The following is a 61,136-nucleotide window of genomic DNA, read 5'->3' on the forward strand; positions in this document are numbered from 1 at the left end:
TGAACACTTCCAGGGACAGCTATTCCACTACTTCCCTGGGCAGGCTCTTCCGATGCCTGATGCCCTCTCAGTGAAGAACTTTTTCCTAATGTCCAGTCTAAACCCCCTCTGGCACAGCTTGAGACCATCACCTTTCATCACCTCTGTCACTTGTTACTTGGGATGAGAGACCGATCCCCACCTCACTACAACCTCCTTTCGGAAGAGTGGTGAAGTCTCCCCTGAGCCTTCTCTTCTCCAGACTAAAAACCCCAGTTCCCTCAGCCACTCCTCATTAGACATATTCTCCAGCTTTGTTGCCCTTTTCTGGACCCGCTCCAGCAACTCAATGTCTTTCTTGCAGTGAGGGGCCCAGAACGGAACATATTTTTCTAGGTGCAGCCTCACCAGTGCTGAGTACAGGGGGGAAACTGTAATATTGCAGTAAGCTGTTCAAATTTCCAATCTACATTGTGAGGCAGATTCCATTCAAAAATATTCTTTTTTAGATTTTCAAATCAGCATGAGGAGTCAAAGCATCAGTCTTTTTTCCTGAAAATAACTTCTTGAGAAAATTGAATTTTATGATGTTGAAATGTTTTATTCTGTCTTGGTCTGACAGTTTCTCCTGCTGAACACATCACAGTTTGAGTGCATGGAGTCATAGTCTTCCATATGGAACAGATATTCTGAATTTTTCTTCCATACTGTTTCAACAAGGAAAGTAATGCCACCAACATAGTTATGATCATACCACACCAAAATCATAAAAGCCAACAGAAGCACCAGAACCCAGGCCAGTTTTTCATGAGGCATTTTATCAGGTCACACAAAACGGATCATTGAAAACTGTCTACCAGTCCAAAATACTTTAGCTCAGTCTGTTCCAATCCAGCATTTAATATTTTCTGGAGAGACAATTTAAAAATGGGAGAAAAATTAAATGTGCTTTAAAGAAAGCCTCAACAGTGAAAAGTGCCTTCCCCACTGAAAAATACAATTAAAATGAAATTCCTAAAGATTGCCATTATAGATGATGATTGTCAGTAATATCCAGTTAACCGTACTTTGCAAAGTCTGTGATGTCCTGTGACCACCAACCTTTAGGTTTATTTTAATAAATGTGCATTAATAATTCCTATTCATACCATTGTTCTGACATAAAAGAAGAATTTGAGACATTATGGTATGCTGAGACAAAAGGTTCAATCCACTCTGGGTTATAAAATATCCTCAATTATATGCTTTTCAAGGAAAATTAGACTGGAAGGAGATTGTTCAAATGGCTTAGACTACAATTTTTATTTGCACCTAATTACTTTGGGTTTATGTGGTATTTTTAATGAAAAAATATTTGCTTTACTGATTCTGTTCAGTCAGAAATTAAACATCATGCTGTAGCTCAGTCTAGCTCAACTTCTTACAGTTGGTGCCCCCATTTTTGTCAGTAAATTGTGGCAAAGCAATTTATACTTAAAGGAATACTGATGGCTTTTTAGAACCATATCCACATTATGAATATTTCAACGTGCTATCAAGTAATCTATCTAATCAAGTTAGAAAGGGCTATGGCTTATATATCCTTCCATGTTATCCAAACAAATACATGAATTGCAATGGAAGTAAGACCACTCCACAAAGGAGAGCTGTACTGCTGCAAAAATATGAGCTGCTGTTTGGTTGCTGAGCTTCAGAAAAGTCAGAAGCCATAATGATTCATCTGCTTGAACAGGAGGGATTTACTTGTTTCTTACAGGTCTTTCTGTCATATATCGTGGGTATATGGGCTTTAAAAAGCCTTTACCAGCCCTGTTCTGAAGTGTGGTCAGCACAGCAGAGACCTCAGCATGTATTCCAGAATATTGGATGTCCAAGTATGCTCGTATGAGTCTAGTCCCTTAATATTTCAGCTATACCTTGAGCCACCTCTTCATCACCTGCACTCCAATACATGAAAAACATTTCCATTTATTCAGGAGTTTCTCTGGTCACAGCAGAAAACTGTGATTTGGCCTTCAGCTTGGGCTGACAGCGGAGGCCTGGTAGAAGGGTTCTGAAACAAAATGACATTTTTAGTTAGTTTCTCACTGCAAGTTGCTTAACATGTGGTGCCTGAAGCCATCCTACAGGAGAATATGGCGGTTGTATGCTTTATTTTCACTGAAATAACATGCCAATCCCTCACTCTGCCTCATTGCACATATCCCTTTAATGGCAAAACTCTTTCTTGTCCTTCTAGCATTTGGAATCGATTTTGTTAAATAATCCAGTGATAGGATTTCACTTTGAGAAGCTGTCAGGAAAAAAAGCTGTGATATGCAGCGTCACCATCTCAGCTTCCCTTGCTATTTGTACTAAATTGACATAAAGGCAGTGAAGTGACAGGTTTTTTTCTTAGGATCATGAACATTGCTCATAATGAATTCTGTAGATATTAGCACAGAAATTTCACTCTAGCAATCATTGTTGGGCATTTTACATCTAAACAGCTACCTTATTCACCCTGGGTTCAGTCATCTTGTAGTAATAGATTTGTCTGTTCTAATATCCTCTACCTACATAAATAGGTAACATGATCTTAAGAAGTTTGCCCATACACTAGAAGCAAAGCAGCAATAGACATGTTAAACTGCTTCTTTTATCACTTGTAATGATTTATGGATCCCAAAATCACTGCCAAGCAAGAAGAGAGCACATATTTGCTATGCTTGAATTGATATTTCTCATCTTAGCAGCATTTGAAGTTGCATTGTCAGTGGAAAATACGAAAGGCTTAACTCGAAAAGTACTGAGCCTTTTTAATGAGCTTTCAAGGATGTCAAACACTGTCCAGTCTCGAGTGCATGCTTTGACATATCTAAAAGCTGGTACTTATGTGAAAACAGACAACTAAAGTCCCCATGTGCCTTTCATGTCACCATGCCATTGCTTAGCTCCAAGTATGCAGGAGCTGCCATAACACATCAAACATAGGGTCCTTCTGGTCCAACACCCTGTCCCTGGCACTACCTGGCACTGGAGACCTCAGAGGAACTTCTGTGGTGGACAGTTATCAATAACTTTAGCAAGGGCTTCTTCTGACCATCAGGCATGTAGTGACTACTTGGGCATGACTATGTGTGTATGAGTCTGTATGTCCCACACACACAGAAGGAGTTTGAGGTTTGTTTGTTCTTTTTGTTTCCTTTAATGCAACCTGTGGATCTTTTCATTGCTTTTACAATACAAACCTTTTGGTCTGTTCTCTTGTTTTTAAATTACTTGTGTAAGTGACTGAACATTATTATATCTTTTGTCAAACAGTTCCACATGACAAGTGTGCGTGTGTGTAATCAGCTTGCTAATTTTAAACTATCATGTTTTATCTTAGGGGAAGGAAAATATCTGTATCCTTTGTATATCCTATATGCCATCCTTTATTACACAGTATGCCTTTGTTCAGCCTTCTCACATTTGCTGTACAGTGTTAAAGCATTCTGACCTACTCATTCTGTCCATGTAAAAATTAAGCCATTAAGTAATTAAGTGTCTTGATCAAGTTTGCTGCATTTCTCATATTGTTTTATTTTGAATATTTTATTTGCTATTTTTGTCTGTATTTGGCAATGTAACTAGAAGTCAGAAGAGTATTTGGTATGGTTTAAGCAGAAATTATGAAGCCCATGGATCTACACAAGGAGCTAACTTTCAGAGGGATACATTTCATAATTTAGCTGATCTGAAAGATGAAAAGGAATGGTCTCGTCTGTCTTCACTGATGCTCTTGTCCCATGAATTGGTGGTCATTCTGTCTTAGTCTCTAGTCCTTATTCTTTCTGCTTTTTAGGGGCTTTAGCCCCATTAATACCAAGGGAATTTGCAATTTAGCAAGCCAGGATTTGACACTTCAGTTGAAGATGCTGAAGAAACTGGAACATCAGCTGTGGTTCAAGAGATGATGTAAGTAGGTTTGTTGGCACCTAAGTGAAATATTACATATAAAAAAGGTTACATTCTGTGCTCAATAGCCTTTTGGAACACCAGGACACCTAGCTGCAAAGGCACCTAAACCATACCTGTGTCTGCAGTGCACTTTTATGTTTCTAGCTCTTAAGTTGCTTGAAGTAGTCATGGTAGTAATAATAATAGCAACAAGAACAACAATAGTAATAATACAAAGAATCAAAAATATTTATCCTTCTTTTTTTAAGTAAATCGGGCACAGAGAAGTGCTCCCTTAACACCTAGTTTTGTCACAGCTTTTGGCCATTCCTGGATGCTGTTAACATATCCCCTCTTATGAGATCTGATATTGGAGAAAAAGCACTTGGCTTTTGCTGTTAGGAGCAAAATAGTTACTCCTTTTTAGACAGGTCTTATGTTGATCTCCAGACTAATTACCATCAGCTGCAGTATAGTAGGAGGTAACTCACAGTGCAGAAGTAATCTATCTAGTTATGTCAACAGCAAGGGAGCAATGTTCAACCCCAAGAACCATAATGCTATAAATGTACTATACACCACAAAATAATTTTATATATAGTTTGGATCAAGCTCTGCTTTTATTTGCATCACTTTTGTAATGGTGACATCACTGCATCAGAACAAGTGAAAACAGATTCACTCATCTTCTGGTAAATGATTTGAAATAAATGAACTAATGAAGTCCGTGTATACATCATTGTGTTTTCATTCATTGAAGGCTTATGCCAAGATCTTTGCTTGAATGAAAAATTATCCCCACTGGAATCTAATAAGGCTATTTGACATAAGTACAGAAATCAATTTAGTATTTCTCCCTGCCAACAGATCCCCTGCCTGCTTCTGTTGAACTCATTGGATAGGTAGGATTCATTATCCTGTCCTTGTAGCAGATTATGGACTACTTCTATGGTCCTGCAAAAGGCTTCTCATCAGCTCTAAGACCGAAATGATCTGATAAGTGGCTTTCATTTCTGCACTGGCATAATATTACAAACAATTCTAATGCTATTTCCAATGCCAGAGCAAAATCCTGCCCTCAGACTTTTGGGCTATGGGATCATGCTGCAGCTGTGTGAAGAGAATTTATCCTCAATATGATTTTTTTTTCTCTTCCCACTGTGACAGTGAGAGGAATTTGCAATTAATCTACTTCAATTTCAAAAGAGAAAAAGTAATTATAAAAATTAAAGTAATTGGGGCATTAAGCTGCACTCGAAAGGATATTCTCTTCTATAGCATCCTTGCTGAAATGTAGTTTCAGATTTATTGATGAAATGCCCCTTTTCCACCACCATTAGTCTTCATAAAATATAAATCTTAAAAAAAAAAAAAAAGATTATGCCATGGGTATGAAGTCACTGAAATCAAAGAATAAAAGTCAATGACTCTGTTACGTTCAATGGTGTTTGAGAGCAAGAAAAAAAATACCACAAAAACAAAACAGCAGGGGTTACATAAAATTAAATCCATGTAGTAGATTTTTAAATGAAAGTATCTTTGAGCTTCCTGCAAACCCAAGGCCTAAACTGAAATTCCATTGAAATTACAGGAATTTTTTCCTTAAGTTAAATGACTTAATGTAACAAAATGTAATGTCCAAAGTGTCAGGAGAATAGTGCTTCTGTAAGTGATATTATTAAACTTAAGAAAATTAAATATTAAATTAAATATTAATATTAAATTTAATATAAATATCGATACTATTAAACCAGGTTTCTTACAGACATATGCTCTTTTGTTTTAAATAATCTCATCACAGTAGTACAATTGCAGCGCTTCCCCCATTTCTTTCCAATTCCCTGTGCCAATCTACTGGGCAGGGAATAAGTGTGCTGCAGTAGTGCACTGAGTCCTCCCAAAGAAAACGGGTAACAACACTGTTCTCTTGCATTTTCCTTAGTAGCAGAATTAAGGTCTCTTCTGTTTGAGCACTGGTTTTCACAAACCTACTAGGGGCATGATAAATTTGAGACTTAAACACTTCTCCATTTTGGTCTCAGTGGGTTCAGAAGTTACTTGATGATGATGATGATGATGATGATGATGATGATGTAATATAATTAAAAATGCAAGAGTCACACTTTGTCCTGAGGTCTTGCAAAATCAGTACAAAATCCTGTGGCTAGTTACTAGTACCAGAGTTTTTACCAGGCTACTGGGCTGCAGTTCAAATCACCAAACCCTTTTATTCTTTAGAAAACCAAGGTAACATGGGGAAAGGGAAGTAGTTAATTTCCTTTGTGAATTGCCTGTTTTCTTTACCATAGTCATAAATATCTTTCATTTGCATGTGATTTTCAGTGGAAAAAGAGGCTGGCACATGTAAGAAGCTAGCCTGGGTACAAAATGGAAAGCAGCATCTAACACAGGTCTCAGGGGCATGGTAACGAGATGTGGAGCAGCAAGAAAAGTCACTGCAGCCTTTCTCCTCACTGTTCCTTAAATTTAGGGTTTGCAGGTTCATAGTAAGGGAACCTTTGGTGTCACCTGCAGGTGCTGCTCTCTGGTTTCCCAGAGGCACCACTCAGCATCAAAGATTTCCCCTGGGAACTGCAGGTCTTACTGGACTGCCCTCACTCACACCACTCAGGCTGACCTTCTAGATCTGATTTCTTCACATATTCACATATAGCCCAGACCACATGCGTTACGTCCAAGTCTGACAAAAGGTCCACTGTACATAGGGATGCATGACGCCCAGGGAAGAGACAGCAGGGAAAGCTGAGAGGTGTCTCTGGCTTGCTTTAGGATTGTGTCAGGCTACAGCAGCCCAGAGAAGGCTGTGGGGGCTCAGGTGCACCTAGAGGTGTTTTGAAACACAGGGAAATACTCTAGTACATAACAGTGTGCGTTTTAGACGATTATGCTGTAAGCATGTCTTGGGTGCAGGGAGTTAGTGGAAACAGCAACCGACTTCCTCTTCCAGTGCACTGGTACCCATAAACTCACCTATCAGACTGAGGCAGTGGGACTGGCTCTTGTTCACACGGAGACATCTAAGGCATAACCAGCTGACAACTCAAGCTGCCATTACCTGAGCTGCTTTTAGCCTTTCTCCTGCTGACCCACTGCCCTCACTGGCTGGTTGCTGCTTCACATCAGGAAACAGGATCTTCCCTTTGGCACAGGTCACAGTACAGCACCTCTGGTACTGCCAGGTAGGCATTAAAAATGGAGGGATGACCAAGCATCAGCCTCCTGGGGATGGCAGAGGAAAAAAGGCCCCCAGAGGCTCAGCCCTTGGAGACACCTTTGAATGAGGGCATTGCAACTGCATATTATTAATTTCCTACTGATCCCATTTCCATAATTGGAAGACAGTTCTGTGGCCCTTAATATGGATTTTTATGCTAATCCTCATAAAGACTGTAACAGCTGTGTAAACACTTCAGGTAGATGAGGGCAAAGGAAGGATCTGGGAGAGATCCCTGGCAGAAACAAGCTTTATACTTCTTTGGCATTTATTTTATTTCCTACCTGGTATGTACTTAAGGACTAATAGGAAATAAACATAATTATGGGAAGGAACAGTTGACTGTGAAACCATTTAAAATTAAGACACTGCATTTCATGCCTTCTGTAAGATGTGAGCAACATTGTGGAGGCTTCCCATATCCTCAGAAGGTCCATTTAGTCTGAGAGCTGACTCCCTGTGGGCTCTAAAACCTCATCTCCAAAACTAGTGAATTACCAATTAAAAGCAGTAATGGCAATTGCAGGAAAGAAGCCATGACCGGTAGTAATAAGATCTTTCTTGTTTAAAGAAGAAAATTAAGAGTGTGTTTGCTTTCCAGAAATGGTGATCCTCATAACACGTTAAGAATAGCTTACCTCAAGGTCCATGTGGAGCAGATGGAAAGAAAAATAATGCTTAAGCTTTGGGAATGAGTCCCCTGTGGGACTGGTCTGCTGGCAAGATCTAGTTCCTTATCCATGGAAATGTAAATGTTATGTCATCATTACAGGGGAAAAATTGAGTGATCCTCTGTTTTAAAACACAAAGCCTTGCATTTTCTCTAATTTAGCTGCAGTAAAATTAGCTACTGTCTTTACTTCCTTTGATAAAGTTTGCTCCAAAATCTAAGCTTTTACCTAAACCAACAGATTATGATTCCGCACCTCTGCTGTGAAGAAAGTCTTCAAAATGTCACCTTAGTCCAAACCAATAAAATATCATTCTCATTAAGCAGCAACTCTGATTTGAAAAAATAAATCCGATTTTCAGTTTCATTAATGTTTTTTTTTTCACACTGCTGTGGTGTAAAGGTTCCTCAAAGAGCAAGGACGTGGTCTGTGCAGATTTCCTGTTTTGAGCTCAGCTAACTCTTTTCTGCTGGCTTTCCCTCAATCACTTGTGTCTGATGCAGAACTAAAGCAGGGTGCATGGCCAAGCCTGCTGACAGGGGATCAACAAGCCTTTTGTCTGCTAATAGGTACCACAAGACACATCATTGGTAAGCCTTCTTGTGAACAAAACATGAATTAAAATACGATTTGGGGTTTCTTGTCTCTTGATCCAGTTGTTTGCCTCTACACAGTTTAGCACAGTCTGTGCTTCATCAGCTTCAGAAAACAATAAATGATCATGTTGGTTCATCTGCTCTTGTAACTTACCCTAGCAGTGGCTGACATTTAACTGTAAGTTAATGACCAATTTTGAAATGCAATAATTACTTCTCCTGTGCTCTTATTTTTATTCAGAAAATCTGTGTTACTGAATTTGTACATAATTTTCACAGGCAATTTGATGTAAATTTATGACTTTGAAGTAAAAAGTAATAAATGAAATGTACTGCTGTATTAAAAGTCAGCTCAGAATTTCCTGATTTTGTAAGCATTAAAGTTCCTTCCTCATAAGTTTTGATTAATTACATGTGATGTTGTTTAGGCAATTAATTTTTATTTCTCCAAGAAGGCCATGCTCATAAAAGGATGTTTATTATGTCCCCAGCCTGGTGCCATGCAGAACTGGAGGAAGACAGTATGAATGATAATTGCAGCATTACACTTACAGGAAAACACTATAAATAGGGCAGCTAAACTCAGGGACACACCTGCCACTCTGCTTTCAGAGTTAAATCCTCATACAAGGTGCTGAGCACCATGAAGTAGGAAGCTCATAGAAGTCACTAGTCATTAAGATGATCCATGCCTATGTTGCAGAGTGAGGTAGAGGTGAGAGTAATGCCAGCGTTGCTGCAAAACCCCTGAAATGTGTTATTTTGAAGCATACTGAAACACTGTGTGCTTAACTTCATGACACAGCTCACAGTGCTTCCTCCTCCATGCTGAAAATAGAAGACCAGAAAATGGCTAGTGAACCATGCCACCATCTCAGTGCAATATAAGAGCAGAATTTCCCCACAGTGCTTCCGAAAGCACCAGCTCCTCACAAGAGTGAGGTCCCTTGGTAGACCGCCAGAGCAGAAATTCCCTCAAAACCAGTATTTAAACCCACTACGCAGATCTTAGAAAAACCTCTATGTACATTCAAAGTTCAAAATTTTCTTGCCTAACAGTTTTTCACCTCGTACAGTGCACTCATGCTCTTCATTAGGATTTGTGAGTCTGTCCTTTAGCTTAATGAAGCAACAATATCATACACATCCCAGGAATTGGGAGTTAAATACAAATGTTGGGTGGTGTGAGGAAAGGGAGGCTGAAATGTGAAAAACTAAAACTGATGAAAGTGAAACATACGTTGCCTGCACCTCAGCTTCAGCTCCTTTTGCGTGTGTGCATGTGCATGTGCATGACATGATGAAGTTAAGGACAAAGGACTTCAGAAATAAGACAAGAATGGAAAACTTCAGTGACTGAATCCAACACCCTGATCTCTCAGATATTTATACCACCTCAACCACAAACCTGTGAAACTCCCATCTAGGTTTCTTGTCACACGTAATATTTTTTCTGATTACTATAAGCAATCTACTTGGTTTCCAGCCAAAATGTACTGTGCCAGTTTATATACATTTGTTTTTATATAACCATTGTTCTTCAGTGTTTGAGCCTTTTCCATCTCATTTATCTGTTCACTGTACTTAAAAAGGAGCAATCATATCCCTTCATGACTTCTTATTACAAGCTGAAGATAATAAAAGCTTACCTTCATACTTTAACAGAAAGAACAGTATAATTAACAGGAAAAATGACATACTGGCAAAATCCTAGCTCTGCCAGGAATAATAGGAAAACTATTGTTTATTTCAGTAAGATCAGAGTATTATTCATCACAAACCAGACAGGTGGTCTATAAAACACTTATAGATCCAATAATCAAAGACGGACAAACTAGAGACTGTTTCATACATTAATCTTATTAGAAGGTTGTGTTTAGAATTTCTAGGTGTATGAAAGGTGAAGTGTAACCAGGACTTCTCCACTAAATCAGAGGCTAAATCTTTATGTACCATGGGAGACAAGGGAGCTGCAAATGCTTTCTGATGTGAATGCTTTCTGCTTCCCAGGATGGAAGTTCATTCTCAAAAGAAGATGAGGGATGGGTAAGGGTGGCACTGTAGGGAGACTATTGGCTGCCATGCATGTGTGGGGCACACAACTACCACATTCAGTCTTAGGTTCTGCACACACTTGAGCTATAGGCAACGTAAATGCATCAAGTTCATCACTGTGCAATTATTTCATTCATTTACAAATATTTGTTGTATTTTCTGTTAGTTGACTTGGGTTACTTTTAGAAAAAAAGAAAAAAATTCAATACCTTAAACTTTTTGTTTTGGAAAAAAAGAACAGTTGGAAAGCAAGTCTTGCTTCTCCCATAAAGAGAGGGTGATGTGCTCCAAATAGCTGATAAATTACACTATGTAAATATTCCATAAATAAAAATGGCAGGTCTCCAAATCTACTTTTATTTTCTTATAGTTACTCTGGCCTTTATTGCAGTAATGGAGATTGTCACTAGGAATGGTAAATTCACTCAGGAGCTAAAGAGTGTCTGAGAGTTTTACAGTATTGATTGGAAGGATGTTTTTTGTGGCAATCAGTAGTATATCAAGCCCAACAGCTGTTACACCTTCCATTGTTTGACAGGGTCCCATGAAACCTACCTGGAAGTTTACGGAGCTCTCATTTCCTTAGATGGAAGAAACTGCATTTAGAAGAAACTCACAAGGGACTTAGAAACTCAAGGAAATAGCACAGGCCAGGCAGTTAAAAAATAAAGCAAGAAAAGGTGGACATAAATAAAAAGCTGCTGGCAGAGCTGGGTGCTATAGTGCTTCATTATCGTTTCCCAGGGAGAAACAATTCTGTGTGGCAGGTCAGAGTTGAAGAAGGAAGAGAAGGCAGGTTGCTCTGACTGTCATCCCATGAGTATGCACGTGTCATCTTGATTTAAAATTAACATCAGTTGGGGAGATTAACTTATAAGTTACACAGTGCTTTATACTAATCAAAATATGTGAAGAAAATTAACACAAAGTCTTTAGTTCTCCTCAAGGGAGACACTTTTTAGTGTTGTTTCCAGTTGATTTAGCTTTTAAATGAGTAAGGTTATAATTGGTAATTAAGCTGGCTGCATTTTGGGCATACAAATGAAGATGAAAAGTAGAATTCCAGCTTCTGAGGGGAAAATGAGAGTAAGCATATGGGAAGCAAACGAGGCTAATATGACACAATTCACAGCTTCATTAACATCAGCATGCAAGTCAGGCAGGCTCCCCTTGATGTTAACTCTACACTTGCTGAGCTTGATCATGAAATGACAAGTTCTGTAACAAGCCTAAAGAAAACAGAGGTAAAGCATAGTTACTAGATAGAAAATGCCTAAAGGGAAAATACCCACCAGCCTCACTCATACTCTGAACTGCAAAGATGAGCCAGAGTCACACTACTGAGATATGGAAGATCTGGAACATTCCAAAGTTGACACGACACATGAATCCAGGTTGTGACTGCTACAGTTATAAAGCAGCCTTGGATATCACTATTTCTTCCATTTTGTACAATAAAACATTTTCATTTTCTGCCATTGGCCAAACTTTCTATATTAACACACTAATAGAGAACCCAGATGATTCGCAGCGAGAAAGAGGAAGTTTCCATACATCCAAGTTAGAGAGCATGTGAAAAACTGAGGATAACAGCTCAATAAACTGCTGCCCTTTGGGCAAAAACCCACTGAAATGAATAGGAATCTTTCCACTGAATTCGTGAGGGTTTATGTGAGTGGGCTGAATGGGTATCTGGCAGCACCAAATTTCAGATACTCACAACAGAAGTCTCTTCCCAACAGTGGACTGTGATTTTCACTTTCTTCTAGCTGTATCTTACTAGTCCTTCCAACTATGTTCTAATAATTTTGGTTCCTCCTACCTCTATTCAGTCAGGTGGTCCACTCTAGATTTAGGTATTAATGTCTTTTGGGTGTTTTTCCCAGTGTCAGCAGTCAGGAACAGCTGCATTCTGGATTCCACACAGGCAAAACTTACAGAAATTTAGAAGAAAAACATAGTACCTGAGCCTCTTCCACACCCAGTAATAATTTGATTTTTCTTATGAAATAGATTGCTAAATGCTTAAGATCCAGAAAATCTGCAGGTCAACAATCTTTTTCTGCTGGGTTTTTTATAGCTTGTACAAAAATATGCCCTAGATAAATGTATCAGGAAGGACAATGAGTGAGTGAACTAGATTTTTTAAAAAGCTCTAACCAGAAATATTAAAACCTGCCAGAGCACCTGGCCAGAGGTCTGAATCCTGTATGTCTTGTGAATACAAACAGCATCTAAGTAAGCCTGCACTGAAAAGTAAGAGAAGTTTCATTCAGATTTTTCTCACACTCCTCAAGATTTCATCAAACTTGTTACCTTTCCCTTCAAAAAAAAAATAAAAAATCATCAGTGCAAGAGCAAGTGGGCAGGTAGCGTAAGGGAGCCAGAGAAAACGTCTTCTCTCCAGACACGTTTGTGTTTGGTTTTTGCAGCCAGGGTCCTTGGCTGGCACAAAACTGACTTTCAATTACTTGATGCTTCACCACTGTGATGTAAGAGGTAGCCTTGAGGGTTGCAGATAAAGTTAACAAGTTAATAAATATGCTGCCAAAAGATACATCTGGTAATTTTATGCTTCAAATTAGATGTTGATTTGGGAGGTCACATACCATTTTACTGAAAAAGAGCCAGAGCTGCATGCTAGTTACTGTACAGCTTGCTCAAGTAGGTCAGCACTACTGTGCTATTGCAGTGGTGTCTACCTTTTTGGTTGCCGTAGTCCATAGAGTATAGCTTTTTTTTACTGAAATATATCTTTATATGTGACTTTATTTAACAACAAATGCTCCTATTCTCCATAATAAGTTTTTCCATTTGATACATCGATGGTGATACAGTTCTGTTTTAGAAAACTGATCATTGATGACTGCTGATACATAAATATAACAATTTTACATATATATTAATATTACTTGCTTTACACATTACAAAAGAAACTACATTAAATAATGTAATTAATAATTCTCTTTGCATAAATATATTTCTATTTTCCCCATATCAATATATAGCTATCAGACTAATATCGAACTAATACCAATAATCAATAGAATTAGATCATGTAAACATAATTCTTCATTATCCTGGACTCTATGCAAGCATTGATATCAAGGGATGTAAACATTAAATTTAAATGGTATATTGGGTACTCACTCATTGTGCTGACAGGGCCTTTGGCACAGGGCAATGAAAAACACCTCTCCAGTATTGTTAATACTCATTTTTGTAGATTGCCTAATATTTATTAGTTTTTTGTTAATATTTATAAGGCAGCAAGTATGTTATGATGACTAGACAAGCAAGATTTGAACACTCTTAAAGTCATGGGGATTTTTTAGTTTAAGTCGTTTGCTTGGGTTCAATGCACAAGTAACTGAAATTATCATAATTTTTGACACACTGAATCCACCCAAAAATATCCAGAAGCTAAAAATAGGCATGTTAGGTCAGAAACAAATTGCATGCTGTTAACAGTGATAATCATTAATCATTGGCCCGTTTACTAAGTGATACTTCCCTATAATAATGGGGAAATGCCTATCTTAGTAAAAATTTAAGGTCATTCTAAAGCCCACAGCTGCAGCAACACCACAATACATATGTCTAATGTCATGGTTTAAGCCCTGTCGGCAAGTCAGACACGCAGTTTCTACTCCCCACCACTCTTTCTTCCCTTCCCGCCTCCTTGCCCTGCTTCCGGAGGGATGGGGAGGAATGTAACTCCCCACGGGTTGAGATAAGAACAGTCCAGTAACTAAGGTATAACACAAACCACTACTGCTACCACCAATAATAATAATGATAAGAGAAATGATACCACCCATCGAAATGAGCCTGACCAAGCAGTGAGTGCCCTTCTGGGTAACTCCCAGTTATCCCCCCCGGGCATGACGTTCTGTGGTATGGAATACCTCTTTGGCTAGTTTGGGTCAGGTGTCCTGTCTCTGCTTTCTCCCAGCTTCCCCTCCTCCCTGGCAGAGCATGAGACTCACAAAGTCCTTGGCCAGATCAAACATTTGAGCGTTATCAGCTCTGTTCCCAGGCTGAAAGTCAAAGACAGTGCTGCACCAGCTACTACAAAGGAGAAAAAATGACTGCTACTGCTAAACCCAGGACACCTAAGACCTCTAGGTTTCATTTTCCAGCCTGGGCTATGCATGTCAGACTGGACTGACACAAAAAATGGGAATGACCTATAGCTGATATTTTGCCAATGATGTATTGTTCTCCATATTCCAGTCTGTGCTTTAACGTATTATCTTCCAAAATCACTTGGTATACCAGCATATTAAGCTTGTTAAGTGGTTAAGTAGACATATGAAATTAACTTTGTTTTTCAAATTTTCTCTTCTAAACAAAGTGAGACTTACGTCATCTGGTAATCTATGAGTCCTAGTGGCTTTAGTAGCCCAAAGTATAGTATTTAATATAACATTGGAAGCATGGCATGGTAACCACCAGTGAGAGCATGAAAATAATGCTATAGCTTATAAAACAACTGAGCAATAGTTAAAGTCACAATATCAGAAAAATCCGAGGTAGAAGACAGATGTAATCTTAGGCTTCCCACGGGCACATGATAGATTAGAAGCAACAGTCTGAAGACCAAGTAGCAGATAAACTTGCAGCCAGTACAGCATGGGTGAATTTACGTTATTTATAATGAGATTGTATAATCATATCTAATTATTTCATATAAATTAAGATATTCTTATATTATTAAGACAATATAAGGACAAGTCAATTGCCCCAAGTTTTCCTCTTCCCTTAAACCTATGCATGAACCATGCAGAGGTTCCCAACTGCAGATGCTCAATGTGTGGTCACTGAACTTAGATAAATTAGATCAGATTCTTGACCAGTGAGTAATTTTCTCATCAGTGTTTTACTGAAATAAAAAAAAACCAACAAAATTAATTTACTAAATAACACAACTTTTACTTTACCCTATATCTACTTCTCTTAATTTTTATTTTCATTTTCATTCTAATTTCACAGTCATCTTTTGTTTACATTTCGCAATTAGAAAAGCATGACTATGCCATGTCGTATCTGTAATATACAAATTTTTATTTCTATTATATTGCACAATTGTCATGTGAATTAAAAAAAAACAACAAACAATAATCACCCATTATCATGAGAGCTAGAGTTCTTCAGGGAAAGTTTCCAGAGCACACATTACCTTCTGGGGACCACCAAATCAGAGTGCCTTACCGTGTGTTTGTGAATAGTTATGGTGGTCTGTTCAAAGAATGCATCCGTCTAGTCACCTTCCTTAACCTCTGTTAATAGTTTTTAGCTCTTCCTTCAATTTCAGCCATATTTGGCAGAGAGACAAATGTCTCAACAGTTTTTTGCGAATTTAATGAAAGTGGGCATATAGGCCAGAGAGATTTTAACAGTGTCCCTACACAGGAAAAGAGTGCAGTGTGAAAGGGTAAAACATTTACTGAGTGCTACAGATGTGTGAGGAGAGATGTTTTGAATATCTCAGCCCTAAAACAATCTATCTTCCCCATGACTTTATTCCTTCCTACACACCAGAGTTTATTCACAAGGTACAAATCTGTAGGAAATGTCATTAATACCAGTGCTCAGAGAACTCTGTGCTAATTCCTTTTTCTGGATATTTCCATATGAATGAAGTTTGGCATGCAGTTTGGCAGTAAAAATGGTAGTTAGCAGTCCATCTTTGGTCCAGTTGTAGAAGCAAGTACCTTACCTGAAGAGATCAAAAGTACAATGGAAAAAAAATCAGAATGCTGTTTTAAATATTAAGACATTTTAGGGTTAAAAAGGAAACAGACATAATGCTCATTAAATAGAACCAGCAGGCATCAGATTTGAAATGGGATTAGTTCCCTAATCCTGCTGTGCTGTTTTCATGTACATGGATGGATTAACAAAACAGGTCAGGTTTGATTTTTTTTTCCCCTCATTTCAGTTCAGAACTGTCAGCCACTACTTCTTCCTGACTTTGTGGACTAAAACTTTTAATGAATTCCATCAATGGAAACTAGGTCACTGTCAATATTGAACCTAATACTGACACTGGAGATTAAGGCTCAGCCTGTAGATGGAGTGATGTGTCATTTTAATTTTAATTGAGTAAAAAGTCGCAACTAAACACAGCCTTTACTTCTCATTAAGTTTAATAGAGACAACACACGTATTGGGCAGCTGCATGAGGCATTGCTAGCATTTTCCAGAGGCTGAAGAGTTGAATCAGTAAGGCTGTCATAAATCTAACATGTTCAGGGATGGGGTTAGGAAACCCAACAATCTCATGAGGGATGTGAAGGGCAACAAGAAGAGCTTCTATAGGTACAACAGCAGCAAAAAGACCAGGGAAATTATGGGCCCACTGGCAGGGATTCTCATGAAAAAGAACATGGAAAAGGCCACAGCATGCAATGCCTTGACTACTGGTCTGCAGGAATCCCAGGTCCACCCCATCAATTCCAGGTGGAAAAGTCTGGAGCAAAGAAAACTTAATCCTCAGCAGAAGAGAATCAGGTTAGGAGTTTATAAACAACCTGGATATACTCAAGGCCCTGTAACCTGATGGGATCCACCCAAGACTGCTAATGGAGCTGGCCAACATCACCATAAGGCCACTCTCAATAATCTTTGAAAGGTTGTGGCAAACAGAAGAGGTTTCTGAGAACCAGATGAAGGCAAACATTACCCCTACCCTCAAGAAGGGCCAAAAGGAGCATGACGACAACTACAGGCTTGTCATGCCTTACCAACATGAAGCCTTCTTCCATAAAATAACCAGTTTAGTGAATGAGGGAAAAGCCATGCTCTTCTTTATTTTGACTTGAAGAAGGCTTTCAATATTGCCTCTGATAGTATCCTCATAGAGAAACTGATTAAATATGGACTATATTAATGGGAGCGCATCTTCTGTCACTTTACAGTTGGCACAAAACCAGGAGGCGTGGCTGAGACACAAGAGGGTTGTGCTGCCCTTCGGGTGGTCCTCAACAGACTGAAGAAATGGGTGAGAGGAACCTCATGATATTCAACAGAGAGAAGTACAGACTCCTACACCTCAGGAGGAATAACCCCATGCACTAGTGCAAGCTGGCAATCAACTGGCTGGAAAGAAACTTTGTAGAAAAGTCACTGATGCCTCTATACAAATGCCTGTAGCATGGGGAACAAACAAGAGGAATTAGAGATGTGGGCACGTCTACAGGGGTATGATATAATAGGCATCACAGAAACATGGTGGGATGGCTCCTATGACTGGAGTGCTGGAATGGAAGGTTACAGGCTTTTTAGAAAAGACAGGCATGGCAGGTGGGGAGGGGGAGTTGCCCTTTATGTTAGGGATAGGCTGGAGAGTGTGGAACTCTGTCTGGGGACAGGTGAGCAGTCCACAGAGAGTTTGTGGGTCAGGGTTAAAGGGAATATAGCTATGGGAGACATTACTGTGCGGACTTGTTACAGACCACCTGATCAAGAGGACTCTGTGGATGAAGCACTCTATAGACAGAAAGGAACAGCCTCACGCTCACAGGCCCTTGTTCTCATGGGTGACTTCAACCACCCTGACATCTGTTGGAAGGACGGTACGGCCCGGCACAAGCAATCCAGGAAGTTCCTTGATTGCATGGAAGGCAACTTCCTTCTGCAAGTAATAGAGGAGCCGATAAGGAGAGGTGCCATGCTTGACCTCGTGCTCACCAACAGGTAAGGACTCGTTGGAAATGTGACGCTCCAGGGCAGCCTTGGATGCAGCGATAATGAGATGGTTGGATTTGAAATCCTCAGGACAGTGAGAAGAGCGCGCAGCAAGCTCACTGCCCTGGACTTCAAAAGAGCAGACTTTGGCTTCTTCAGGAACATGCTTAGTAGGGTTTCATGGGATATAGCCCTAGAGGGCAGGGGGGCCCAAGACTCTTGGTTGATATTCAAGGATCACCTGCTACAAGCTTAGGAGTGTTGCATCCCAACCAGAAGGAAGTGCAGCAGGAGGGCCAGGAGACCTCCTTGGATGGATAAGGAGCTGCTGAGGAAAATTCAAATGAAAAAAGAGGCTTATAAAAAGTGGAAGCAAGGACAGGCAACCTGGGAAGAGTACAGGGATGTTGTCCGGGAAGCTAGGGACCAGGTTAGGAAAGCTAAGGCCCAGTTAGAATTAAACTTGGCTAGGGATGTTAAAGATAACAGGAAGGGATTCTACAGGTACATAGCAAATAAAAAACAGACTAGGGAGAAGGTAGGCCTGCTCAGGAAGCTCTTGGGAGAACTGGCTACACAGGATTTGGAGAAGGCTGAGGTTCTGAATGACTTCTTTGCCTCGGTCTTCACTGGCAAAGGCTCCGACAAAACCACCCAAGTCTTGGAAGGCAGACACAGGGACTGTGAGAATGAAGACCTCAGGCACACAGTAGGAGAGGATCTGGTTTGAGACCATCTTAAAAATCTGAACGTGTACAAGTCTGTGGGTCCTGATGAAATCCATCCGTGGGTCATGAAGGAGCTGGAGAATGAAGTTGCGAAGCCACTGGCCATCATATTTGAGAAATCATGGCAGATAGGTGAAGTTCCCGATGACTGGAAAAAGGGAAATAAAACCGCCATTTTCAAGAAGGGGAAAATGGATGACCCAGGAAATTGCAGACCAGCCAGTCTCACCTCTGTGCCTGGCAAAGTCTTGGAGCAGATTCTCCTGGAAGGCATGCTAAGGCACATGAAAATCAACAAGGTGCTTGGTGACAGCCAGCATGGCTTCACTAAGGGGAAATCCTGCCTGAGCAATTTGGTCGCCTTCTATGATGGGGCTACAGAACTGATGGACAGGGGTAGAGCAGCTGATGTCATCTACCTGGACTTGTGCAAAGCATTCGACACTGTCCCACATGACATCCTTGTCTCTAAATTGGAGAGACATCAATTTGATGGATGGACCACTCGGTGGATAAAGAACTGGCTGGCTGGCTGCACACAAAGAGTTGTGGTCAATGGCTTAATGTCCAGCTGGAGACCAGTAACGAGTGGTGTCCCTCAGGGATCGGTGTTGGGACCAGTCTTGTTTAACATCTTCATCGCCGACATGGGCAGTGGGATTGAGTGCGCCCTCAGCAAGTTTGCCAATGACACCAAGCTGTGTGGTTCGGTTGATACCCTGGAGGTAAGGAATGCCATCCAGACGGACCTTGACACACTTGTGAGGTGGGCTGATGCCAACATCATGAAGTTTAACCATGCCAAGTGCAAGGTCCTACACCTGGGTCAGAGCAATCCCAGGCACAGCTACAGGTTGGGCAGAGAAGAGATTCAGAGCAGCCCTGCGGAGAAGGACTTGGGGGTGTTGATTGATGAGAAAATGAACATGAGCCAGCAGTGTGCACTTGCAGCCCAGAAAGCCAACCGTATCCTGGACTGCATCAAAAGGAGCATGACCAGCAGGTCGAAGGAGGTGATCCTGCCCCTTTGCTCTTGTGAGACCTCACCTGGAGTACTGTGTGCAGTTTTGCTGTCCTCAACATAACAAGGCCATGGAACTGTTGGAACAAGTCCAGAGAAGGGCCACGAGGATGATCAGGGGACTGGAGCAACTCCCGTATGAAGACAGGCTGAGGAAGTTGGGGCTGTTCAGGCTGGAGAAAAGAAGGCTGCATGGAGACCTCATAGCAGCCTTCCAGTATCTGAAGAGGGCCTATAGGGATGCTGGGGAGGGACTCTTCATTAGGGACTGTAGTGATAGGACAAGGGGTAATGGGTTCAAACTTAAACAGGGGAAGTTTAGATTGGATATAAGGAGGAAATTCTTTCCTGTTAGGGTGGTGAGGCACTGCAATAGGTTGCCCAGGGAGGTTGTGAATGCTCCATCTCTGGCAGTGTTCAAGACCAGGTTGGACGAGGCCTTGGGTGATATGGTTTAGTGTGAGGTGTCCCTACCCATGGCAGGGGAGTTGTAACTTGATGATCTTAAGGTCCTTTCCAACCCTAACTATTCTATGATTCTATGATTCCATAATGAAAACCTGTTTACTGTGAGGGAGGCTGAACACCGGCACAGGATGTCCAGAGATGCTGTGGAGTGCCTAACCCTGGAGATATTCAGAACCGAGCTGGACACAGCCTTGAGTAACCTGTTCTCACTGACCCTGCTCTGGGCAGAGATTTGACCAGAGTACCTCCGGAGGTGCCAAACTACCTCAACTGGTCTCTGAGTGTGTGTGTGATTAGAAATGTTGCAGAGCACGTCATGCTCACGATTCTAAAATTGACAGCCCACATTTATTGCACAAATTCTTGATGGGGTTTTCCTCCCTTGCTTTCCATCTTCTCTTATATTTATGCACCTAGGCTGAGGTTTTTTTCTAACACTGTGTTATGGCACTAAATCGTCCCCCTGCTCATGTAAGTAGCTACTGAGTCTACAGTTAGTGCAAATGCACTAAAATGTACCCACCAGGTTGGAAGGCAGTGCTAAGCCAATAATCTGGACAGAGGGATCTTAACAGCCATGCTACAGTGAAAGTCTCTCTATATATACATAGACAAAAAGCCTTTATAACAGAGAACCCCAGTGAAGCGAGTATTATGGTAGGTTCACCATCTGCTCTAGTGCAAATTCATAGAGCTGCAAAGTGCTGCTTCCTTCTGCAAGAGCACTGGCATTGAAGCACTAACTTTCAAATATGTGTGTGTATAAACACATAAATGGTGACAGCAACAACAGGCAGGAGCTGCAGCAAACAATGTCACTGCATGAATGAGCTTCCAAAGAGGACAATTCTGCTGCAGCAGTAATTTGAATTAGTGTCACACTGAACAATTCAGGCACTTCAACCAGGTGTATGTTTCTTGAGGCAAGCACTACTGTCACAGAGGCATCCTACCACTTTGGAGAAGTATTATCACCAGAATAAAGAAGAGAAGTAATTCAAATGATGGCAGTCAAAAGAGAAAGTGGTTCTCATTTTTCTAAGTTTCACTAAATGTTTTAAACTAGTTGTACAATTTTACACAGGTAGTTGATATGTCTGGGGTTTTTTCTTTCTTTTTTTCTGGGGGGGCCTACTGTACTCTAAGAAATAAACGGTGGAAGGAACAACATAATGGATCAGCTGTTTCTGATATGCTGTTGAAGAGCAGTTTCAGGATTAAAAAAAACAAAACAAAACAAAACCAGGAGGACAATAGCATGAAGATGCTGTTCTCCTTGTGTCTGTTGCTACAGCAGAATAGTATGACGACAGCATACTCTATATTCTGACAGTACAACTAATGCTACCAGTTTTCGAGGTAAGTATAGAGCATTTGCTAAAATACTGAAACATACTTCAGAAGCCGTACCTTAATCTGTATCATAGATAGTGATATACACCTTTCTGCTTTCTCAGACAGTTTACTATCTCGGTTTATACTTTTCAGGCTGATATTTCAACATGTGAAAAGCCACTAAAGGCTACAGAAGTTTCATAATGCTGCAGGTATACATGTAGGTTTCATAATACTGTGTTGATGTTGTTCTATTATAACAAAAATTCTTCTTATAAAAATTTGGGGCTTTCTGTGCTACTCAGTGGTCCTCACATCTGGGGAGCCAGTAGCACTCTGGCCCTTCCCAAAATTTCCCACATAATATTATATACCGATTAGCCAAAACATTAATGAAATGTTTATTCAAGCAATGTGAGACTGCAGACTACTTAAGATGGTTTTCAATAGACCACAGTTTTGGGAGCTATAAGGTTTTCACAACAATTGTGTAAGGGTTTGTTATAAAAGGAAGAGTAGAGTTTATAGGTTGCAAAAATACAAGAAATAGAACAACTGGATAAACAGCACTGGTGAAGAGAATGAAAGGTACAGACACAATGACTGCATTTTACATGCTCAGCCCTCTGCAAAATCTCTAGCAACAATGCAGAATAAGTCCTGGGTGAGATAACTGCATGAACTAATTCCTTTAAAATCTGAGAGGAACTTCCAGCAAAGAAGGAGGTGTTTTGTAAAAAGGCCAAAGGTGATTGCGTGAGAAATACACTACCGAGACAGTGAAGACTAACTAGTATTACTGACAAGAGTACATACATGTGGCTGATGCTCAAAGTGACGATAAAGCTGATTCAGTTCAGAGTCAATTGAAGTGGACAATGAGTTTGCCTTTCATGCTGATAAAACTGAAAGCCAGAAGAGAGACATAGACATTATGTCAGCAAGGAAGATAATCCTCACAGTGCAATTCTGAACGAGCTTTTGGAGAACACAGTGGAAGTCGCAGGAGTCAGAGAGAGAAGGTGACAACAGTTGCGGTGTGAAGTGACAAGATGCTGAGACAGTCAAAAAAGCTGAATCTTCTAACTGATAGTAGGAAGAAACAAGATATTATAGACACAGTCTTCACTTATGGATCCAGAGAGCTGGAAGTGGCATTCAAGTTAAAGACCTAAAAATGCCTGAAAGGGCAGTGTGGCATTCACTGTAAAAAGAGGAAGAAAAGTTTGAGAGAAAAAACACAGCCTGAATGTACTGGGCTAAGTGTAAGCTGTGGTAGCTGACACTTGCCACCTCAAGGAGGTGGCAAAAAGGTACTGATTTTAACTGGGTGTGGAAAGACAGGCCAGCAATAGAGATGGCAAGTAATGTATCACCAGATGCTTGATTACATATATAAGTCAACGCCAAGTTCTGGATAAGGGAACTAGAGACAGGGCACACAGCGGTGAGGACTTCGGGGGGATGTATTACAGATCCTGAATAAAAGCTGATTAACAAGAATCAGGCACTTTAAGAGAAATAGCCAGGAATTAGAAGGGCCATTGGACAAAACCATATGAAGTCTTGATTTTAGAAACAATGGAATGACTTGTATTGTCAGACAATACTGAGAGGTCAAGGGTGGAACAGAAGGGCTGAGATTTGGGCAGGAGGAAGGCATGCTCAGGTTCGGTTAGCACTTTCAGTGAATTGTTGATATCCACAACTTTGTAGATTGTTGTGATGATCAAGGAGGAAAATGAGGCTGTGCCAGAAACAAGGCTGTGGCAGTAGACTACACATCAGTAAACCTTTAAAGAAGTGTAAAGAGCTTTAAATAGCTCATTGAAGGAGCAAGAGGATTTGTAAGCGATATTTAAATCTATGGATGAAAAAGGAATGCGTAAATATCACTTAGAAATTAAGTGCTATTTCATCATTATAATTAATCATCACTTTCCATCCCTGGCAGTGGTAAAGGCCAGACTAGAAGGGGCTTTGAGCCACCTGGTGTAGTGGAATTTGTCCCTGTCCATTGGAACTGGATAAGCTTTAAGGTCTCTTTCAACCCAAACCATTCTATGGCTCTATGCTGAGATCTTGTTAGGATTTAGAAATTTTGTGTGGTGTTCTGAATAGAAATTCAGAATAACTTAGTTACTAGGAAGTCTTTTACCAGAATGTGAAGGCAGAGAACTCACCCCACTCCTCTGTCTCCCACTCATGATTTGTTTTAATACCCACATAATGATTTATCATGTCTCTGATCCACCACAGCCAGGAACCTGCTATAAGCTTTTATTTGCATGGCACAAATTCTTGTTGCTCCACCCTTGCGTGCTATGACTCAGGCATAATTTTAGGTTGGCTCAGCTTCCTCCATTTTGTGGCCTTATAGATGTACACAGTCACAGATTTGTTTTTCTAACCACAGAAAATATAGGACATGACTTTCCAAGGAATAATTTGTCACGCTAGCCGGGTATTTCATTTCAAGAGCCAATCGTGAAGCCAAAAAACTTAACAAATGAGCAACGTCCCCTTTTCTAGCTAGTTTACTGAGATGACATCTGTGAATTAGACCACTGGTATCATGGTTAGCTTTTAAAAGTTTCTTTAGCAGCATCTTTTCAAGTTCAGTGCTGAATTTACTGAATAGCCCTACATCTCCTTCTGTCATGACTAAAGAACAAAAGTAAATTTCCACAGTTTAATGAAAGCGTGCAACTCAGTGAGTGCAAGAAGAAGGTATAAGACGAAGAAGAAAACCAAATAGACTCTACTACTGCTCTTTACTGCCGTGTTGATGTAACCTCTGCTGTATCACAATGAATGTCTGGGCAATCTTGCAGTGAACTGGGCAGGAATCTGACTGATATTGGTTACTTTTCAGCACAAAACAAAAATTAAAAGAACTGGGAAAAAAATCAGTAGAAGCAGGGAATACTTCAGTTGCCAAAAACAGGATCGTGGATCATTACCTGGAGGGAAGATATAGAAGAAGGACTGGATAAATTAGAAGAACTAGGAGCAAGAGATAAAACTGGTGGTGCTGCATTGAGTTTGATGCAATTTCAGCCTGCTGGAAGTTCAGGTCACATTCCCACCCTAAAGCCCCTTACATAAAATGTAGCCAATGAGCCAATCAAGAAAAGTTTTGAGAGGTTTTTTTTAGGTTTGGGGGTGTTGGGGTTTTTTTTGGATCACCTCAGTGACTCATTTTACCTTGCAGCAGCCATAAAATCAGCAGAACCAACACAAAGGAAATGGCAGGGAGTGGGAAAGAGGAACTAACTGTCTTCAATTAGATTTTATATCACACACTAAGGGGACTAAGTCTAGTTAACAAAGGCTTAAAATACTACATCATAGTACAGGTTGCACACTGAATCAAAAGAGGACTGGTAGAATAAGAAGAGGTAACAGGTCACAAAATAGAGGAGCACTGCAAAGTATTCCTATTTATATTTGTTGAGTCTTCCAGGGGTGAAAGATTAAATAAATTGGGAAAAGTTAGCACAGAAACAAGAGACCTGTAAACAAAGGCAGCCACAAGTAAAAGAAACTAGGAAAAAAAAACACAGCAGGGAAAAAAAAAAGAAAAGGGAGTTGGAGAAAATGTGTGTGTTTATTGGCTGCAGACAGAGAACTGCCGGAAGAACAGGATGATCTGCCAGGGTGCCTGCAAAAGCCCCAGTCGCCTGACCTACGGAAGAGAAAGCCCACGGGAGAGCAGAATTAAGTGAGCAGAGAAGGGAGAGAAGGAAGTCAGGCTGATTTCGAAATGTTACTTTTTAGATGTTTGGAGGGGGGTGAGGGGGTGCAGACCTACATCAGCTAGACTCTGAGTTTCAAGTTCAAATTCTCCATAAACTTTTCTCCTTTCCTGAGTCTCTTTCAATACACACACGGAAACCTACACAGACACTTTCATTTGAGCAGTGCCAATACTATTCATTATTTTTGTCGGGGATTTGCTGCAATGTATTTGATAATGCCCAAACAACCCCACCTCTGGATGGGCTCTTGTTTAACACTATCTTTTCTGGTAAAAATGTCTTTTAGGTTTAGAACTCGTAAATCTTCACTCAGGAAACTGGAACAAAGTATGTCTGTAAAACACACAAGATTTAATTTCTAATTTTTAGCTGTTGGGAGTGAAAATCCTAATAAAGCTCAAGCCATGATTTCACGATAGAGGGGCCAGAGTACTCATTTTCATCTATGCATTTTCCCTTGGCCTTCCCACCAATGCTTCTAGGATTGCACTGTGAAGCAGAAGAGTGAATCAAATTGAGGTAGAGTTAATTTTCCTTCCTTTAAATCCAGTCCCTTGTGTTACCTCACAAACACTGAAATGGTGAGAAAATAGTGTGGGAACTCAACCGAGCAGCTGGGGGAAGATGAAGCAGTGGGAATTGTTAAAACGTGTTCACTGCCAAAGCTTCTCTACAATGAAAATGCAGACTCAGTAAGTAAAAAGAAACATAAAAAGACAGATTTGTTTGCTACTAAAATCATTTTCCAGTGTAAGTAAACTGTTAGCTAGAATAAGGTGCACTGCTGAACTAAGGGGCTTGGAAGGAAGTATGTATGTATACAAACAAGACAAAATAAAAGTGCACAGAGGAACAGAGGTCAGGGTGGCCGGGTACGTGCATGTATATAAACCACACCATGGACAAAGATAAAATTGCATGGACAATCTTCATATTGGCATTTGCTAGGTTTTTCATCATTTCACTGCTGACACATTTGTTCTCTGTTACTATTTCTATTGCAATGACCTCTGTATTTTAGAATAATTTTTTTTTTACAAGAAAAGCAGCTTGGACAGTGAAAACCATACTGTCTCACATATGTCGTTTACTAACAAGCTTCATGACCTTTTTGCCATTGGATTTCACAGCTGCTGCACTGTAGTGATGGGCTGTTGAGACTCAATAGCCTTTAAATCTACATGAGAGAACACTCCACTGTGTATCACCTTCATAATTCTCCACCATCATCTGTCCAGTCTTTCCTTTCTGTTTCTAAACCCTCTACCCCAGGGCTGACGTCCTTTTTTTCTGCCTTACTACTGCTTTTGCAATGAAGTCAGGCGCTGCTTCTTTGCCACTCTTCATGTACATCAAAAAAAGGAGATGGTGAAGGGACAAGGAAATGAAACCCCTCTCCCAAATCCGGTCTCAGCCTGTGGGAGAAACAATTTGAGGAAGATTTCAGGAAGCTGTGAGATTAAATATGTTCCGTCATCCTCTAACAGAAGCAAATCTAAAGGTGGCTCGCTACTTAAGAGCTGGGAGGGCTGGGGCTCTTGCACAGTGTGGGATTTCTTTTTTCTGTCTTTTTGATAACATTGAAGAAAATGCCCCAATATAGTGAAAGAAACAACAAAAACTAGAGAAATATGTCTTTTTAATGAAGATTATGGAAGATTACTTAGCTCTTTCATAAATAATTCTACTTTGACACACAGGAACGTCTTGTGCACAGTTTCCATCAGCTGTGGAAATTCTCAGGATGATCTGACCTACCAGCTGTGGCTTCATGACCACGTGCAGGCACAGACCTGCCTGGCATAGTTCTGCTTTCCATTCCGATCACACTTACAGGCTGTACTTGATATTTTCCACGACACCAAATATGAATACCTGGGACTTGAGTTTTTAACCCTCTTCAACAGCAACTTTTTCCTTTCCCTCCTCCATAGGCTCATGAAGTGAAAAATAACAACCCCTGAGGAACAATTTTTATTTCCTAGAAAGCTCAGGTTAGCGTAACCCCAGCCTGAGACATGAAAGGACAAACTTACCATCCAGCACATGTTCTGCATACACTCAAGGTACCAGAACTTGAGTTTTGTTTCCTCCCTGCCCCTCAGCAAACTCTCCCCAACCTCCTTTCCTATATGTACTTCTTTTGTTTCACTGCTAACAAAGCCCAAACAATACGTGTCCCCAGCCTGCTCTGTATGATACATTACGAGCTAATGATCATAGAATCACAGAACATAGAATCAACTAGGTTGGAAAAGACCTTTAAGTCCAACCAGGACTGCCAAGTTCACCACTAAACTGTGTCATTAAGGGCCTCATCCATACATTTTCTGAACATTTCCAGGGATGCCGATTCCACCACTTCCCTGGGCAGCCTGTTCCAGTGCTTGACAACCCTTTCAGTGAAAAAATCTTTCATAATATCCAATCCCAACCTCCCCTGGCACAGCTTGAGGCCGCTACCTCTTGTTCTATCACTTGTTATTTGGGAGAAGAGACCTCACTACAACCCCTTCCAAGTAGGGATAGAGAACAACAAGGTCTCTCGTCACTCTCCCGTTCTCCAGGCTAAACAACTCCACCACCCTCAGTTGTTCCTCATAAGACATGTGCTCCAGACCCTTCACCAGCTTCACTGCCCTTCTCTTGATCCGCTCCAGAACCTCGATGTCTCTCTTGTAGTGTGGGTCCCACAACTGAACACAGTATTCGAGGTGCGGTTTCACCAGTGCTGAGTACAGAGGGACAATCACTGCCCTGGCCCTGCTGCAACACTATTTCTGATATAAGCCAGGATGCAGTTGGCCGCCTTGGCTGCCTGGGCACAAGCTGGCTCATGTTCAGGGGCTGTCAATCAGCACCCCCAGATCCTTTTCCACTGAGCAGATTTCCAGCCACTCTTCCCCAAGCCTGTAGCACTGCATGGGGTAGTCGTGGCCCAAAACAGGATCCAGCACTTTGCCTTTTGAACCTCATACCTCATACACAGGTTTGGATCATCCATCCAGACTGCCCAGATCCCTCTGAAGAAGCTCCCTACCCTCCAGACGATCGGACACTCCTACCCAATTTGATGTGTAAGTGTGCGCTGGGTAACTGCACAACCGGGCCCCAAGCCACACACGACCAGCATCCACGTCGACAATACCAGCCCGGCCGCCGCGACAGGCGGGGCCAGATGCCGACACCCCCCTGCCCGCCGCAGGGCCCAAGCTACAGCCGCTCTAGGCGGACCTCCCTCCACCGCCCCCGCCCCTCTCTCCTGGGAGAATCCAACTGCTGCTGGGGAGCAGGGGAGTTCCGATTTCTGTGGCAGCTCGGAGGGGTGAGGAGGCGCAACCGCTCGTTCCTCCCGCCTCTTCACTATGCTGCTCTGAGGCGATGCCAGCCGCCGAGGTGAGGGAGAGTGAGGCTCCAGGAGCCACTACATCCCTATACTCCCCGTCTCGCAGGAGCTGTGGTCTCGGCCGGAAGCGGCGGGTGGTGCCTGGCGCCGAGCTCTGGCGGCGTCGGCGCTGGCGGTTGAACAATAGTGGCGGGGGGTGTTGAGGTGGGTGGTAGTACGGAATCGGACCAGCTCGGACCGGGCCGCGTGGCGGTGAGCGCGGTGAGGAGCCTGAGGAAGGGGCTGGGAGGGAGCCGGATGGGAGGGACCAGGGCAGCCCAGCTCAGCCTCCGGGGAAGGGAAGGGAAAGGAAAGGGGTGCGCGGGCGGTGAAGCGGCGGAATGGCTCGGTCCCTGCCGTCCCACTATACGGCTTGGCTGCCCCCCCCCCCCCCCCGAGGAAGAAACTTTCCCAGGACGCTGCCTCCCTCGTTCCGCCTGCTTTGGGTGGGCCGGGCGGCGTGAGGCGCTGCCAGGCGGGGGGCGGCCGGCTCTTCGCCCGGGTGGCGGTTGAAATAACGGTCCCGTCCCTTGTGGTGACCCGTTCCCCCACCCTTCCACCACAGGGCACTATGAACGAAGAGCAGTTTGTGAGCATCGACTTAGACGATGACAACGTCTGCAGCGTCTGCAAGCTGGGGACCGAGAAGGAAACGCTCTCCTTTTGCCACGTTTGTTTCGAGCTGAACATCGAAGGTAACGCTTTAGAGGAGTCGTCCTGTGCGAGCTTCGTACTTGCACTGCTTGGCTTAGAGCTGGAGCAAACAGAGCTTTTCTCTGAAGGTTTTCATAAAGACTTAGGTTTAGAAAGGTGTATATTTATAAAGTTTTCTTGCTGGCCGAACTACTTTAAGTTCCTAAATACCGCATTTCCAGTAAAGGTGGGTGCCCTAGCTGCTGTAGATGTAAAGATACACCCCTCTTCAAAGAGCTTCTGAAATGCCCTGGCATTAATTTCGTCTTCTGGTATTAGACCTCTGATGTTAGTTCAGATTGGAAGCAGTTAATATTCTGCCTTTATTCAGGGTTTTTGCTCAGTAGTTAGAGGGAACTTTGTGTAAAACTTAATTCAGTTTCAAATTTTAGAGGATAATAGGTTGGGTTTTGTTTTGGTTTTTAAGATTAATGTCTTACTACAAATAATCAGAGGATTCTTTCTTTTTGCTTTCATAAGATGACAGTGCATTTCGTCTGATAAAGCTGGGTTCATTGTCAAAGCTTCTTAAAAGTTTGCAAATTATAAAATAGGAATTTTGTCCATCTTGTAACAAACTAATCTTGTGCTACCATTTTGGCCTCCGGTATGGTATTTAGAATTTCTAACCTTCTGCTGAAGAGCTTGCTCATCTTGTTGCTTTTCTTCATATATGAATCAAGTGTTGGTCATGAATAAACAGGGAATTAGTTATTTCTCTTTTAAAAATCAAATAACAAAATTTTAAAAAGTACGAATATTGTTGCTTGATTTTGACACAACAAAGTAGTTTGTTCCATTTATATAAAGTATTATTTGCCAATTGTATGTGCATGTGACTGCTTGGAGTAATCTGTATTGGTAGAAGGCAGTTGAATATGAAGATCTTAACACAGTTCTGTGAATAATCCCATTTTTTCATGACAGATTGTAAGATTTGTTTTATCTCTGATATATATGAGGGTACACAAAAGGTCTTAATTCTGAGTGGAAAGTACCAAGAGAGATAAGCTCTGTACCCGGTCAGCTAGTTGCTTATTACAAACACTAGAAGCATAAAACTGACTTAAATATAGGGGGCTGTAAGGATATGTATTCCATACAGTTTCTATTATGCATCTGACTTTAAGGTCATTGTTGCTACTAGAGGCAATATGTTTTAATCTGAACTTTCAGTAGCAATTTGCATGCTGTATGTTTTTGTTTAGAAGAGATATGCTTTCTGATAAAACTCGGAGCGACTGTCTAAGATCTTGAGTTTTCTTACTGTTTTAAATTAGGTTTACTGTTCTCGTGTGGAGTGAAGATGTTTCATGCATTAGGCTTTAAAATGAGGAAAAAAGCCCATGTTGGCATAATGACAATTAAGTACTTTGGTTACAGTCAGAATCTAGTTTTGTTTTGAAAGTGTTGAAACATAAAATGATGCATTAAAAAAATGCTGGATGTTTTCTGTCCTCTGTTTTTTGAGATAAGCTGTGGATTTGTCAAAGTTACTGCTTTACAAAATAATCATTCGTTTTAGCTGGAACAGTTGTGTTTTTTTCTGGAATTCTGAAGTAGCCTTTATAATAATAAAGACTTTAATCTCTGCAGCAGACTACTTTGCATAATCTTCTAAATTTTTGGTTAATTTAAAAAGAAGGCTGCTTATACAGAATAATGATGAAAGCTCACCTGAAATTACATGAATTGTTACAGGCTTAATTTTTATTTTGCACAGTAGAAGCATTAATACCTTTGATTATTACAGCATCAAAATACCTCAGTTTCTGATCCTGTCTTCTGTGTACCACTTTGAAAAGTGATACTGTTACTGCTGATAGGGAGAGGCAACTTAAAGGTGGCAGAGGCTGCATAAGTGACTTTATAAAGAATCATTATCAGATTTTTCAGCTGAACCACTGCATGAGCCAGCCCTTTACTATATCCACAGTCACACACTTCCTACTTTTGACAAATCTACTGCATTCCTGTATTTTCCTGTGACAAAAGCTGTGATTGTTATATGTTATATATATATATACATATATATAAAAATCTTTTGGCAGCCCTTGGTATGGAATGAAATGGATAATTCACTAACTCAGAATGTTAGACTCAATATTTTCATATTGACCTCTTGCTTATATTTTAATGAAGTTCAAATGCGTTATAGCTCCAAGTTGAACAGAATCAACAGTAAGTTGTATCATAGAATAATTAGGGTTGGAAAGGACCTTAAGAACATCTAGTTCCAACTCCCCTGCAATGGGCAGGGACACCTCACACTAAACCATATCACCCAAGGCCTCGTCCAACCTGGTCTTGAACACTGCCAGAGATGGAGCATTCACAACCTCCCTGGGCAACCTATTGCAGTGCCTCACCACCCTAACAGGAAAGAATTTCCTCCTTATATCCAATCTAAACTTCCCCTGTTTAAGTTTGAACCCATTACCCCTTGTCCTATCACCACAGCCCCTAAAGAAGAGTCCCTCCCCAGCATCCCTATAGGCCCCCTTCAGATACTGGAAGGCTGCTATGAGGTCTCCACGCAGCCTTCTCTTCTCCAGGCTGAACAGCCCCAACTTTCTCAGCCTGTCTTCATACGGGAGTTGCTCCAGTCCCCTGATCATCCTTGTGGCCCTTCTCTGGACTTGTTCCAACAGTTCCATGGCCTTGTTATGTTGAGGACAGCAAAACTGCACACAATACTCCAGGTGAGGTCTCACAAGAGCAAAGGGGCAGGATCACCTCCTTCGACCTGCTGGTCATGCTCCTTTTGATGCAGTCCAGGATACGGTTGGCTTTCTGGGCTGCAAGTGCACACTGCTGGCTCATGTTCATTTTCTCATCAATCAACACCCCCAAGTCCTTCTCTGCAGGGCTGCTCTGAATCTCTTCTCTGCCCAACCTGTAGCTCTGCCTGGGATTGCTCTGACCCAGGTGTAGGACCTTGCACTTGTCATGGTTAAACTTCATGATGTTGGCATCAGCCCACCTCACAAGTGTGTCAAGGTCCGTCTGGATGGCATTCCTTCCCTCCAGGGTATCAACCGAACCACACATCTTGGTGTCATTGGCAAACTTGCTGAGGGCGCGCTCAATCCCACTGTCCGTGTCGGCGATGAAGATGTTAAACAAGACTGATCCCAACACCAATCCCTGAGGGACGCCACTCATTACTGGTCTCCAGCTGGAGCCATTGACCACAACTCTTTGTGTGCAGCCAGCCAGCCAGTTCTTTATCCACCGAGTGGTCCATCCATCAAATTGATGTCTCTCCATTTTAGAGACAAGGATGTCGTGTGGGACAGTGTCGAATGCTTTACACAAGTCCAGGTAGATGACATCAACTGCTCTACCCCTGTCCATCAGTTCTGTAGCCCCATCATAGAAGGCGACCAAATTGGTCAGGCAGGATTTCCCCTTAGTGAAGCCATGCTGGCTGTCACCAAGCACCTTGTTGATTTTCATGTGCCTTAGCATGCCTTCCAGGAGAATCTGCTCCAAGATTTTGCCAGGCACAGAGGTGAGACTGACTTATCTGCAATTTCCCGGGTCATCCATTTTCCCCTTTTTGAAAACAGGGGTTATATTTCCCTTTTTCCAGTCGTCGGAACTTCACCTATCTGCCATGATTTCTCAAATATGATGGACAGTGTGTTCCTCATTAATATTTTTCCTTTTTGTCTAATATCGTATTTAAAAATCCAAACAGTTTAAATGCATACATAAGCAATTCAGGAAGCAAAATACACAACTCTAAAGAGGTAATCATGCAACAGCTAGGATAGTGCTTAAGGCTTGCTCATTCTTAGTGTTGGATGATGTGCTTGTGTAACTCCTCAGTGAAGTAGGAAATAGCAGGCAGGCTATTAGCCACACCTCAGCATCTTGCAGGATGCTTAAGTACTCCCACTGTTTGCAGCACACTGTAAACTTCCATGTGTTAAGGACTGTCTGACTTAAGGGGAATGTTTAGTGCTGCTTCCATCTTTCTGGACCATCCAGTCCTCACTAGGAGGTGGGTCAGGACGGAAGGGAGCATTGCAGATGGTGGTGGCAGTGTTAGATTTGCAAGAAAGGACCTTTATGATTCTGTGAGTGAATGTATGAAATTCTGGAAGGAGGTGTCCCAGTTTCCTTTTTTAAAAGGGTGTTATATTCTAATGCTCTAACAGATCTCATGAGATCAGATCAGTTTCCCTTCTTATTGCTTGAAGCTGTCTATGATAAATCCACACACTTGAAACTGATTTAGTCCAAGGCTTAACCGCCTGAACCCCCTCTGAAACAGACTTTCTCATATGTGTGTAAACAAAACACTACAGAAAGAAATTTACTTAGCTGTACTTAATAACATCACAGCTTAGTGTTGGTGAATCTTTGTGTCCTCTGATACCTCCAAATTCAACAGCTGTACAAGTTTTCTTGTGTGTAGATGGTAATGTTGTTGATCTTCTTGGTTGGCCAAGATGAATAATTGGAAATGAGTGAATCGGATACCATCCCCATCTCTAATGACTCAACAGACTTTTTCCTGGATCAGTGTTGTGATATGTCTGTCTTTACCTTTCTGACCTTGGTGTGTTTTTTTGTGACTGTTGTTATCTTTGAACAGTAGCTTGATAATGATAAATAATTGAGGAAAAAAAAATCAAGTTATTCTTAATCCTTTATAAAGAAGATGGCTGTACAGAAAGCTTAATCTATGGTCTGCCTTAATTAAATAACTGCTGAGTTTCTGAATGAGGAAATTAGTTACTGCATCATAACTCCTTTTATTTTTTTGGTTTAGTGGTTTGGTTTTTTTTTAATCAGAAATCAGGACTCCATAGTAGAATTTTAGTCTTTTAATGAAATAAAATGATAGTTTAGCCTGAAATTATGCTTATTACCTGGTTCAGTCACTTCACAGAAAGCACTGGTTTGAGTGCTGAATCTATTCAGGAGTGATGGATATAGATTATAGGGTCTGTTTCTCTGAAGCTGGCTGAAAGAGCAGTAATGAAGAAGAAAAGAGAAAATGGACATACAGAATAAACAGAAGGGAAAGATGCAGGTTTAAACTTTCTGCTATTACATGTCATCAACCTTTGTTGAACAGGTAAAAGAGAAATGTTCTTAGGAGAGTTCAGTAGTGCTAATCTTCAGTCTAAACAGGGCAAGAGGGGAGGTGGTGTGTTTTGGGAGTATTTTTGTCCCTGTTGCACCTGCTCTTTCAGCTCACTTAGTTTGAGGATTTGTCTTCTGTGAAGTTGAGTGAATTAAGAGTCGTATAAATACTTTTATTGTGAAAACTAGCTTTTGTGTCTGAATGATCATTATCAGGTGATTTTAGCAAAACAGAATCTTAATGTGACTGTGTCAGTGACACTAGATAATGGTCCATGGTGAAACGCACAAAAATAGAAAAGTATTGTTTGTCTGTGTTGGCGCCTCCCCAGAAGGTCGCACTTTGGGGGATCCCCAGAAAAATCCTGACCTTGGGAGACATTTCTAGGTATAGCTGGCCACTTCTTCCCATGTAGGCTGGCCACCTACATCAGGAGTGGGCGTTTTTGCTAGTATAAAAGCCCAAGCCTCATGCGATGCCGGGGAGGCAGAACCTCATACCACCCAGGTCAGCGTTGCCTCCGCGGGGATGCCTGCTAAGGTTGAACCTGCCACTTCGCACTGCAATAATGTTTCTCAGAGCTGGTTTCCTGATCGTCATTACATGGTCTTTGGGGTTAGTAAGATAACCAAACATTAGAACTGTCCTTTTCTGTATTTTGTTACCTCTATATTTTCCCTGTATTAATAAATTAGTTGTGATTCTTTATTGTGTTCCATTTCTCCCAACCCGGAATCCTCAAACTCTGGAACAGTGACTCTTAAAGTTTAAAATATGCTAAGTATTTACATATGAAATACTAAACTAACATTTTGAGCAATTTGAGCTGATTCTATACAGTGATTTTAAAGTTCTAGGTGGAGTTTAGAATATCTTGGTGGGTGTGGGTCTGATGGAGTTGTTTGCTCGTTTGCCTTGTGCAGGCAAAATGAACATATGAGACTGTTGTGTGCTGTTTTGTTTTTCTGAGTAGGTGTCACAGTAGTAATCTGGATTGAAACAGGAAATACTTTAAATTCATACGTAAATAGATTGCATAAATCGGGAAATCACATGTCTTATGTTAGTTTGAGACAAATCTCTCCTTTTTAATTTCATTATATATGTGAAAATGATTAACTGAACTCTGGTAGCAAATACATAATACTAACAGCAGATCTGCAGTTACAGTTGGAGGGTAGAGGGAAGATAAATGAGCATATATGTATGTATGCAAGGTGTCTGTATGTCTGTATATCAACAAAACAAAACCCTCTGCCTGAATACAGTGTCTCTACAAGCTACTTTGAAACTACCGCTGTAGGGTTTCCATGTGAGAATGCGGTGCTGTACAGAGATACCCAGGCTGTGCTCTAATTCTGGTAGTAGGAGGATGTAACCATGTAGACCCTGCTTCAGTTGTGCTGCCTGCTGTGCTGCTTAGAGTTGTTTAGATCTCTTGACATGGGAATGAATGCATTGTGCAATGAAGATGTCCTTTGTTAAGGCACGCTTTGTGGCCCTCTGGGCAATGCCTGTGAAAATCCCAGTTTGAGGAACTTAAATGTATTTGTTCAGACATGGGACTTGTCTGTGAAGGTTTCAAAGATGAAAGTATGTAATAATTATGGTTTAGCTTTGTTATGTCATCGACAGTTTATATGTCTTCACCTGCTTTTATGCTAGTATGTCTTGATGCAGAATTATTTAAAAATCTGAGTTTCCTGAGATTCAAGGGTTTGTAATGGAGAAAAAAAAAAACAGAAGGGGAGAAATCTGATTGGATTTTACTCGTTATTTTGCTTACCTGGTGCTAACTACAATACCATTGTGGAGAATGCAAGCTGACAAACAAACTGGCTTGCTTCCATTTATGTTTAGAGTTGACTACAGGTCTTGTAATACAAAAGAAGAGATGTTGTAAGTACTGGACATTTATTCCCGTGATTTATGTTAAGATACTTATATTTCCATGGTCTTAAACTGCTGATAGACTCATAGCATTTGAGTCAATTTCAACATCAGGTTGGTGTATCCTGCTGTTTAAATTTCATTCTGTTCCAAAATATACACATCCTTTTTTTTTTTTTCTCAGTGTTAAAGAAGTAATAAACAATCAAATATATTATTCTGGGAACAAAAGCTAAAATATTTCATCGTTGCCCTTTAGGCTAGACAGATGAGAACTTGTTTCAAAGTAGTGTTTGCAGTTCAGAGGTGTGACTCATTTCTGCAGACTTGAATGTACTTGTGGAACTAGATGCAGTTTCCAGTAAACCTCTTAACTACAAATTTAAGTCCAAATGCAGTTGGATATCCTGTTCTTAATCTTCTGAGTGCCACTGAGCAATAGTAGAGCTGTGTGGCTAGTTCTAAAAGTACTCTTTTAATTCCCTCTGTGTAAATTTGGGAGGTTTGTACATGCAAAAAAGTAAATTGAGCAGTTACGTTGCTTATGGCATAATCCAGAGTACAGAAATCCTGTCCCATAGCTCCTGCTCTCTTCTAGGTCAAGTTAATTGATTTTTCTTAAGAAGTTTGAGAACATCTTTAACATAGTAGTTCTTGTAGTAATGTTTTCATCAGGATGCATTGCTTTGTCTAATACAGTAGTAAACCCTCTTCTTAAATAGTAGTTTATAGGGAGCGTGAATTTTGAAAATGTTAAGGGGTCAATTTGATCTCTGTTCTGTCTTATATAGTGTGTCTTTGATATGTGCTGAAATACAAATGAGCTAATAGAAATGGAGTGAGAGATGATTTGTGTGCATACTTGGTGCATGAAATGCACTGCCTTTATCGTATGAAAGTGAGGCAAGAACTCTAATTTACTAACAACATAATACCTGTTCTTTATCAGATGTCTATTTTGGAATTTAATGAATGGCACTGGCATTTTCCTTCTAGCCAGTCTAATAAATCATAAGATTTAACTCTCAAATGAAATTGCATGCATACACTTAAAAATATCAGTTGGTTTTATGTCTTGTCAGGCAGATGCACTGGAGGTACAAGTCTCGAGTGATCTCATTTTTCAGTGCTGACAGAATTGTAGGACAGAAGAGTATCTGTGTTCCCTGCCCCTTGTCATTTAGACGTGTGGATGACTTGCTGTCTTAGGTCATCATGGGCCGTTTTTATTTAATGTGTTTTGGATACGTCTTGGGATCTGCTTTTTTGTTATAAGAACCCCTCTCTTTCACCAGTCTTAATAAGCAAACTAATATGCAGCACTGGTTTAAAATAGGTAGACGTGAACACTTAATCTCTTGTGAATTATTTCCCTGTCTGCTGCAGCTCTGAGCCCTGTATACCAGGTAAGCTAAATGTGAGCTTATTTGATCTTCCTAGCTCCTTGTGGGCATTAGCAGATGTTCAGAAGCTGTTTCAGGAGCTGGTTAAACATCCCTGTTTATACTGAGCTATGCTGTATGTGTGCAGGTTGGACAGCTGAGAGAAGCGGCTGGAATATTTCAGACTATGTAGTCAAAGCCAGGGTTCTTAAAGTAGGCAGCCATAGACTAGCGTCCTTCACAAGGGTTCATGCTTACTTATAGGATTAAAGGAAAAAGCATAGGTGCCTGTCACAATTCTGTCAAGAGTTAACTATTCAAGATGAGGTAAACGGTGCCTGAGAAGTATTCCTTTACTGGCTATGAAGGCAGTCTCCACAGCTAGCTAAAACTAGATATGTACCTTTTCTAAGTGTTGTGACTTAAACTGATGATACCACCCATGCTGCCAGTACTATACAAATCTGTGTTATGAAGTGCTTTTGCTCTTTGACTGTCTGTAATAACCCCTTGTATTTTACACATTTAAGGAAACTATGTATGCCAGTATTATACTGAGAAGGCAGCTTTTCTTTTCCTTTCTCTATGGTCAGGTGTATACATACATATCTTGCCCATAAGTACTTTAAATTTTATAAAGGGGCTTTAATTAACTGATTGTGGTACAAACTTATAATTTACTATTCATGTGTTTAGAAGTATTCTTGTTAATTTTAGTTCATTCTGTCTTGAATTCTGGGGACTTTTTTCCTCTTCAGCTGCTTAAGCTAAGTTTATTCACCATTGCAAAAACAATTCGTTTCCAGCATCGCAGTATAAATTGCTAAGAAGGGAAAACAGGCTTTAATGTTACTTCCAACTGATGGAGCTGAAAGATCAAATCAGAAGGTTTTTAAAAAAGAACAATAAACAAATGGGGAAAAAACCCACTGTGGAAAATAAGCAAGCTAATAATCACTTTGTTTTTTTGTTTATGAAAGGATTTATGAAGGGTTATGAAGTAGTCTTGGTATTCAAGAGTATACTTTTGAATTAGATTTGTTTAGTATTATCATAATCTTCAAAATGTGAATCAGTGGCAAAGGCAGGCATAAAGTCTTTGTAGAATTCTTCCCATCAAAATAGACCCCAAAACTTTAGTATGATCAAAACTTACTTACTTGCAAGTACAGACACTTTAAAATCAGGTGTACTTGTTTGAGATGTGATTTACATGCCTGTTTATATGGTATATACTCTCCTTCTCTCTGCTACTTTGCACTTAAGAATAACTAGAAGTTACAAAAATACGTACTGCTTTATAAAGTACCTGATTGCTATTCATTCATTTACAGTATTATTTTGCAGGAGTGGATTAGGACTCATTATGGTGAGAACTGTACCATTATACTTAGAAGAGTTTCTGCCTTGTGTAGCTTACAAGTTTAAATATTCAGTTTTTATCTTCTTTTTGTCTAAATACTAAGCTCATAAATAAGCAACTGTGTTCTTTAAAACAGCTCAATATACAAAGATACTGCTGAATAAAGTGATACCATTCATATTTCATTTACAGCACATGGGATACCAGAATCAGAAGCGAATTTAATGGATGGTAAACACTTATCTACGTTGTTTTGTTATTTTTTTTTTTTCTTGATGTTTGGCATCATCCTGTGAATCTTGTTCACTTGAGGCATGATCTCTGGCATCTGCTCTCAAGTTAGTTAGGTATGATCCTCTAGATGTTACTCAACTTTGGTGGATTTTTTTTTTTTTTTTTTTTTTTTTCCACTACAGATAAAACATTCATTCTCCTAATGGTTGTGGGCGTTTTGCTTTTGAGATTTTTTTCCTTCCTCTGAAAAAAATAAATGTGAAGGGTAGGACATAGTCTGGGTTGGATATAGTCTGCAATCCTATTCTTGGGAAGTAAGAACGGACAAGAGTGCAAGTACGTACAAGTGCAGAAGGAAAATGTTGCTGGTTGTGTTTTGCTGACTTGAAGAATGAGCAAAACAAAAAAAAAAAGTTGAGGTGGATATTAGCAAACAGGAGCATTGAGACAGAACTGAAACCCTGTGAAAATTCCCAGAACTGACCATAGCTGTTTACCAAAATTATGATATTACTTCTTGTAATGTACAGAAGCCTTACCTTGCTTTATTCATTTCTTCATGTCTAGTGTTGAATAAAACATCTTCTAAAACTGAGTCATCATCTTATATCATGTTTGATCCATGCCAGTTTACCAGCTGATAGATTTTTTTTTTCTCCATGATGAAGAGAAAAATATGAACTAAGTGGAGTAGAAATTTTACAAAAAAAGAAATGGCATGTTTTCTGTGTTATAAAGCTAATGGTATTGCCCATAACAGAAGGATTTGTGTTAAAAGAAACATACTCTTACTTGCTGTAATACTGCTACATCATTACTGGTTTGTGCTTGCACAGCAGCTGTTGAGAATGCTCAGCTCTTCCAGAAGGTTAGTGAGTGATGTTACTTATGTTCTCTGTATAGGAAAGGACTAATTGTCACCTTAGTACAAAAGATTGATTGAGGGCTGGTTTGGGGGTTTTGGAAAGTTTTTTTGCATGTGCTTGTTACAGTAGAAATCCAGGCCAGTTATGTGAAAGCCAAAGCCTGTTAGCAGTTCTGTACAAAACTCTTTTGGTTTTTGGTTTTGTACATTTTCTGTTCCTTAACTGTATTGAAAAGTATTTAGATAGACCCTTTTTGGGGCTGATTGTGACGATTGTGGGGGTCGTATTCTTGTGTGCTGGAACTGTTTTGTAATAACTTGCTTTATGTTCAGAAATAGTGATGTTATGGCTAATATGTGGCATATAAATAACAAAATTTAGACTTTCAAAGTAACGTATTTTCCCTTATATAATAGTTGCTAATTTCAGGCATACTCAACATTACTGAATTCTGATAAAAGATTCCATTGGGCAGAGTGCCTCTGGAGTAGGGAAGTTAACAGTGTTCAGAACTCTTTTAAAAGGTAAAGATTTTTCAGAAGGAAAGACTTGAGTAACCTTGAGCTTATGGCTTAGACATAAAAATCAGATGGGGCTTTATAAAGTCATGCTGCACTTGTTCTTTTTGTGTAACTGGAATTGTGTGTTTATTTTGTGTGTTCTCACACTCATCATATTGGAAAAGCATGTTTATTCTCATGGAAATAATGAAGCAGCCTCAAAGGAATTTTATTTATTTTACTTTAAGTGGTGTGCATACATAAGGAAATATTGCCTGAACCTGCTTCTTCAGTTGTGTCAGGCAGAGGACTTAACTGCAAGAGGCCTTGCCTCTAGAACCACCTCTGGAAATATTTCATTAAAACCACAAGATTTGTTTTGTTTTTTTTTTTTCCTTTTTTTAATAGAAACAGTGCAGTAGTCCTTTCCCTAGTTTTTGGAAATGGAGGGATACAAGGGAGAGTAAGGAAGTGAAATCTTGGTAGGTGCGTTTGATGTTTGAGTTGGGAGAAGAGTGTTGTCCTGAGAGTAGAAAGATTTTGGTACCTATTAACAGCTGTGAACTAGAAACAGCCTGTGCAAAACTTTCTTTGTCCCAGTTTTACTAACTCCTCTTTCTGCAGTTTTCTTCCCTCTTCTTCACCAGATCTTCAGTTTGCTTTAGGTAGGATTGCTCTGTCATGTGATCAGAAGACATTGGCTTTATTCATTCATCTTATGGTCAAATTGTTAGGTGGGTTCTAGAGCATTATTATAGAAATTGTGTATATATTGTATTATATAAGATTGTATAGAACTTGCTTTTCAGCCAGTCTCATGATGTGTTCTGTAAGTAAAAGAAAGTGCTGTAAGCATCAGCAATGTAGCATGTTGAAGAATCACTTGGGTAAAGCAAATAATGTTGAACAAATCATTCTGGCTTTGTAGCCTTTGCAGTGTTGTGACTATATGCCTTGAGTTCAGTTGACAGTGTTTGCTCTTCCTTGATGGCTTAAAGATTTAAGATTTATTTAAGATTTATTTAAGATTTATAAGACTTAAGCTTATGCTTGTTCTATTGAGTTTAGCAGAGTTGGTATATTTAAATTGTGCTGATAAGTCATGAAAACAAATTACTTGTCTTTGTTTGTTTTCACTAGAAATGTTTGAAGTTTTCTTTATATCCCTAAAGATAGAGAAGGAAAAATAGCCTTGCACGTAGGCAGTAGATCACATAGAGCTTTAGAAAAGCTAGTGAATGTCTTTTTGCTGAAAGAAATTGAAAGATACTTTGATGTGTAGACGAAGAATGTTGACTCTATACTATGGAGATAACATCTGTCTTTGCTCCAGAACTTGCTTCTTCAAAGGTGGCTCTGGTTAGGATGTGGTTTTTGTTTGTTCCAATACTTCGTTCACAGACAGGAGTGTCATGACCTTTCTCCACTGTTGCTAAGAACAAAACAAATTCTACTACTGTCCTCTTTCATTTTCCACTCGTTTTGTCGTTTTGCCTTATAAATTGTGTGCGCTGTTACGAACCCAACTGGAATAGTAATGCTTGTGAGTTTTAACGCTGCCCAAAGAGTGGAAAATAAAAAATTTATAATGGCTGCTCTCAATGTTTGAGCTTTCCAACTTTGAACTCCCCAACAGTTACCATCAAGTGAGAGAACAAAAATGAAGTGTTTGGATTTGTTTTCACTAGTTTTATGTTAAGAATTTTACCTTTGTAGCTTAGTTTTGACAATAGTTTGGGATTTTGTAGAATTTTTATTTTTTTTAAGCTTTTTTTGAGTGGGGTGCTTAAAGTTTGCTGCAAGAATTTAAGAGGGTAAGTCAGGTATAAGTGAGAATTGTTGCAATGTAGTTTTCTGCTCATTAAAGTCTCTATTATCACATTTTGTTACGTGCTGCATTTCTTGTTTGGTGGGTTTTTTTATTATTTTAATAACTTTGTATACTTCCTTCTGTGCTAAAAGGTACAATGGCTGCAGCTTGGTTCATGTTGCCTAGTTTCAAAGATCAAATTATGTTGTTTCGTGTTGATTTAAATGTTCTGACTTTAGTAAGCATTGAGCGCTTTGAACCTGTGGTTCACAAGTATACTGTTTGTTATTTGCAGTGAAGAATTTGTTTGACAGAATTGTTTTTCATTATATTGGGAATTTCCCAAGTAGTGTACTGGGCATTGGGATAAGCCAGGTTGGACGAAGCCTTGGGTGACATGGTTTAGTGTGAGGTGTCCCTGCCCATGGCAGGGGGGTTGGAACTAGATGATCTTAAGGTCCTTTCCAACCCTAACTATTCTATGATTCTATAAGTGAACTATTTGATTATTCTGGACTTCTGTACTGAATCTACTGCATAAGTGAATTTGAATTAAAATAAATAGCCACTGAAGTTGCAGAAAGTAATTTTGTACTGTGGTACTACTAACTTTCCAAACTAGTTATTTCTCATACCATCTGTGTTCATGCACCAACTGTAGATCTTCACAGATTGTGTTCCTTTTTAATATGTCAATCACTATCAATTACTTTAAGGTTTGAGTAAGTTACATGCTGTAGCTATTTGAATAGTCTTTGAAGGAGCACAAGCAAAGAGGAGAATAAACATGCATCTTGTATGATGTCATGGTTTAACCTCAGCCAACAACTAAGCCCTGTGCAGTTGCTCACTTGCTCCCCCCATATTGTGATGGGGGAGAGAATCAGAAGAGTAAAAATGAGAAAACTCATGAGTCGAGATAAAGACGGTTTAATAGGTAAAGCAAAAGCCATGCAAGCAAAGCAAATTCATTCACCACTTCCCAAGGGCAGGCAGGTGTTCAGCCATCTCCAAGACAACAGGGCTCTATCAAGTGTAGTGGTGACTTGGGAAGACAAATGCATTAGTCTGAACATCCCCCCTTTCTTCTTCTTCTCCCTGCTTTTATGTGCTGAGCATGACACTATATGGGATATCCCTTTGGTCAATAGGGATCAGCTGTCCTGGCTGTGTCCCCTCCCAACTCCTTGTGCAGCCCCAGGCTTGCATGCTGGTGGGGTGGGATGAGAAGCAGAAAAGGCCTTGGCTCTGTGTAAGCACTGCTCAGCAATAGCTAAAATACCCCTGTGTTATCAGCAATGAGTCCAAATCAGCCCTATAATAGCCACTATGGAGAAGACCAACTTTATGAATGAAAACCAGCAAAGATGAAACTAATTTCAGGACAGTTTAATGTTGGCAAGTGTTGACAGCAGTAGAGCTTGGTTCTCCAGGTAGGCTGCAGGCTTGTACCAATGCAAAACAACAAACTTAAGTCTGAAATCTGAATTATGTTTGACCACTTGGATGCCACAAGCCTGCTCACTGCAGTGTTTGTTGACAGATGGCTGGTAACATTATCCATAGAAGGTGGGAGCATGAATGACTGCTCTTGAAATGCCTTCAGAATTGTTCTATAGAACGTTCTGATATATAGCTGGAATTACTTATACAGCTTATGCACTTATGTATAGGGGTAATGCAGTTATGTACAGAGTTAGCAGTTTGCTTCATCTGTGCTATTATCCAGGAGGCACATTGCAGGTAATCTGCAAGTCCTGAGCTAAAGATTATTGTGTGCAAAACACTTCCTATGCTAAGAACCCAAGACTGGGTGGGATTTCTCAAATTTTAGAGTATCACATACCCTTGTTTGCTTCAGCAGCCAGACTGTTAATAGGAAAGCATCACTTAGGTTTTTGTTTTCTTGGTTGCTTGTGAGTGAAGATTTTGAACAATCGAATATACAGTAAGTGAACTTTTTTCTATTGTGTCTTTACAGGAGTACCAAAGTCAGATCTTCTACATACAAGATCTTTAAGGGGGCACAGAGACTGCTTTGAAAAATTCCACTTGATAGCAAATCAGGACTGTCCACGATCGAAGCTCACTAAAAGTCCATATGCAGAAGTAAAAAATATCTTGAGCAAAAAAATTAACTGGATTATACAGTATGCACAAAACAAGGATTTAGACTCTGATTCTGAAAGCTCAAAAACACGCCAACACCAGCTTTTTAACTTCAGACATCAGACTGATAGAAAATTACTCCCACAGTTTGACTCCCCAGTACCCAGATACTCTGCAAAATGGATAGATGGGAATTCTGGAGGCATCTCAAGCTGCTCACAAACTCTTTTGGAAGAAAGAGAATCCACTGATTTTGGATTTGGTATGTTACAAGAAAGAGATGCTACCTTTTGTTGCGGCAGTGTTTTGTGGTCTAATCACAGCCAAGTTCAGAAAGCTGAAAAAGCTCAAGGTGATTCTCTTACCAGTGTTCGTAGAAGGCATCCTCAATACAGCAGGGAAGAACGTAAGTATATATTTACATACAACCTAGCTGGCAAGAGTGTTGTTCGAAATACCTCTTGACTATTTAATGTTCCCATGGGGCATTCACATCCTGTAATACAGCTTTTACCAATTTGGAGTTACTGTAAAATCTGTGGAAAAAGAAAAGGCTATGTGGCTAAGCAAATAGCACAGAGGGTTTGGTTGGTGTGGGGGCTTTTTTTGTTGGGGTATCTTCTTTTAGAAGGGAGTGGTGGGCTTTTGGTTTTGGTTGGTTGGTTGGTTTTTTTTGTTGGTTTGTTTTTTTTTTTTTTAATTCTTTCATTTGTTTGTTTTCATTGTTGTTTGGGCCAGTAATTTTCCAGTCAGTTATACTCCAGTGTGGTACAAGTTACCTAATTTACACAAAAAAGTTACAGTTGGTTACAGTCATTCCAATGAGTCAATCCTGGCAGTTGCACAGCCCCATTGTGATTACTAAGCTCCCAAAAATAAGTGTCTTAGTGAACATGTATGGTGCCTCGAGTTACACCTTGCAGAGAGCAGCCCTAAGTGACAGGGGGAATTAGAGGTAAGGTAGCAGGGCAAACTTGTGAAACAGCACAAAAAACTATAAACATTCTTAATAGAAGCAGACTTGCCTTGTGCATCTTACTACATTGTTCTTTTCCATTCACTGAGAATGAGAAAGTGGGAAGGCCCTTATGTCCTCTTAAAGGCTGTAGCAATAGACCTGACACATCTTCTGGTGACTGTGGTGATATTGAAAGCAGTGGAAGAGTAAGAAGTTTTCCCATTGTTTAAGAAGGTGATTGCTAGAATAAGTCTTTAGAAATACTTATGGTATTGTAGTATCTCTGGAGCCAGCCTACATGAAATGTGTTTGGACTGAGTTCTTAGAGATCTCTGCAGTTACCATCCTGTTATTAGAACAGCCTGGTCCCAAACTGGAATACAATTACTTTCATTTTTGTAGATGAGGAAAGTAAATGGAGAACATTTCTGAATTTTAAAAGACCCGAGAAAGAAGACAAACTGGTAGAATACCCTGGGGAAAATTAGGTGCTATAAAACAGTAATAATAATAGAATTCAGAATGTCAGAAGACAGAGTGAGAAGAGATACTGTAAAAAGTTGGAGTCAGTTTCTTTAGGCTCCCATTTTTTAAGAAACCTGTCCTTGGAAAGTTCAGTCGTTTCTCATTCTTTATAAAAGGATTTTATTTAACTGCTGTATGATGTTTCGTATTGCATTGTAGTGAATTAGTAGTCTTAAAGCCATAAATCAAAACAGATATGCTGTGCTGTTTGACCACCTCTCCTCTGGAGTTATAAATTGGGATTACATAAATCAGGACAGCATTTAACAGAGGAATTATGAAAGCTTGACCTGTTTTGTGGGGTTATCTAACTGAAGTTAGTGACTTGGAATTTCTTTCTCCAGTCTGAGTTTTGGGCAGGAGAACATAAAGCCATTTTAAGCAGGATAACAGATTTTTTTTTTTCCTTCTGTTATGACTGGATAATGCACTTTTGAGGCATTTTTACCTTGTATTATAAGTATTTATTTAATCTTTTTGCAGTATTTAGCTTTAGAAGACATTTATTTGGAAAATCTGTGGTTATATAATTTTTTTATTTTAGAGAAAAACTTTTATCAGACTTCCTGCTTGACTTCAGTACCTTTTTATTTCAGTTACCTCTGCTGTAACTGTTTTTCTTACACTAAGAAAAAATATTCTTAGTGAAACTGTAAATAGGTTGATCAACATTCCTTTATAATTTACCTCAGTTATGGATTGGATAATGTTTTATCATTTAAATTAGGTGTTCTGTTCCTTTTCCCTTTCCCTTTTGTATCAGATTCGTGTGAAATGAAACAGTCCCGTCCTGATAAACCCACACATATATGAAATGCGTGAACCCGTCTATCTGCTACAGTTGATGAAATGATGATGAAAATAATGAAAAGATGGGAAATAACATCCTACCAATGGGTCTAAAAAAGCGTGAGGGACTCTTGACCTTTTTATAAAGCTGTAAATTATTGTATTATATCCAGTCAGGGCTTTTATGGAGCATGAAGGGTGGAAAGATGTGAGAAAGGAATCTTCAGTTTGCTAGCCAAAGGTAGGAAAGAGCACCACTGTACCTGGCTGTTGGAGGAGAAAGGTGAATCTTTTCTGCTATTGAGTGACCTTATGTCTTGAGTAACAAGTAGGCTATCTCAATTGTTGCCAACTTGTTTGGTTTGGCAGCACTGACAGGAAGTTAGTATCCCATGACTTCAGGAGCTGAGAAAGTCTGAAAAGGAAGGCTTAGGATAATCGTAGAGTCTCATGGGCAAGTAAAAACCATCCTTTTTCAGAACTTATGCTTTAAATGTACAATATAGAAACCTATTGTACTGAGAAATCTCTGAACAAAAGCTGCATCATCACAGCGTAGGTTTTTCTCAAGTATGTGATGAGAGCTTTGTGCTTTTGTTCCAGTGGTGATCAGGATTGTTAATTTCACCATGCTGCCAAGGGCATTTCACCATCAGGCATGGCACCAACCTGTATCCACCACTGCTGGGTTGAGAGATTTCTGGAAAGAAAGACACTGCTTCCCCACTTGCTGCTGTTGATTGAGGTCAGCATAGAACACTTCCACAGTTCTGTCCTATGAGGTTTAATACATATTTTCTATGAGGCTGATCGATGTACACAACCTGAGATACAGAAGGGCGTTTGAATGACGCAGAGGATCTTCCAGTTCTCACTAGGAACACACCACAAAGTGGGAAGTAAACCTGGTTTTATATGCTGGTCTTTGTCTCAAAATAAGATTTTTATTAATTTCAGTGGGGTACTCAGTAGAAATTGTATATGTTTTTATATGCCGAAAACACAAAACTTGATAACCGAAACAGCTTGTGTGCTGAAAATTCTGTCTCAAAGCTGTTTCCTGTAGGCTTGCAAATGTAGCAGGAATTACCTCAGAATTGTCCACTTGCCCACAATTAAACAGGGGTGCTTGGCAGGGGTTGCACTGCGGAAACTTCATTTTGCAGTCAGAGGAAGGTAAGAGTATTTAAAAACATTGAGCAATTTACAAGCAGCTAATTCTGGAGTTCTGAGGCTTTGAGTTTCCAGCTTTTTGACATTGAAAAGGGAGCTTTCCTATGGAGTAAATTGTTGCCTGTGACAACATAAAGAGAATTGGCAAATTATCCACAAATGACTGATAAATAATGTTGCCTCTGACTTGCTGCCACACATCTGTTGATTATTAGCATGCAAATGATGACAATTTGAGAAAATGGAAATTTGCATAAGGATGCTTATATTACTTTAGTATTAGTAATAACAGATTTCATTGTTACAGTGACTGCGATGACTCCTGGAGATTTAAAACAACTTAATGAAAAACTGCTCAAGCAAATTCAGGGTGAGAATTTGTCAGTGCTTTTTGGTTCGGGTTTGTGTTGCTTTGTAATATGGAAAATCTGTTTTAAAAAATAACTGAAAGGAAAGCCATCACAATTTAAGTTTTGAAGAGAAGTCTTTATATATCACATTTCTGTGTAAAACAAGAAAATTCTAGGTAAAGGTTTTGACAGGAATCAGAGAATCATTTGGGTTGGAAAAGACCTTTGAGAGCATCAGGTCCGAATATTAACACTGACAAGTCCACTATTAAAACATGTCTTTTAAGTGCCACATCTGCTCTCTTCAATACCTCTAGGGATGGTGACTCAACCGCTTCCCTTGGGCAGCCTGTTCCAATGCTTGAAAATCCTTTCAGTGAAGAAATTTTTCTTCATATCCAATCTAAACCTCCCCTGACACAACTGGAGGCCATTTCCTCTTGTCTTGTCACTTGTTACCTGGGAGAAGACAGACACCCCCCTCACTACAACCTCCTTTCAGGTAGTTGTAGAGAGTGATAAGGTCTCCCCTTGTTCTGTTTTTCTCCAATTCCCTCAACAATTCCTCATAAGATGTGCTCACCCTTCACCAGCTTTGTTGCCCTTCTCTGGACCTACTCCAGCACCTTGGTGTCTGTTGTTGTAGTGAGAGGCCCAAAACTGAGTACAGTATTTAGGGTGTGGCCTCACCAGTTCTGAGTACAGGGTGCTGTACATCCTGCTGGCCACACTACTTCTGATACAATCAGAATCCACTTAATTTTCAGCTAAATGTGCCTTTTTTACGGTAATGTTCAGCACTGCATCTTAAGTCTATGGAAGTGCAGGGATCAAGTGTGTTAGTTAACCTAATGTGTTCTTGCAGATGTGTTTGAAGAGCTGACACAGCAAGTCCAAGAAAAGGACTCTCTGGCCTCAGAGCTCAATGTCCGTCATATTGCTATTGAGCAACTGCTGAAGAACTACTCCAAGCTGCCGTGTCTACAGATGGGGCGAGCAGGGATGAAATCAAATGTCCCCATTTAAAAGGGGGTATGCTTGTATCTCCCTGTAGAGCTAACTTTCCCTAACAGCTTTGATAACCATTAAGTACAGCTGCACAGATATTTAAAAGCTTTTCGGGAAACTTGGGCAGCTTTCTCTTTGCATTCATAATCCATGAGGAGTCTTATTCCACTTCGGTTTTAACAAGGCAAATATTTTAGGGATTGAAATCTATTGTAATAAGGTTTATTCACACTTCAGGATTTTTTTTTCTTGCCCATAACTATGCATGAGCCTTGAAATGAATTCTGTGTTTCGTTGATAATGAAATTGTTCCTAGCAAAGAATGACCTGAGCCTGTAAAGCTGCCTCCTTCACAGAGAGGAGAAACAAAAATTGGAGATTTGATCAGGTCTGATCATGCTACATCCAGGAGAGCTTTAAGGGGAGAACAGTGTTAATGAAACTCATGTTTTCTTATTTATTATGAGCAATATTTTATTATTGAAATTTTATACTAAATAAATATCACTATTTTAGGTACTTTTCCAGATCTCTTTATAAAATGTCTGAATTACTCTGTGTAATGTTTATGCCTTGTGTATGATTGTTTATCCTTTTTCAGGTCTGTATCTTTCATGATACAATTTTAAAAATACTTGTTTCCCAAAGAGACTAATTTCATGTTAAAGAAAAAGAAGTGGTGGTGCATCACTTATTTTTATCAGCTTTGTAACTGGAGAATTTGGTTCATGAGAGACATTTAAAAAGAAAAGCACAGCACTTCCTTTAAAATGAAAAAAAAGAAAAAAGTCCATACTTTGGTTTTAATGCATAGAAGTTGAAGTTGTTTTATATGTGTGAAATTTTCAGTGCTGAAAGATTACTTTGTTGAAACTAAATAAATTTGTAATACTACATTGCCTTGTTTTGCTTTTTTATAACGTTGGATCAGATTGTGATAGTGTTTTTAATTTTGAAATGCAAACAGTGTTGTTACATTACAAAATAGAGCATCCTCTGCTTTTTTAAACCTTCTGTCAGGCTGCCACACTGAGAAATCTTTGTTAATGTTTGCCAGAGACTGTAGAGCTGCATTTGTGTAACTAAAAGTTCCTGAGTTGCACTGAAAGAGTCAGGGGTGGGGAGAGAAAGTTCCCTCTGCCAAAAGTTAATGTCTTTGTGCTTTCTGTTTTTATCACGTTAAGTTCTAACAGGGAGTAGTTTATGTAGTTGACCTGAAGGAGTGACTAGCATGGAGGGAGGTTTAGATTTGATTTTAAAATCAAACTGAGACTTAAGCTGAAGTTCAGCCTATGTTTATTGATTGCCCTCCCTATAGCGGTATCTGGACTACACAGGACGGGTTGATTAATGTTAAGTGTTTTTTTCCATAATGCATTTCTGGAAGGGCCCTGAAAGGAGTTTGGAACCAGCTTGAGAGTATGCATGAGCGGGGGCTTGAACTTGTCTGTCTTGGTATTTTGTGGTTCAGGAGGGGGGAAAAGTCAGCATCATTGCTTGCATGTGCAAGCGGATCTGTAAGTAAGTGTACACTAGCTCATCCCTAATTATGGTTGTCAGAAGATGGGTTAATCTCCATGTGCAAGTCTGTCTGTAAACCTTATTAATACAGTACTAAGATAAGTGCAAGTGTAAGGTGACAGAAGTACTATTGTTACTCCTATCTATGAAAAGACCACTAGAGAGGTTGGATCTCTAGTTCCCCACACAGCGGATCAGATTGATGAGGGCCTTAATGTCACTTCACTGCACTGGGATTGAGGAGAACTAAGCTATACCTAACTCTTGCTGGTCACTTTTGAGGGAATTAAACTGAAAATTTAGGCAAAATTGTGACTTTTTAAACAAAGGGACGTTTTACCTATAAAAACATTCACCTAAACTGAACGTTGAGACCTTTTGTTACATTGTAGTGCTGTGCTTGGAGACACTAGCAGTGAGAGCACAGCCACATCTAAGGCTGAATTAGTAATTAAGTTCACAAGGAGAAATCTTGCTTGATCAAAATTAGATCCATATGTGTATGAAAGAGCATACAGCAAAGTTAGATCTATTTCAGAGCTTAATCTATTATTTTTATGCAGATTCTTCCTTTTTTAGCAGCAGCTTGGTGACTGCATTACAAAAATATTCCTCTCCCTTTTCCTTAGCCTGGGATGTCATGTTGGGCAGGAGATTTCTGTTAGCACCTCTGAACAATAATGCAAGAGCTGGTTTCCCGGCCCAAAGGCCACTTCCAGCAAAAGGTAGGGAGCTTGGTGCATGTTTCTGCTTTTTGATGGACCAAAATTCCAGGAATAAGATAGATTATTTTTTTTGTTGTTGTTCTTGGTTGGTTGGTTGGGGGTTTTATTAGAAGTATTTCAGCCATGTAACACTTTCTAGGTAATGCAACTGTTTATGTCAATGTTGTAAATGCTAATTACATGTGGCAAATACGTAACAGGTTGCATGGACAGTTAAATTTCTTTTGCAATTAGGAAATATGGATTGACTTATACATATTTTAAATACTGAGACTTAATTTTGGTGAAAATGTAATAAAGCAGTCTGTTAATATCTTTTTCAGATTAGCAGGTTGCTTACTTTATTTTTTTCTGAAGGATTTTTGGTTTAAGAATGAATAAAATCTTGTTTCTGATTTTTTTTAGTGGATATAAAATTAGTGATGTATAACTTAAAATAAGGAAACTGACTGTAGGCATAGTGTGGAAGCTGTTAAAAGTCAGTTGGGTCATACGTTAAACTTTCACGCAATAGCAGGGGTTCTAAAACATCTTAAAGTCATGATGCTGCTGTCTAAAGAAAGGGTTTAAATTCATAATGTCTGCAAGTTTTTAAGTATGTTTTTATGGTATAGTGTGAGACAGTTTTTAAAAGTTCAAGTTTTTAACAGATGATTTCATAGGGATGTTCAGATGGTGTGTTGGAATGAAGGGAAGTAGGAAGGCCTGTGGCTGTAGCTCAAGGTAGACTAAATTCTGTAGTAGGGTGGAAAAAAACAAAGATGCTACTAAGTTACTGTTGGGTTTTGGTAGTGAAATAATAACACAAGTCAGTGGGGAATCACACAGTGAAATGAAAGGCAGAAGGTCACTGGGTTTTTGCCTCCATTTAATTTGTATCCCATACAGTTCCCATTGCTATAAAGTCCTGACACCTGCAGGAAATGTAATCACTTGTTTTCCTACCATCTGCTTGAATGTTTAAAGGACTGTTTTCCTCAGTTAACTGAGAACAAATTAATTTGCCAGTTGAAGGTCTTAGTTACTTAGTTAATTCTTTTCCATAGGCCCTTTCTAAGGCAGCCACCTCCTTGCCTGCACTAGTATCCTCTGCTCACTGTAGTGTGCACTCCTGAGTTGTGATGATAAGCCTGAGATGCCATCGTTCTTCTGTTAGCATAAATAGCAACAAACAATAAATCAATTAACTTCTCAGTACCTGTAATACCTGAAAATATCCTGTTTGCCCCCCCGCCCCCAGCACTCAGATCGCACTCTTGGTAACCTGCTCGTGCCTTCACCACTTGGCCCCTCACCATTTGGCTGCCAGCCTTCCCCACGTCTTGGCTTTTGGAAATGGTGAGACAGCACTGAGAGAAAGAGGAAAGGTGAAATCACAGGTCAAAATGTGATTGTTGACAGAGCAATTTGTTGGTAGCTCAAGAATTCAAGAGTAAAGCATAAGCGTGAAAAGGTAAGAAATTGGGAAGAAATGACAGGTGTCGAGCCTGCAGCTGACAGTCAGGTCATTGGTGTTGACAGCATCACAGAATTTGGTGTGTGAGTGCAGTTCAACAGACCTCAAGGGCTGTACATAGCACGTACATGTAAAGCAGATACAAGTGTATGTTACAAAGCATAAATCATTGCATCTCAAAAGTGAAGAAACATGGCTAAAGATTGGATTTCTTAACCAAGGATAGCCTAACTTTTTTGTTTGTTTTTTTTTTTTATCTAGTAATACCAGTTCAGTGCAGATTCCTGAGCAGAGCAGTTCCAGTAATTTTTCTTTAAAATATTTTTCTTCCTGATACGGCAGAAAAAGTAAGTACTCTGAAGCCAAATGCCAGCTTTAAATGATGAGACTTCCTTAATCGGCCTAAAAAAAGATGAACTTATCAAAAATAATTTTGCGGTTTTCACCTTTTCAAAGATTTTTGCTAATCTGCTGAAGCTGAAAAATACTGTGGGAAGTCAGTATTAGGGGGTTGGGAGAGGAGAGGTAGCAATTTGTAGCTTCCAGTAGATACATTAAAAAGAATTTGAAATCCAAGGCAGACAGACTTCAAAATGAAAAGATCACAGAGTGTTTAGAGCTGTGCATTGAAATAAACAATAAGGAACTTCTTTCCCAAGATCGTTTTAAAATGTGATCCTGAATACATGTTTATGCAGGCTGCACTTCTTAAAAAATGCTCCTAACTAGAGGTTTGTTTGAAGTGCTGTTGCTTTAAAGTCTTTGTGTAGTTAATCTTCAACGAGGCTTTTGTACAGGTGACTTTATTTAAGGATAGATGGTCTTTCACTGCAAATATAGGCGAAGGAATAATGACAGTGTGAATTTGCAATTAATTTTGGAACATGCAGTATATCTCCTCTGAACACGCTGTGGCCTTCTAAGTCACTGATACGTAATAACATCCTCCCTTATAATGCTAATGCAGCTGCTGTTCAGAACAAGTTGGACCATATTCTTTGTCCAAAAGCTCTATCACCCAAATAGAAGGCAATTTGTAATAATCTTTTGATAATTAACTGCTGCCAGTGATGTGCAGCAAAAGGCAACATGCAGGGCTATGCCCTCTGGCACCAGTGAGCACCACGGGGCAGATGCTGTGTTAGCAGAAAAGGGAGTGGATGAGTGCAGGAAGCCAGGCTCCCGAGAACAAGCTGAACAGCCTCCCCTCTTGCTGCTGTTGGGAGTCATACTACTGGGATAAATGCTGTTTCTGTGACACACCAGAGCGTTTCTTCCGTACTCTTTTTCCAGGCAGATTGTTTGGAGCATACCAACAGTAACAGCCCTGTTTGCTGTGTCTGCTGATTGATCTTCTGCCTCTTCCCCCTGCTTAAAAAAAACCTTCCCCCTTCAAAAACATGCTAAAAAAAAAAGGAAAAAAAAATCCTTTTTCAGAATCCTAACTATTGTTTGGAAAAAAAAAAATATAAAGTGCTAAGTCCAGTCGTGGGAAAGATGCACTCACCTATTCCACTAACCAGGAGGCAGGTCAAACTCGTCTCTATTAGCCTGAAATCATCAAGTATATTTTTTTTCCCAGCTGCAAAGAGCACTTAATTTTATTACTGTATGTACGTATGAAACATGCGCTTACTACAGTTTGATTCAGAGTGCTCTGTTCTCAAAACTTTTTTTTTGCATAATCCACTCTTAAGAAGGGGAGGAGATTCATTTGTGAAGGCACTGGTGCAATATATTGACAGGCAAAGGAGAAAGCAAGGTCTTTTGCTTAGCTTTTTAATGAAAGATAATAAGATTTCTCACTGCAGTAACTAGCAGGTGATTGTGACCTCAGAGAAGGCACTCAGCATACATGCCCAAGAGGTGCAGGCTGGCCTTCAGTGAGCCCTTGTCAGCTGCCTTTGTAGATGGCTCCACTAACACTTTACCCTGAGATCAGTGAGACAAGGAGAAGTGGGAGTGTGGTCTTTTCCAGCCCAGCCTCCTGCCAAATTAAGATATAACTCTTCCCCACTACAGATAATTCCACCTGAAATTTAAGAATTGGCTTTGTGAGCAGCAGGCATGGGACTGGCTCCTTCCAGGCTCCCCAGCCAGCAAAGAGGGGCTGATGGTGACATTGTCCTTGGCTGTCTCATAGTGCCCACAGCCTGTCCTTGGGTTTGTCAGGGAAAGGTGATGAGAGAGACCTGCTAATGCTCAGAGCCAGCAGAGCTGGCTGAAGTCCCTCAGCTCAGCCGCAAAGACTAACCTGCCCTGTTGCTAATGAACAATTGCACTTGTTTTTTTTCAGTGTGACAAATGGCCAAGGTCACTGGCTTGCACTTCTTTCTGTACTTGTTAAAATAACACGGCACTTAAAAAAGAAGCTGAGTTTTAGAATATCAAAGACATTGATCCAACAAGAAAAGCAGACCAGCTATCGCTGCCAGTAATGTGATGGGATCCTTCAGTGCCAGAAAAATTAAACTAGCAGCCAGGTGCTTTCATCTGTTTCCTTATTTCTGCTCCGTCTTATTCAACCACAACAACTCTGTTAATTAACTGCATTGATAAAAATTAAGTGCCTAATGTTAAGATTCAACATTGTAGTGTTCAGTGCTGCATCATGGTTAATGTAATCTGTTTGCTAGCTCTAGTATTATACTCATTTTCTTACTCTGCACATCATTTAGCAGACAACGTTTTCCACACAGGAAAATTCAGATGACAGAAATATTCTTCTAAAAGCAGATAATTCATGCAGCCAGTAACTCAGCAACACGCAGCCACTCACTCACCCCTATCCACCAGATTGGGAAGGGGAGAATTGAAGGAATGTAATACCCACAGGTTGAGATAAGAACAGTTTAATAACTGAAGTATAATATAATAATACTAATGCTAATAATAATCATAAGGGAAATAAGGGAGAGAATATAAAACTAAAAGGGGAAAGGAAATAAAATAAACACAAGTGATGCACAATGCAATTGCTCACCACCCACCGATACCCAGCGTAACCTGAGCAGTGATCTGGCCTCTGGGTAACTGCCCCCAGTTTATATAGTGGGCACAACGTGCTGGGGTATAGAATACCTCTTTGGCTAGTTTGGGTCAGGTGTCCTGTCTCTGCTTCCTCCTGGCTTCCCCTCCTCCCTGGCAGACCATGAGAGACTGAAAAGTCCTTGATCAGGGTAAGTGCTACTGAGCAATAACTGAAACATCAGTGTCTTATCAGTATTGATCTCAGACTAAAGTTGAAACACAGTTCTGCACCAGCTACTGGGAAAAAATTAACTCTATCCCAGCTGAAACCAGGACAGCAGAGGAGATAGCATTGCCCAGCATTACAGTTTTCAGACTCATTTGATTGTAACATGCTGCCTCAGCTGCTGGTTTGGCTGCTGATCATCCCCCTGTTGGTGTGTGCTCCTCAACACAAGGTGTCTGCTTCAAAGGCTGTCCTTTCTTACCACCAAATGCCGGTAACCATAGCTCTGACAAGCTCCTGTGCATTTTTGCATTGGCACAAGGACACGCAACCGTGCCTGGTAGCCAAACCTTTGCTGAAGGATGCCTCCTCCTGCCCTTGTGAGGTACCCTGCCTCGGTGCCCAAAGCTGACCAGCCTACACTGCTCAGAAACCCCTCGTGCTGCAACCACTGCCTGCAAGGTCACCACTCTGTGTGTGGCTGTCCATGCCAGGCCGAGACCTGCCTCAACCCAAGCCACGCATGCTTTGGGGTTTCAGCAGCTATGTAGGTCAGCCCCACCTCCTGCCACTTCAGCGCTGGGTCTGGTGAGGTCAAGGCACTGTCTGCCCACACAGGCCTTTGGCCACCAGTGGCGGGGGTGAGGGACATCTGTTCCCATCCCATTCATAGCCATAATAGAAACAACAGTCACCATAGTTCATGATGGTAGATAATGTCAAAATTAACCTGGTTTATGTTGAAAGAAAACGAGTCAGAGACCAGCTGAGGTGAGCAGTTGCCCTGCAAAGCTGAGGAGGCTGCACGGAGCTGGTGGTGCTGGAGATGGGCTGGGACCAGTGGCCGCTTCCTGCCACTCTGGTACCCCCCAGGGCTGTCAGCTCATGTACATCTGTCCCTGGAGCACTTGCAGACCAGCTGACACCACTCAGTATAGGTGTAAGCCTTCAGATCCAGCTCTCTGAAGGACCCAGCAGACAGATCCCACTTCCCAGGCCACAGCCTGGTGCTGTGGGGGCACTGTGGTCTGAGAAGCACACACCAGCAAACCCCTTCCCCTCAGCAGCCTAGCGTGATGGGTGCTGGGCTTGGGCTGAGGGGGGACTGTGGGTGGGTATTACCCCAAAAAGGGGTTGGAAGCCAGTGAGGGTGAATAGAGCCTGCTGCTGCAGTCCAGGCCCCTAAGCAGTCCATGTTGTTTCTCTGTCCATGAGCACATAGACCAGTGGTGTCATACGCTGAATAAGGGTATCTCTGCTCATTCAGTGAGTCACATCTATCATGGGAATGAGGAGTTGGAGGAGGAAAACACAGAAAAAAATCATGTGATGGTCTAAGCAAAGACTCTCCTCATGGCTAACCACGAAGGAACAATCTGCTGCACCAACTTTAACTCTGGCATGGCAATCCAGAACATCTCGTTTTGCCAGCTTAGCTACACACGCTATGTTTTTGAGAGTGCCTTATTGGTGTTTTTAAGACTGGCAGTCCCAGCTCTCTCAGCCTATCCCTGTAGAACAGATGCTTCAGTCCCTTAGTCACCTTTGTGGCACATCACTTGACTCCCTGCACTACACCCTTTATACTGAAGCTCCTTCAAAGTAATAAAAGCCACTTATTTTATGGCTACTGACCTTCATCAGTCTACCAGGAGGCTGAGGACACACTCAGGTCTTTGATTGTCACCTCCTGCCACAGTTACACTGCATTCCATCATCTTTTGGCTCATTGGAGCAGAAGCTGATCAGAGCAAGGCTGTGAAGCTGTCTTCAAATATAGGCTCTTTTTCTAGCTGTGTTGCTGGATTTTGGGGGATAGCCATAAGTGAATCCGCATGCAAAGAGTTGTGGTCAATGGCTCAATGTCCAACTGGAGAGCAGTAACAAGTGGCGTCCCTCAGGGACTGGTCTTGTTTAACATCTTCGTCACTGACATGGACAGTGGGATTGAGTGCGCCCTCAGCAAGTTTGCTGATGACACCAAGCTGTGGTTCAGTTGATACCCTGGAGGGAAGGAATGCCATCCAGAGGGACCTTGACACACTTGTGAGGTGGGCTGATGCCAACCTCATGAAGTTTAACCATGACAAGTGCAAGGTCCTACACCTGGGTCGGAGCAATCCCAGGCACAGCTACAGGTTGGGCAGAGAAGAGATTCAGAGCAGCCCTGCGGAGAAGGACTTGGGGGTGTTGGTTGATGAGAAAATGAACATGAGAACATGAGCCGGCTTCAGTGTGCGCTTGCAGCCCAGAAAGCCAACCGTATCCTGGGCTGCATCAAAAGGAACATCACCAGCAGGTCGAATTAGGTGATCCTGCCCCTCTACTCTGCTCTTGTGAGACCTCACCTGGAGTATTGTGTGCAGTTCTGGTGTCCTCAACATAAAAAGGACATGGAACTGTTGGAACAAGTCCAGAGAAGGGCCACGAGGATGATCAGGGGACTGGAGCACCTCCTGTGTGAAGACAGGCTGAGGAAGTTGGGGCTGTTCAGGCTGGAGAAGAGGAGGCTATGTGGAGACCTCATAGCAGGGGCTATAGGGATGCTGGAGAGGGACTCTTCATTAGAGACTGTAGTGATAGGACAAGGAGTAACGGGTTCAAACTTAAACAGGGGAAGTTTAGATTGGATATAAGGAGGAAATTCTTTCCTGTTAGGGTGGTGAGGCACTGCAATAGGTTGCCCAGGGAGGTTGTGAATGCTCCATCTCTGGCAGTGTTCAAGACCAGGTTGGATGAGGCCTTGGGTGATATGGTTTAGCGTAAGATGTCCCTGCCCATGGCAGGGGGGTTGGAACTACATGATCTTAAGGTCCTTTCCAACCCTAACTATTCTATGATTCTATGATTCTATTACCAGTTACCTACCTGTGCTTGTTTCTTCAACTACAAGAGGTGGCAATATTGAATTTGATTGCAAAGCTTAATCTGTTTATATGTGAGATCATGTACAGCTGTGTGCTATGCACCAGTGCCACTATTTGCTACTTCTCAGCCTTTTGGGAGGATTAATGCTTGCAAAAGTCACTTAAATTGACTGCAGGATTCTTCAAGTTGATTTAGAAAATGGAAAGCCCAAAAGACAAAAACGGAAGTTGTCTTCTGCAGTACATTCGTTGCTCTGATAAATTCAGAATTTCCTGAGACCCAGTAGCAACTACTTTTCATTGTCCACAGTCTAAAGCAATCTTGCTGGACAAGTTAGTAGTGACAAAGAGTGGTGTCTGGTCACCCATAACAGTATGGCTTTTTTGCTGGCTTTGAGAAGTAAATCTGCTTGTGTTGCTCTGTAGTTTGAATGCAAAGAAACCTTTCATCCTCCAGCACAAATGCTGCATGAAATTTGTTGCAAAAATTCCTGTTATTTTCCCTACAATAGGAGTCAGCTGTTTTACATCACGGGTCTGTATGCCACTTCCATTGTGAAGTGCTGCTCTTTGAAGCCGTTTTTGCCTTGAGGTATGACTTCAACTAAGAAACACACTGAAACTGGAAGCCTTGGGCTAAAACACTGATAGAAAAGGAGGAAAGTGATTTTTCATTCCCCTGCTTCAAGGATCCAGTGTAAACTCTCAACCTGGCTACTGGCATTTATGAAAGCAGGGCAGAGCAGCTTATCTGGTGTGTCACATTCCCCTTATGAACTCTGCAAAGGTACAGTTGGAAAGGATGGAGGAGTTACTATTTGCAGGGAAAAGAAGCATTGAAATCAATCAAGACAGATCAGGCACACTGGGGGATGACAGTGTAATTGAAAAGACATCCTGAGCATTGGAGTCCCTGTTGTTTTCAAGGCTCTTCTTCCCCACTATCAAATAGAGGATTCTGTCTCACCCACGTCCGGAAGCCCTCAGCCAACAAGGATGCCTCTACTGATACCCTGTTCTCTCAGCAAACTGAGAGCCTCCAGGTGCAGCAGCTTTTGAAGCAGGCTACCTTGTGCTGTCAAAGCGCTTTCCTGCCCAGCTGAACCAAGCAAAGTTGTTCCTGCTGCCGCATCTCCTCTCCAGCACCAGAGTACCTTATCTCCCCACTGCTGCTGTGGAGCAGGCCCTGGCTTTTGCCAGCCCCTTCTAGGACCTGCTCTTTAAAGAGACAGGAATCCAGCATCAGCCTTTGCTGCAGTGCTGGTGACACACAGAGATGCACACAAGCCCAGGCAGGGTGGAGGAAGGTGGGGCAGGCACCTTGGCATGTTGGTGCATGTGGTCAGCCGACACTCTGTGCCTGCCCGGGGCATGCGGCATGCTGAAGAGGTGCGTGCTGACAGCTCACAGCCTGCTCACCCTACGTGAAGAAGACAAAGAGATGATACAACACTGTTCGCAGCAAGGCACATTTTAATCACAGGGTTGGTGTGCATTTGCTGGCTTTGTGCCTTCCCAGGCTTCTCTATGTCTTCTTCCTCATGCAGCCTCCTGCACTTTTGGCAGGCGCTGTTACTTGTGACAGTGTGTTCTGCTGACTTATTTTTCAAGCAAGTAAGTTCCCCAAGCTGATTCACAGTGCGGTCTTGAGTCGATGTTGCTTCAAAGAGCACACTTCAAGATCTCATGGCTGGCTCTGGGCTGGGAGCATGTACTCCTGGGCAGAGGGAGTGTCCACGCCCTAGGCAATTCCCTGATCTGGTCTTACACCTT

General features: G+C 40.8%; 1 protein-coding gene and 1 long non-coding RNA gene across 3 annotated transcripts; one reads left to right on the plus strand and one right to left on the minus strand.

Annotated features, from left to right (window-relative positions):
• Positions 1-15,964: 15,964 nt before the first annotated feature.
• Positions 15,965-28,593, minus strand: LOC133269163 (uncharacterized). The gene is made up of 2 exons (XR_009743343.1): positions 28,528-28,593; positions 15,965-16,179 (listed from the first exon to the last, which is right to left on the minus strand). It is a non-coding gene; the product is annotated as an uncharacterized LOC133269163 (long non-coding RNA).
• Positions 28,594-29,304: 711 nt separating this feature from the next.
• Positions 29,305-50,492, plus strand: CUNH21orf91 (chromosome unknown C21orf91 homolog). Of its 2 annotated transcripts, XM_061453772.1 has the most exons (4): positions 29,307-29,542; positions 44,668-45,201; positions 48,548-48,610; positions 49,456-50,492. In XM_061453772.1, the coding sequence occupies exons 1-4, from the start codon at positions 29,419-29,421 to the stop codon at positions 49,614-49,616; spliced, it is 882 nt and encodes a 293-aa protein (XP_061309756.1). In that variant the 5' UTR covers positions 29,307-29,418; the 3' UTR covers positions 49,617-50,492. The 2 variants fall into 2 exon arrangements, with proteins under 2 accessions (XP_061309757.1, XP_061309756.1); XM_061453773.1 differs by lacking the exon at positions 48,548-48,610 and having other exon boundaries at positions 29,305-29,542.
• The last annotated feature ends 10,644 nt before the right edge of the window (positions 50,493-61,136 follow it).

This window comes from Pezoporus flaviventris, unplaced genomic scaffold (assembly GCF_033815535.1).
Source record: "Pezoporus flaviventris isolate CSIRO_AGI_PZ_B2104156 unplaced genomic scaffold, CSIRO_AGI_Pfla_v1 ptg000015l, whole genome shotgun sequence".
Lineage (NCBI taxonomy): Eukaryota > Metazoa > Chordata > Aves > Psittaciformes > Psittacidae > Pezoporus > Pezoporus flaviventris.

Coding starts and splice junctions, on each gene's coding strand:
- CUNH21orf91 (XM_061453772.1), top strand. CDS start 29,419: ATGAACGAAGAGCAGTTTGTGAGCATCGACTTAGACGATGACAACGTC. Junction 45,202..48,547: donor TCAATACAGCAGGGAAGAAC/GTAAGTATATAT, acceptor TCATTGTTACAG/TGACTGCGATGACTCCTGGA. Junction 48,611..49,455: donor ACTGCTCAAGCAAATTCAGG/GTGAGAATTTGT, acceptor GTGTTCTTGCAG/ATGTGTTTGAAGAGCTGACA.